The 72,089-nt window shown below is 46.4% G+C and overlaps 2 protein-coding genes across 2 annotated transcripts; one reads left to right on the top strand and one right to left on the bottom strand.

The window, feature by feature from the left end:
* The first annotated feature begins 12,836 nt into the window (after positions 1-12,836).
* LOC125946885 (uncharacterized) lies at positions 12,837-25,088 on the top strand. The gene is made up of 4 exons (XM_049671018.1): positions 12,837-12,943; positions 14,113-14,336; positions 20,349-20,456; positions 24,874-25,088. Exons 1-4 carry the CDS (start codon positions 12,886-12,888, stop codon positions 24,976-24,978), a joined length of 495 nt encoding a protein of 164 aa, XP_049526975.1. The 5' UTR covers positions 12,837-12,885; the 3' UTR covers positions 24,979-25,088.
* A 13,211-nt stretch (positions 25,089-38,299) lies between these two features.
* Positions 38,300-61,854, bottom strand: LOC125946884 (uncharacterized). Its single transcript, XM_049671017.1, has 3 exons — positions 61,764-61,854; positions 59,047-59,412; positions 38,300-38,670 (listed from the first exon to the last, which is right to left on the bottom strand). The coding sequence occupies exons 1-3, from the start codon at positions 61,819-61,821 to the stop codon at positions 38,405-38,407; spliced, it is 690 nt and encodes a 229-aa protein (XP_049526974.1). The 5' UTR covers positions 61,822-61,854; the 3' UTR covers positions 38,300-38,404.
* Positions 61,855-72,089: the final 10,235 nt, after the last annotated feature.

Genomic DNA, 72,089 nt, shown 5'->3' with positions numbered 1-72,089 from the left:
TGGGCACGGCTTCGGGCCAACGGGTGAAGCGGTCGATCATTGTCAGAATGTAGCGACAGCCGTGAGAGTGAGGAAGTGGTCCCACCAAATCAAGATGGACGTGGTCAAAACGGCAGCCAGGGGGACAAGAACGACTGTGTGGGAGTCTTCGTGTGGCGGGTCACTTTGGCGGTCTGGCATGCGAGGCATGAGCACTGGCGAACATTGGTGTTGATGCTTGGCCAGACATACCGCTGTGTAACGAGGCGCTGCGTGGCTCGGACGCTGGGATGGCAGATGTCATGAAGTGATTGGAACACCGCACGACGGAAGGCAGTCGGAATGAAGGGGCGAGGTGTAGCCGCTGACATGTCGCACCAGAGGGAGCCAGGCACAAACGGGTGAGGAACGAGTTGTAGACGGAGGGAACGGGGATGGTCACGCAGCGCTTGCAGCTCGGGGTCTTCCATCTGCGCACGAGCTAGACCCTCCCAATCCACAGTCGATGTAGAAGTGCCGAGGGAGGTGATGCGTGAAAGTGCGTCAGCTGCCTCGTTGTCGGTGCCTTTGATGTGCCGGATATCCGTGGTGAACTCCGATATATAGGCCAGTTGACGAACTTCACGTGCGACGTACTTGGAAGAGTTTGTACGGAAGACATACACCAGAGGCTTATGATCAGTTAGAATATAGAATGGCTGGCCCTCCAAGAAGTGCCGAAAGTGCTGGATGGTGGAGTAGATGGCGAGCAGCTCGCGGCCAAAAAGCGCTGTAGCGAGTCTCGGCAGGTTGGAGCTTCCGAGAGAAGAAACCCAGTGGGCGCCACTCGGAGTTGATTTTCTGCTGGAGAACAGCGCCAATGGCCACACTGGAAGCATCCACCATGATGCGGGTTGGCACGTTAGTTCTCGGGTGTACGAGAAGTACCGCATCGGCAACGGCTTGTTTAGCAGCCCTGAAAGCAGCGTCAGCTTCGGGAGACCAGGAAATCGCAGATGAGGAGCCCTTGGTCGTGCGAAGAAGGTTAGTCAGTGGGTGTAGAAGCTCAGCGCAGTGCGGAATGAAACGTCGGGAGAAATTCACTAGGCCGAGGAACTCACGCAGCTGGCGTAGGGTAGTGGGTGCTGGGAAGTCTTTCACGGCCTGGACGTGAGAGGGCAACGGACGAATTCCCAGCTCCGAGATGTGGTGGCCCAGAAACTCGAGCTCGGAAGATCCAAATACGCATTTCTGGGGGTTGACAACCAGGCCAAATTGTTGAAGGCGTTGAAAGAGTTCCCGGAGGTGACGCTCATGATCTTGTGGATTGGGACTCGCGACGAGGATGTCGTCGATGTAGGCAAATACAGCCGGGAGGCCGCGCGTTACCTCAGCAATGAATCGTTGGAACGTTTGAGCTGCGTTGCGTAACCCAAAGGGCATGCGCACAAACTCAAACAGGCCGAAGGGTGTAGTAATGGCTGTCTTCGGGATATCGGCCGGCTCAACGGGGATTTGGTGATAGGCCTTGACAAGGTCCACCTTACTAAAGATTTTGCATCCCTCCAAATGGCCTGTAAAATCTTGGATGTGTGGAAGGGGGTAGCTATCGTGGACCGTGTGAGCGTTGAGTGCCCGGTAGTCACCGCACGGACGCCAGTCACCCGGTTCTTTCTTGGGCACCAGATGAAGCGGGGAGGCCCAACTGCTGGACGACGGGCGAATAATACCTAGCTGGAGCATGTGCTCGAATTCCCGTTTAGCAATGTCCAGACGCTCACCGAAGAGGCGGCGCGGACGGGCTGCGACAGGTGGACCACGTGTGACAATGTGGTGGGTGACGCTGTGCTTGGGAGGCTGATTTAAATTGCAGGGCCTTGTCACCTCAGGGAAGTCTTCGAGGATACGAGCATACGGGCATGTTGGGATCAGCGTGCGGATGCCGGTGGGAGCGACAGCCGACAGAACGCCAGGGATCGAGAGGCGCGTCTTGCTGTCAATCAGGCGATGGCGGCGCATGCTGACGTCAAGGTCGAAATGAGTCAGGAAGTCGGAACCGAGGATAGGCTGATGGACGTCGGCTACGATGAAGACCCACCGGAATGTGCGCCGCAGGCCTAGGTCGAGAGTGAGGGACCGCAGACCATACGTGGCGATGGAGGTAGAGTTTGCCGCGCGGAGTGTAGGTCCAGGTGACTTAGAAGCGCGGTCACGCTTGGAGGACGGCAGTACACTGACCTCGGCACCCATGTCTACAAGGAACCGCAGGCCGGAAATGCGATCCATGACTATGAAAAGGCGGCCGGGTTGTAAGGCGAGGTCACATGCCGCCGTCAGTGATCTCGCGGTGCGTTTCCCGACCATTCGCATGGGGACTTGCACTGACGGGCGCGGTGCTGGAAAGTGCGATGGTACCAGCAGATAGGCGAGCGTCGAGGACTGCGCGAGCGGCGACTGGTCGAGGAAGAAGGACGGCGGCTGGGACATGAGGTGGAGCCGCGCTCGTCATGGGAGGACGTCCGAAGGGCGTCGATGGAAACGGCGAGCTGGTCGATCCGGGACTCTAAGCGGGCCATGGTTGAGGACTGTGGCGTTGAAGAGAGGGCGGCGACTGAAGGAGAAGTCGCGTCGTGGATTCGATCAGCGAGCCGGGCGAGGCGGTCGAGGTTCAAGTCCTCTGTAGCGGCCAAGACAAGGCGGGTGGACTGTGGTAAGCGCTGCAGGAAGAGCTCCCTCAACAGCGCACTGTTCGAGTCGACGTTGCTTGTGCCCAGGAGCTGTCGCATGCTGTTGAGCAGCTGGGAAGGGCGGCGATCTCCAAGGTCCTCGGAGGTAAGCAGCTGCTGGATGCGCGCGCTCTCAGACGCCGTGGTACGTTCTAAAATGATCTGCTTCAGTTGCTGGTATGGGGCATCACTCAAAGGTGCAGCGATAACGTCCGCCACTTCCTGAGCCACCTCAGGAGACAGGTTGCAAAGCAAGTGGCGAAACCGCGAAGTCTCCGAGGTGATGTGGTGCAGATCGAAGGTGGCTTCGACCTGGGCGAACCAAACCTGCGGGTTGTGGCGCCAGAACGTGGGCAGGCGGAGCTGTAGAGCTGCGACGTCCCGTGGGCGCGAGGTAGCGTCAGGCGGGAGCTTGCCTGAGGGCGGGAGGTTGCTGGGGTCGGTCATCTCTTAGGCCGGAGTCACCACTGTCGAGAACCGAGGGGTCTCAGCGGAGCGCCAGAACAAGAGGACCAGCTTAGCAGGCTTTCAGAACGGACTAGCGCGTGCCGTGCTTGCGCCGCTGGCACGCGCCGCCCAACTTTATTTTTCTCGTCTGTCGCAGCCGGCCCCAAGGCGCCGGCCGAGAACGCTGACCTTAGCGTTCGCGCTTAGCAGCGTCGGTGGGCGCTACAGCGGTAATATTGCTGGAGTCGGTGGCGCTAGCTTTCTCTGGTTCTCAGAAAATCTGGAGGGTTTGCGTTAATACTTGTTAATTATAGGCCGTGCACTGCATAGGTAGCAGCGCTACGAGGAAAAATGAATGTAATGTCAGTGTTGGAAGTGGCTATATATTTGACGTTCTGATGCACCTTTCGTGAAAGCGGTGCAGATCAGAACGACCAATACACAAAACGTGGCGACAAGAAATATATCATGTTGACACACTAGGTTCAACACTGAGTTGCAGATAAAGCATCCCACAGCAAACACCAACGTCAGGATGATATTGACATGTGTACGATGAGTCTTCAGCAAGTTGTAAAGGACCAACTCACGCGTGCCAGAGACATGCAGCTAGGCAGTTAGGCAGCTAGGCAAGTAAGCTTCCTTTTAAAAGAAAAATCAGAGCCCTTTCACTACTGTGAAGATGGAAGACAGAGAAGTTGTGACTGTGGTGGGTCTGCAGTAGTGAATATTGCCCCCACGATAAGAATGGGCCTATCGTCGTTGGGCATCACCCAACCGAACATGTCTATCATGAACGTTCCGGTAGAGAAACACGAGTTGAAACCTGGCTGTCGCACAACGGAAGTTGGCGCTAGTGTTGCCGAGGTGTGCACCACCATTGTCCGCTTTTTGGAGGGCAAGACGACGCTGACGTTTGGCCTCAACATTGCGCTCCCGCAACTCGGGGTCGGCGGCTTTTCACTGAAGTTTGGCCTCAACATCGCGCTCCCTCAACTCAGGGTCCGCGGCTCTTAGCTGACCTTTCGTCTGGGCTTCGGAAGCCCTCACGGTAGAATCGGCACGTCGACTACGAGCCCGTTTCCGAGCGCGTTCGCGGCGGCGTTGCTCAAACGCGTTAAGACACGTCGTTAGTTGCTCATGAATGGCTCATACCGCCTTAAGCAATGGCTCATACTCCGTAAACGAGGCCTCCCCATTACATCGACAAAAGAGATGTGAAATTCTACGCTGGAATGATTAGCGGCAACGCAGCCATCTGTAGAAGCAGACGACGACAACGAACGCGGGAGCACTGGTACGAGTGCAAACCGAGGGGCGCCAACGTGGCCGCTGTGGAAAAAGACAACAACGCTCGAACCAATGCTGATGATGATAGTTTTTTCTACACGCGGACACGATCCTGGGAGAACTATTCCTTAACAGCTTCGCTGTAAAAATTGTTGGGACGGACCAGGTTATGGGCATTTTGTAATTTTGTCAGCACGCATTAACGTACGCCAATGAAACCTTATTTTTCCACGACGTCAAACAGTTACGAACCGACAGAAATGCACGCGTCCAGAGGACGATGTATTTGTTCCTGTAAGCAAAATTTGGAGGACGCTTAAGCTTCGCTTTTAAGACTAGAACGCGATAGCATTCAAAGCTCCCTGACTGTTTGTCAGGCTTCCCGGCAACTGCAGCTTTCTTTTTTCTGCACCGTCGCCTCAGCGCTCTGCTGCCGAGGAGACGTGCGCCATCAGGATCCTATTTTTGTAAGGAACACCGACATTGGCGTGCTGCTGTATGAATTGTAGAAATGCTAGAAAGGGCGTTGGTGCTTGAGTTTCCACGTAATAGAATTATGTTTTCTCGTATATTCAAAGTGCAATCCGACGCTGTCATACCTGTAGGTTGTGGTTAAGTCGTACTTTACGATTCCTCTGACACATTTTACTTTGAGAAATTCACTCACTTCGCCAGCGCCTCTGCGCCACGCGGAAGGTCAGCGTGATCGGGGTGGTTCGGGATGCATTAACGCATTAACGTACGCCATTGAAGACTTATTTTTCCACGACGTCAAATAGTTACGAACCGACAGAAATGCACGCGTCCAGAGGACGATGTATTTGTTCCTGTAAGCAAAATTTGGAGGACGCTTAAGCTTCGCTTTTAAGACTAGAACGCGATAGCATTCAAAGCTCCCTGACTGTTTGTCAGGCTTCCCGGCAACTGCAGCTTTCTTTTTTCTGCACCTTCGCCTCAGCGCTCCGCTGCCGAGGAGACGTGCGCCATCAGGATCGTATTTTTGTAAGGAACACCGACATTGGCGTGCTGCTGTATGAATTGTAGAAATGCTAAAAAGGGCGTTGGTGCTTGAGTTTCCACGTAATAGAATTATGTTTTCTCGTATATTCAAAATGCAATCCGACGCTGTCATACCTGTAGGTTGTGGTTAAGTCGTACTTTACGATTCCTCTGACACATTTTACTTTGAGAAATTCACTCACTTCGCCAGCGCCTCTGCGCCACGCGGAAGGTCAGCGTGGTCGGGGTGGTTCGGGATGATTTTCCTGGCCACGAACGCCGACGCTGAGACAGACGCCGGACTTTCGGCGACAGAGGGCCCTTAACGCTAACGCGTTACATTTTTACGCCGTACGTTATGGCCTCTTCTTGTGCTTATGTTACAGCCATATTTTTTCGAATAGCCCTATGTGGGTGGCACCAATAGACGTTCTTCATGGTTCTGAAACATAATTTGCGAAACTTAACTTTATTGCGACGATATGGCGATGCGCGTAATCAGGTAGTGCCGGTGGTCTGCTTTTGCCATATAGAGAAAGGTTTAGGAAATCTAAGAGAACAAAAAGGCGGAGAATGATTATCCGGCGACATACCTCAAGAAGGGCTATCTAATAACGCGTAACAAAATTCATTATTCAAATGTTTTAAACCAGTATTAGTATGCCTTTAGAAAGCTGTAGAAATTCTCTTCTAGAAAGCGCTTCGTGATCACAAATGTTTGCGAACAAAAACTTTCTTAAAAGCTAAATGAATTTTGTGCGACATCTTCTTAGACTTCATTTCGTCCTTCTTAAACCGCTTGTGTGTACAGACGCTGAACAAATTAGGCATACCACGCTCGTGCCATCGTCACGCTGGACTTTGCTATTCGCCTGTCCTTCGAAATCAGAGCTTCTTTGTAGGTTATCTCAGAGGCTATGATTTTGGCACAGCAGTATTATCATCAGACACAACATTGCGTGGTGGTGGCGCCTGCTTAACTGCTTAATCTAAAGTATGCAGAAAGTTAATCTTAGCAATTTGATACTTGGTGATAATAGAACACCGCGAAAGAAATGGTCTGGGAAGATGACAAGAGAAAAGCGCTTATTCATTTAGTCGTGAACGGAAACGGCGAAACATTGGAACGTCAGATACATGCTTGTTGAGCGCGCTGGCATCCAATGTGTATATGGATCTGTCCTTTTTTCCTGGACTTCCACAAAGCGCCAGTGGTGTTTTCAAGGGAGATGAGCTTTTAATGTCAACCTTTTCGGAAAGTTCGCAAAGTATGAGACATATTGAGCAGCATACGTGATAAGGATGGCTTGTAGCATGAAAATATTGGAAACAGTTCTACCAGGATACCGCGGAACGACAAAGCCCCAAGAAATATTTATGACAGGCGACAACGTCGCTGTCACGAAGGTGGGGAGGAATATAAAAAGTGTTTATGAATTAACTCACTGATGCTCCGTTAGAGAAATTCAGCAAGTTCTGGCGATTTTTCTAGCACTGAAGTCATTAGCTGTCACTGGAACCGGATTTGAGAGTTGAAAACCACTCGTTCTGAAAAATAACTTTGTCTTTGCGGCGCTACAAAATCCCATTCATCCACTACGGAGCAGGGATAATGTAATGTTTGTGTTACGATGCTTGTTCTCTTCTGGGTTTGTCAGTGGTGGTCAGAACGGCGCTCCACCTAATTTGTCACCAGGATCGACCGGCCGGGACCGGTGATGATAAGAAAGGACTAGAATTTCGCCAAACCAATTCTTACATTATGCAGGCCCAGTGGTACTTGTAGCGGCTTCGAAACACATGCACAGACGCCAGCCCTCTCAGAGTATGTGTGGGGCGAAAAAACGTTGCGCATAATTATCGTCATCATGATCAGCAGAAATATTCATGAATACGGCCACAGATCTTGAAATTCACGAGCTTTTCTGTTTCGACGCATTGATATAGGTGCTTTTATATGTTGGGTTGGCAGATATCGAGAAAAAAGAGTGATTAGCTATTGAACGCAAGAGAACGAAAGTGCTCTGACGCTTCTAAATTACGGTATAATTTATCTTAAAATCTTCCAGCAGTTCGATAGGCTTTGCCCAGTGCAGGCATACAAGTAATGAACGTAAGCGTTCATAGAAGTGGGCAGCGGCCTCTGCTTTTTAGACGTTGAAACTACTTCGCTTTTGACAAGCTGACATGAAAGCTGTCGATGCAGCGACGTTTCCCGAACACGTAGTGCCTTTGCGTATAGATCGGTTGGCAGGTGCGCATGTACGGAATCACCAACCCTTTAACGGGTGTCAATCACGAGTTTGTGAGGCACCAGGTACACCGCAAGGTAAATGTTCTCTCTCTCTCTCTCTCTCTCTGTGTGTGTGTGTGTGTGTGTGTGTGTGTGTGTGTGTGTGCAAGAAAGTTTGCGCATGTCGTAAGCTTTGTCATTAAGGTTCTGTCAATATTTCTGGAGTGCTCAGATGCTAACTTGGACTCCTACATGTTAGAATGCGGAAGCCTGTTCCGTTATTTCATACTTGCGACATACGATGTGTAATTTGTCACCTTGAATCAGCAGGAACTAAAAATCAAAACTCTTTGTGTATACGGTGTGAAACGAGGGAGCAGCCGGGGCACTGCGCCATGTGTGATTAGTTTAGAGCACAGCTTCATTAATGGACAAAGTGAATAAAAATTCACATAGGGTCTGAAACGCAAATTACAAACTGAGCTAATTGCGTAAGCGTTTCGCGGTTTACTTTAGAAATCAAACTTAATCACTCAAAAACCTATATTTTGCCTATCACGTGTATAGTCTTAGAGAATAGCGCTAAACATCGCTCTGGCTATGAGGGTCCGTACTCAGGAAAAGCCTATCGCACTATAATTGTCCGTAGGGGCAATGGCCAGTCAGTCCTAATGCTGGATATTCTTTCAGTGAAGTTGGCGAGCCAATGAAAATAAAGCCATTACAAAACGAAAAGCTTAGCGAATTCGGCACTAATTTGTTACAATGTGAAGTAAAGAAAGAGAACATTTTTGCATCGCAGTGTAGCACAGCCAATCCGGACGGTCATCTTTTAAACTGCCGACTAGCGCCTAAAAGTTGTACGTACCTAATATTTACGAGTCTTAATTTTTGGTTGCGTTACAAGGAGGTTCTAGACCTCTCAACTTTGGAAAACATATTGCTAAGCCTTTGAACGCCATACATAATTTATTATAATAGCTTCTTTACAGCCAGTCTTACTTGCCTTTCCCAGGAGCTTACTGTGTAGTGACATCACGACGCAGAATGTTGTCACGAGAGAGCAGGACATTGTGTAGTTTTGACACTCACTCCAGCTCACTCAGTCGCCTCCTATGCTGCTACTAGTTGCGAGGCCCCATGTAGCAGCGTAAGAGAGGACCTAGCGATCCGGAGCGAGCGTCAACACTTTGCAGCTCCTGAGAAGCTGCCATGTGGCCAGCTTCTGAGGGAGGACGACACGGCACAGTAACAACGAAACCAAAACTTGCCCTAGAAAAGCTATATTCAATTATTCAGGGTGCTCCGAGTCTTGCCAGTACATGTACTGGGATTTAGCGGTCGCCGAACACCGAAATGTATGCCTTTAAGTTGGACGAGAAGGAGGGCTGATTTAAGCCTTCAAACGGCTGTCACGAGCCTGGGACTCTACAACGTAAAACTATTCCAATATGCTGTTATTGCACTCTGCTGACGTCAAATTAACGCATCCGACGACGCAAGCATCGGGCCGCGACCGGCAGCGGTGTTTGCACAGTCCAATCAAACGCTCTCCTCGATTATGGGGGGTTGACTTTGTTTGCCTTCAAAGCAAATAGCGTTCACTACCTTGACAGGCGTTTCTGATCTAATTGAATGAAAAGTGAAAACTGAGTCGGCGGCACTTAGATGCGTCATGTCCAACCCCTGGCTGAATAGGGAGTGTGAATCCGGCTTTATTGGCGGAGCCATCTGCTCTCAAAGATCGTTGGCGCCTGCGAGCAGTGCTGACAACCCTACGGACATTTTGTTTGGTCTGAGAATTTCAGGACTTGTTTAGGAAAGAAATTTCTAAATCTAGAGAATGTTAAAGCTAAGACGTGGAAAAAATGAAAACGCAGACACAAGAATTCCAGTCCTCGACACCACTGTGACCGCTTCGCAGTGTGCACGAATGGTGGCGCTGCGGATTGGCTCGTGAAAGAAATGCTTCACGTATTAGCGGCACGGTATAGCTCCGTGGAAACGGGTGCGTTTTCGCGTATTTCAACAATGCTCCAGTCCTGCGATATTTTGTCCGCACGGCGTAGAAAATTGAAGCGTTTGAAGCGCTCATTTCTTAGCCGAAGACTTCTTCAGTAGCGGAATCAGCGAGCAAAATGCTACTTGTGGACAGCCTTCAGCGAAACATGCATATTGCATTCCCATGTTGCGGCCTCCCTGTGGACGATACCTGCAGCGCGGCACGAAAATACACGCCAACGATTTCGTGCCTGTGTTCTAAGACGTAATGAGGTTGGCAGGCTTTTGCGCTTTACTTTATTATGGTGACTGGCTTTTTAAGAAGCCACGTCAAATTGCAGCATTGAACGTTTTGTTTTAACCTATTTTCGCCTGTACCTTGATCAATCCCACCAGATAATGATGGACTTAGCTCTTACTGTGCTAGTTTTTCTGACGACGGTTTTCGCACATTCTGTGGCGGTACAACACGATACCTATTATGCTAGAAAAACTATACAATACGAGGCCTTTTTGGAGCAAAATAAGGAATTATTCGTACGCTGAATGTACTCCCAAATTTCTGGGACTCCAAACACGGGCTCAAAAACGGCGCAATATGACTCATGTGCCCGTGTGTCACGTCTTCCTTCGTCCTTGTCTTTTCACGCGCTGTAAGCCTCACGTTATTCATAACATTTACTCGCTTTTGATTAAGCAGCTAAGCAGCGGAGTCTTCTTTCACACGTTTCGTGCTGACCCACGAAGCCTTCTAAACACACAGCTTCGTAAAGGTAGCGGAATCGCTACCTGCATCCGGCGCTGGGAAAACTAAAGCCAGAATAAACTTGCCATGCTGCGTCAAGAATGCGCAGTCGGCGATTCCATAATCTTTGGGGCCGCCATGATAGACGGTCATGTGCGCCACCTATGAGTCTTGTGCACAGCGAAGTGTTCTGATTTGAGTCAACGCAAATTACCTTCGCATGCGAAGTAGGACTTGTGGTCATGCCGGGGATCAGTGAATGCTTCTCGCAAAGTAAACGACAAGGTGCGGATGTCCTGGGCTCGTTAGTTGAGTACAGCTGTGTGGTCAATATATGCGCCCTTTGAATAAAGTATTCATCTGAAACCGCAAAAGAAACATATGGTGCAACGTCGAACAAAGCAACACATGCAGTTCTCGGCATAAGCGGACACATATACCCTAGCACTGAGCGTGACAAGGCGGTCGGAGCTCTGCGTGGCCGACTAAGTATGCAAATTTACCCCGGAACCGTCCATAGGCCAAGCAACGTTGTACAGAGTACCACTGCAGAGTTCCCACTCATGATCACGTGTTTGGGTGGATTTTGGCATGGAGGAGAGAAAAGAACTTGGACGCATATTTGCGTGCCTCGCAGCAAATGTATTGTAGGTGGTGGTACGTTAGTACGTCAATGCATGCAAGAAAAATGTATTGCGCACACTTCATAATGGCGTCATGAAGTGACACACTGTTTTACTGCTGCTACTTTCGGTAAGGATCCTCCGGTTCGAGCTTCCTTACAATTCGAATAAGGTTCTTTGTCAATCTTGCATTTCGCAGTTGTCAAAGTTTGTTTTGCCTGTCAAGTGGAGTATAAACAGTGCTGACGTCTTCTTCTGAGAATATGGTTTCTAGCAGGTGGTTGCGTTGTTTGCACGAAGTCAATATGGTTACCAAAACTTTCACTACAGCATCCTTTCACGTTGAGTGCAGAGACTTGGTTATCTGAAATAAAAATGAGCTTCAATGTAAATTTCAACCGTAAATTTGCAGTGCATTTGCATCACAAAATCTGTACATTTACAAATACCCATTATGGCTTACTGAACTACTGTATTTTACACAAATATAGGGAAATCTATTGAATCTTTTTGTAAGATTTAGGGGAAAAGTTGACTGGCAAGGGGGCGGCCCGGCCGGTTAGGCACATGGCAGACTGTGCAAAACACTGAAATTTGGCAACAACAACTACAACAAAACTATGGATAATGAATACGTTAGTGTTAGAAGAGCTAATAATGATAATACCGATGACCAGTGGCAAAAACGGACTGTAGCTGTGTGAGGAGTGTTGCTGAAATGTAGTCCGAAATTGTAAAGTATTTGTAACAGGACAAGTCATCTCCACAAACCACCTAATTACCTGAAACTATAAGGAATGTGCTTCGTGCGCACCCTCATGCGACGAGTGGTAGAATTGTGGGCGTTAAGTTCTTTCGCAGTCAAAAAACAGCATTTCTTCATTGTATCAGCGCCTGTATTGGAAAGCACTGTTCAACCATGTAGCATTTCTTCTCGCTGACAAGCAATCTAAAAGGGTGTGTTTCGAGAATTCTTTGTTGCATTGGCTAGATAGCCTTCCCCGTCACGGGAAGACACTTCTAATCTTATGCGTATATGAGTGGAGGTTGGCATCGTGATAGAGACTTCAGCATTGGCGGAATAAATAAACAATGAAAATTTAGATGGTGATGTTTACAGAACAGAGGCTTTATTGGGAAATAATTTTACATAAACGAGTTATAGTTTGAATAGAAAGAACAATACTGGGCAACCCTATCTCTGCGGAGTCGATGGTGTCTCACACATGGGCCCTTAATCATAAAAAGAAAAAAAATTGTTACTCCTAAATTGCTCAGAAAAGCAGATTTTGGCTAACTGTGGAGGCGGGCATATTATTAGGGAGGGTGGTCGCCCAATGGCGAAATGCATAACGAACGAGAACATTTTTAAAAATACCACTAAATTCTGGTCTGGAGCAATTGGCCGGGATATTGTAGCCGCCTTTTTGAACCACAGACGCATCGACATAAGCGTTTCCCGTTCAACCAGGGCTAATTCCTCGCGTGAATCGACCGTCGGTTGGCCAGTGGTGAAGTTTGTTTCATTTTCGTTGTTTCTGTGATCCCTTGAATAACCAACAATTAGCTAGGTTTTGCCAGATGTCGCTTTCTCTTTTCAAACAAACCTTTTAATGTAGAACACTTACCCCCTCCTTCATTAAAGCTTATAAAACTACAAGTGTAACAATTAGCTACAAAAAATCATCGTCAACGTCAGTTCCCGGCCAACGCATTCAAGCACAGCTGGCGTAATAAAATGCACACAAGGAGAATACACTTTTAAAATGGAGACGCGGGAGAATACTAATTACGGCGTGTATAGTTGAAAAAGTTCCTAAAAGATCCATGTCTCAAAAAGGGAAACGTTAGGCACAGCAACAAATGCTGGCCACATGTATGGAACCTGTCAGTGTGGCACCACGGGATAAACGTTCTCTGGGTAAACGTCAATCTTCCTTCTCAAATAAGCGACAAGCAAGTACTCCCTGCGTCGCATATTCCCCATGCCAAAACCGTCAGTTTCGTGGGCACTGCCAATGATTAGCTTCCCGGCCCGGGAAGCTATAGCGCTTGTTTGAAAAAAAAAAAAACGAACATGGCATATACGCCAACTGTGCTCAGGAGGCATAGTGCCCACGTCGGAATCAGAGGTTGGCTCCGAATCTAATCCGCAGTACTACATGTAGCCGGCCCGGTACCATGTGTCACGTGATATGGAGCCAGCTCATCCAACCCATTAGCGTAACACGGCGCGGTGAAGCTTTCCGCAGCTGCACGCCTGTGGACTTGGCCAACGTATCGAGTTACGGGTAGCTGTGCTGCACTGCAAGGCCTCAATGTTGCCACTCTTGAAATATTGGCATCTTTGCATATAATTTGTCCAGAAACTTGCGCGGCGTTTTCTTCACGCTCCTGCACTGTCCAAGACCGGTGAAACATTTTATAATACCCGCTCGTTAGTGGCCATAAATGCAACATGTGTTGTGTTCCAATACCCTCCGCACGTGGTTAAAGGGACTGCTAAAAGGTCTTGTTTCAGTGCTGACGAAGCTGGCAAAAGATGCAACCTTGTGAAGACAGCATCAAAGTCAAAAACGATGGAGGAAACCCTGGTGTCCAAACAAGATTGCGGCTGAGCTGAAGGCTTGAGAACATAACGGGAAGGTCATCTGGTCGCAGGAAAACGTAGTCAGGCTTTCTTACGAGCTTCATTTAAATGATGTATTTTTCTTAGGTTGTCACACGCAAAGGGGTAGACCACATCGATAATATATGTTTTCTTAGATTTTTCTTGTCGACGCGAAATGGCTCCATGTCGCAGAGATGTCTTCTAGACGATTCCAGATGCTATTACGTGGGCAATCAGCGACAGTAAAGTGGTCGCTATTCTACAGTTTGGTATCGTTGATTGGCCTTGTTTAAAACGCATGACCAATCAATGGCTGCGGAATATGTACGGGGCCTACGCGAAACCCGTGTGTCTAATGCTTGTGCTCATGCGCTCTTGATTTCCGCGCGTGAAGCAGTTCTCGCACTATTAACAAAGCAAGCGACACTGCATAGGAAGTCGAGTATAACGCAACCTATATTTCTGTGTTTTTCTTCCAGTTCTCAGAAGAATGAATTTCGCTGCTGACCTTGGAGCAATTGCAAACCCATTGCTCATGCTCTTACTTCTGGCATGGATCCACTTGAGCCCAGCGACGGGTCTCAATACACTAGACCCCAACAGCGCTGAAGCCTACGATATGGCAGAGTACGCTGAAATAACGATGGGACGGGATGGCGACGTTGTCAACCGAGTAGTCAAAGTTCGACTAGTATTCTGGAATGTGCGTAAATTATAAGTACACTCGTGTTATTTTCGCCCTTAGCGCTGTACTGCACAATATTGAAATTTTCAACACGCACGCACTCAAGCAAGCAAGCACGCACGCACGCACGCACGCACGCACGCAAGCAGGCACGCAAGCACGCACGCAAGCACGCAAGCAGGCACGCACGAAAGCAAGGACGCAAGCACGCACTGACTCACTCACGCACGACGGCACGCACGCACGCAAGCACGCACGCAAGCAAGCACGGCCGCAAGCAAGCACGCACGCACGCAAGCACGAATGTAGGCATGCACGATAGCACGGTCGCAAGCACGCGCACACGCACGCACGCCCGCAAGCACGCACGCGCACACGCACGCACGACAGCGCGTACGTACGCAAATGCGCACGCAAGCACGCACGACCGCAAGCACACAAGCACGCCCGTAAGCACGCACGCAAGCAAGCACGCAAGCACACAAGCACAAAGGCCCGCGCGCAAGCACACACGCACACGCACGCACGCACGCACGCACGCACGCACGCATGCACAAACTGCAATGAAAACAAGTACCAATGAGATTTGGAGCTTCCTCTACACGTTTTTGATGTTCTTCCACACAGTTTAGAATATGGATGCTATAGCAGCCCCCTTGAAACGGGGTGGTGGCTGGGCCACCAAGCTTCTTTCTTGCTTTGCGAAATGTCTTTCTATACCTTATTTTTTAATAGAGAAATAATCCCGATGCAGCACGGAACTTTCTGAGCCATTATTGGGAACTTAGTTTTTGCACGCCTCCGTTGCTTGTGGTTTCTATACTTGTCACCAAACTTCAAACGGCCTTTCACTATTCTCTGTGGCTCGACTGCTTACATTCGCCCTGCTACCCTTCAACTCGCGCGCTTCAAGAACACCAGCGGCGCGTACACTGACAGCGCGGTAGATATCTTCACATTATAATAAAACATGTTCTGTAGTTTCCCTAGCTTTACAACAGAAATAACATGCATCCTTGGTGTATCTCGCTTTATAACTGCACATTCCAAGACATGCTGATCTCGCTTGGAAAAGCAAAGAGTTTCCCTTTGAATTATCTTGAAATATTACCCTCCTAATAACCTCTTTACTTCTTGGGTAGTTACTAATAGCGGGTTCCTTTTCCATTGCGGCCACCCAGGACATTGTATCCGCTTCTATGACTTAGTGTGTAACGTTCTTTGTTGGCATGCTGCTTACTATACCGGTCGCATACGTGTTGGTAAGTTTCCTAGTTATTTTCACCCTTCTGAGCCGATATTTTTCTTGTAGAAATGCTCTCGCCACCCATTTACTTTCATATTGCTCAGGCGTTCTTCGAAATACGTTTTACTCTGAACTTCCCTGACTTCAAAACTCTGGTTTAAAGGCGGGGCAGCGTGGCACAGCGAGGATCGGCAGCGTAAGCCTCAGATGGCGTGGCACCAGCGCCTGTGTTCTTCTGTACCCTACTATCGTCTTACCGGGTGTGTCGCGCACTTGCTCTTCCTTTGCCTTTGACCTTGTTTATAAAGATGCCTCCTAAACAGAAGCGTAGTCTAGCTGAGGTAGAAAAGAATAAACTTCGTGCAAAAGCAGCTCGTCTACGAGTGCTGTAGACTAGGGTGTGCGGGGTGAAGCTGACAAAAAACGTGCCCACGAGTGAAGAAAATCCACACTATGCAGTATACGTAAACGCCACGGTGACCTTCAACCAGATATCATAGAAGAAAAGTGCGGAAATAGCTCAGCAATTCCCTTCAGAAATGGGTCAGTTGTGTGCACCTTAGGAATATTATAGACCTAATGTTCCCGTATTATTTTTCGGGGGATCGCTTGAGCATTTATTGAGTGCCTAATTATGCAGGACACTTTCATATTCTCGTCAAATATCTCATCTGGTTTCATTGGCTCTGTTTTAAAATATTTTTGTTGTGGTAATTGGTTTTATTATCGGCAGTCAGCCGATAATAAAACCTGAGCAGTACGTTTATCTCGATCAATTACTCGTAGGGGACCCTGATCATGAGAAGGAAGTTTACATACGCATAAAAATGGGTTGGAGTGCATCGGTCAAACATTAACAAATCATAATCGGGAGTTTACCGTTGTTGTTCAAAAGAGAAGTGTACAGAAGACAAAGATAATGTTCAATAGCCTGGCCAGGGAACAAGAATTCAAGATCGCCAGTCAGCCTATAGAGTCTGCAAAGGAGTACGTTTATCTAGGTTAATTACTCACAGGGGGACCCTGGTCATGAGAAGGAAATTCATAGAAGAGTAAAATTGGGTTGGAGTGCATACGGCAGGCATTAGCAAATCCTTACTGGGAGCTTACCACTGTCGTTGAAAAGAAAAAATGTACAATCATTGCATTCTAGCATACTATCATATGGGGCAGACTGTTGGATGTTAAGATCTTAAGAAGTTTGAGGACAAGTTAACCCATTAAGTACCAAGAAAAATGTACCACTTACATTTTGCTGATTTTTTGTGTGAGATTATATTTCCACACTGTAAGTACATTGTGAAAGTTTCACGAGTGCCGCTTTATTCTTTGAAACGCTACGATAGTGTACTTTATAAAGTACGCTGGGCCTTCGTGGCAGCAAAACCTGATGTAGGTCACCATATGTACATGCTATATTTTGGAGCTTCAAAAAACAAAAAGGCTTGCAGCGAAGATTGAAACAAACTTTGCGTAAGGCCTCATAACCTTCTGGTAGCAAAATGAGCATTTTAGTGGAAAATATTCTTTGCTGGGAGGTGTTTTTACTATTCAAATGTGCAGCATGATTTCACGGGGAAGGACTTTCGTGTTGCTTTCAGAGGCGCGCGTGAAGAAAATTTATTTTTGATGTAGATGTACACGTGATATCTTACGCTGAATGCAGGTTTTCAAAACTAAAGCCTTCAGCGTTTGGTTCAGTGGTAGTTGAAACATTTAAGACTGGTGGCATCTCCTGCAAAACAGTCTGCTCTTGTATGTCAGTCCTTGTTGTATGATTTGGCTGGCAAAATTTTCGATAGAATTTACTGACCTTTCAACAGAATGAGATATACGTCTAGTTCTTTATACGGGTTGCTCTACTTTCATTGCATAACTCAATCCAATTGGCAGATGAACATAGATCGTCTTTGTTGGTTTCTATTTCCGCCCACCTATTTTCCGATTTGTAATAAAATCCTGCATAAATAATCTGTCGTATTAAATAACCTTCATATGATATCTAAATGCCTGTTTATATATTTAAATTTAATGCAGCACTGCTCGATATTTTATTGACTCTGAAGATAAGAGCGTCATCTTTCTCGGCAGCAAGAAAGGAACCAGGAGGAATAATAGCAATCTTGATCTAATACATAATATATTTTTACCTGCAATGGCCTCTGAAGTGTTTGTAGTCAGCAAAAAATATTCACAAAATAGTGAGCAAAAAAGAATGGTAGAAAAGCCACCATGTGTGCTTTGAGAACAAGCACACCCCTCTAGCATACACATGGGCCCAGCGTACTTCACAAAGTACACCATACATTCATTTTCTCGCGACGCTATAGATATGTATTGTGTACGAAACGTCATGCATCCATCATTTACGCCATTCTTTTCTAAAACATCCACACAAAGCTCAGCTTCGCGAAGCGTATGATATGCTTGATAAAAAATAAAGAAGGTGCATGTGCAGCAGCACCTGCTATGCTCAGTACTTCTCCAAGTTTGGCGATGAGTAAATCAAATACATCATGGAGCTGACAAAACGACTACAATGTGGTGGTCTTGGCAGGAGTCTTTTTAGGAAAATGGCGTACTAAGGAACAGAGTATATTTCTTCTTTAAATATTTACAAATTAAAATGGAACTGTACTTTCAAAAGTACGCCAGTCCCTAATGAGTTAAGGAGCGTGCAAAGAGAGATAGATCGATACATTTTAGGCATAACGTTAAGAGACAGTAATAGAGAGGTGGGGATCATAGAGCCAACGGGGATAGGCGGTATAGTTGACATTAAGAGAGATAACTGACACTGGACAGGTAATGTAATCCATAGGGGAGATAACCGGTGGACAATCAGAGTTAAAGAGTGGGTGCCAAGGAAACGGAAGCGCAGTCGAGTATGTCAGAAAATTAGGTGGAGCGAGGAAATTAGAAATGTTGCAGGCACAATTTGGAATCAGCAATGGCAAAACAGGGGTAATTCGAAACTGCTGGGAGAGACCTTCGTCCTGCAGCCTACATAAAAATAGGCTGATGATGATGATGAATTGATCTACGGTGAAGGCGGAGCTCGAAAAAAATGCAGGAGGCAAATAATAATAAAAAATAGAAAATAATGATAATTTAGATGGAAGAATTAGATCACGAAAGATAAGCACACGCGAAAAAATTATCTGTTTTTTTCTTTTGCGTTTTTTTTGTCAGAAGTTTGTCATTAAAGAAATAAAACATTCAAGACCCTAGATGAACTTAGAATTTCCATGAATTTCTTGCTGGACAAGTCGGTTGAATAGAAGCGAATAGTAGAATAGATTTTAGCAGAATGGAAATATAAGAGAAAGTTTACTCGGCTAAGCGATTTGTTAGTGGAAAAAAGTTCGGCGACGGAATATTATGTCACGCGGAATTCGGAAGTGGTGAAAGGGCTGCGGCGACGTGGAACGGATGGTTTGTGCCGCACGACTAGGTCATATGAAATATCCCATTCTTTTATTGCGATAGCAATTATATGGACACTTTAACCGGATTTCTGCCGTCGCCATCGACGTGAGGTTCCGTATAGATAAAATCTTCACCGCGCGCCGTATGCCCGAGCGGAAGCGTGCGGGGACGCGCGTTATCACGGAGAGCGAATGCACGCAATCTCCCACGCGCAAGCAAGGAAACGGGAAACCAGCGCCGGAGGGAGCGGGGGGGGGGGGGGGGGGGCAATTCTACTCTGCCAACAACAGCGCTCGTCGCTCGACTGCACTGTCTCTTATCTCTCCCACGCGCAAGCAAGGAAGCGGGAAGCCAGCGCCGGAAGGAGCGGGGGGGGGGGGGGGGGGGGGCGCACTTCTACTCTGCCAACAACCGCGCTCGTCGCTCGCCGCACCGTCTTTTATCTCCACACGGCTCTGACCTTTATGCACTGTGTATTCGCCGCTCAGTTTCTGTTGAAGCGATAGACCGCACGTACCTTCGCCCGCTGCAGCGTATGGGCTTGCTGCCAGCGTTTTGACAGTCGTTGTCTGCAGTCATTCAGTGTGATCTATTCATGCTTGTTTTTGCGCGCTCACACCACGCTTGTTCATTCAGTTAGTAATAGTCGGGCCACATTTTCCAACGCACGCTACACATGTAATGCTGCCCGGATCGGCAGTGCAGCGCTACAAGTGCGTCCCTTCGCACGCGCGCTGCCCACGGGAAGCGCTTCTCATCAACACCACCGTTTCACACGCGCCTTCTCGTGGTCATCGAGTCTCTCTTCATGTCGGTCTACTTACGCCGCAGCACACCTGCTTACTTAATCAGCTCATGTTAACTACAATTCATATTGCTACCAAAGCCGCTCACCTTAATTCGTATGACATTGCTGTGTTGCTATCGCATTCATTGCTTCGCCCTTCGGGCGAAACTGTGACATTTTTTGTTCACCCGTGTAATGTCCAGGCGCGGTACCACATCATAAAAAAAATTAACGACGTGTTCACATCTATTTCTGTACATAGAGCATACCTGTGAAAAAAACAACAGCAAGAATGAAATGTAATCTTGAGCATGAACATAATCAGCATAGTAACGATTTGTTAAGTAATTGGTTTGCTGAACTATCTACAACCGGAAAGCTGAATCCAACCATCGAAAACGCCACTGTATGGTATGAAATCAGTTTTTTTTTCTTGAATAATAATTTTCGGGTAGGAAACTAAACATACCAACAGTGATACAGTAGACATTGCAGGTCTATATCTTGATCTCACTCTTTATTGGAGACGACTTGCACGTGCTCTAATGAAATTTATTTCTCTCCGCAGGAAGTGCACAATGGGAAGGCTTACACATTGGGGTACCTGACGAAGCCGACGGCCTGCACTTATCCCGTGCATGTGCGGATCGAGAGGTGTCTAATGGATGACACGCCGGTAGGCTGAGTATTTGTCTGCGTTGGTTTACTGGTGGCGTTCAGTGTGCTGAGGTAATGCAGGGCCTATGAGACCCCACGTAGTGAACAGCTCTGGAATAATAGGAAGCATGAACTCGGGGTCAACTGTGATGCCGCTTATCACACACTCGTAAAACACTAAAACGCTTTTTTGAGACAACCACTGCATCAATTTGAATGAAATTTTTTGCATTTGACGGTGAAAGATAAGTTCTGAAGACTTCAGCAAACGAGAATTTTGATTGAGTGCTTGAAACTCATTGAGAAAAATTTCCGAAACTCTTGTGTCTCAAAAAGAAGAAAAAAAAAACAACCTTGAATCACTAACGTTTTCAAATGCGTAAAGCTACATCAGAAATGAGATATTGCAGTTCGGTGAACTGCGTATTTGTTAGAGGAACTATATGGGACAAATGTGATGCGTAAATATACAGCTTACACAAAATTGTTGTTTTGCCCACGAGAGATTTGCAAACGTCTTGACAAGTTAGCGATATATTTCAGAGCGTTGTGCAGCACATCAATTTTGTCCGGTCGAGATGTTATTAGGTGATTTTTTACAGAATTGTGATATCGTTTTTGTTGCCGAGCCACAGAGTTGTAATTCTCACACGCGAGTTTTCTTGAAAAGGGGCATTAAAAAAGAAAAAAAGACTGACGACCCGAACATAGAACCGACTTCATTCCATCAAGCGATCATAACGTTTCCTTTATATGCAACAAACCGTATCAAGTTCGGTGCTGTGGCTGCCGAGAAATACGATTTCGGTGTTTACATGTGTTTACATAAGAACTCCCGAGCTAAAGCTTCCTCTGGAGGAAGCTTTAGTTTTGGGCCCACTATGGTTTCCCTATTCCCTTCTCGCACCAATTATTTCAGCGTCGTGAACATAGCGTTTAACCCGGTTTCTTTTAATCACGAAATGCATACCGCTGGAGAAGGAATTCGTAATTTCAAATTCTTGAATAAATTTTATTATGTTCCCAGAATTATGTCTGTAAGCGAGAGCTCTCTACAGGAAGGTTAGATACGACAGGAATTATTTCTTGTCTATCACATCCGAAAGTACACATCCAAACAAATGGTGCTATAAAGTTATAAACGTGAACTCTATCAGTGGAAAGCGACAATCAAGGAATCAGACTCACCTGCTCTCCAGCATGATTCAGACTCTAAGACGACATGGCACTATATATGGTTCGCGTCATTATAGGAACGCGAAAGAAAAACCCTAAAACAGTTTAGAGTTGTTAAATAGTGTGCAAAAAATTTATTTTCAACAATTTCGCGATAATATGTTGGTTGTTAGAAGAGCAAAATGACGGTCAACGTTCCATCTTTTTTTTTAATTTTCGCCTGATGTTGCAGTGCGCGTACGTCAGTGTGATGTCGCAGATTTCAAGGTATCTTTCTTTTTCTTTTGGTGTGGCCGCGCTGGCAGTGTAAAAATTCCCACAACTTGCCATGTTCAATCCCTGGCTACATTAGAACACCACATATTTAATTTTTATCGATAAAAAAATTCACCACGCTCAAGCGGACGCCGCGAAAAATTCGTGACGTAACAGTAAACTGGTGCCGTAATTTCACAGAGGCGTCATCACCCGTCTTTCTATATTACGGTTTTTTCTTGCTTATACCTAGGCTGTCCTCGAGCTAAGAATGGCGTTTTGGTATTGCGGAAGGGTAACCTACTAGTATGCAGGTGTAATAATTGTTGTCGTTGGTACTACAAGGGCCACAACCACAACCGGCATTGCTGCCGTGGAAGCCACCATCAACATTGTTTTACCCAGCTCGAGGCTGGTCTTGTGACGTAGCGATAACGTTGTACAAAGCCATGCACACGCTCAAGTGCAGCAATATACGGCCCCTTGCTCGGGGCTAATAATCTACGGCTTTCTTGAATAAAGGGTTCTTTCGCACACCGGCACCCGTCTCGAGCGTGCTACAGTCCTCCCGCTTCGCGATATAACGGCACAAAGTGAGTGATATCACCATTAGGATAGAAAACTGAGCGAATTGGTAAACGTTCATAATGTATTTCTGTGCAGCGCTCACAATTAGGATGAATGACTAAGAAGAAAATACACGCAGGACAGGCACTGACTCACAACTGACATTTATCTTGCAAAAAAAAAAAAAAAAACATGAGGAAGGAAAGATCCTCATATCTGAAATCCACTTATCTAAATTTGAGATTGAGCCCGGAAGACAGCAACGTTCCTGGGCTTCGTCACGTGTTTTCTTTTTTTGCCCCAGTTGTCCGATATGTGCAATTTTTCGCACGACCGCACGCGTGCGGTGCGACTTGCGGCGATGGGCGGCTCGAACGTAATCAGTCCCTCACCAGTCCACTCACAGCTCCACTCCCCGCCCCGCTTGCCACTTCGGCTTCGTCTTCCCGAATAAATTTAGGGACGACAACACGTCTTCTTGGCCACCGTCACGTGGTTCTACAATGGTGGACTTTTATGATGTGCTGAGAGCGTCCTTGGTCCGTTAACCTGTTCACAAATACATTGCAACTTCCGCCGTTGGCTGTAACGTCACCGCTCTTATAAGGTCGTTGCTATTTAACTCACTTGTCTCTGGACGCACTCTACCGACAACGCAATCTCGACCCCTGTTTAGCTGCATAGGTGCTTTAGCGCTCACTCTGCCTGACTAAACATAGTTATCAGACCAATTTAGGACTCGCGTTATCACATCGACTTCCCTTCTACTACACTGACAGCGACCTCTGGGTAATATCTAGAGATGCTGCCGTGTCTGTTTTCTTGTTTTCTGATATGACAGGGTGGGCATATTAGAAGTACATGAAAGAGCACAAAAAATACGGGACAAGCTTTATCTAGAAAGTTCAACACAATGCTTGGATTTTGCAAAACAGAGACAAAGACCTAACCAAAAACCTAACCTAACCTAACCTAGCCAAACCAAACCTAACCTAACCTAAAAACCTAACCTAACCAAAACAGAGCCACGCTATAAAACCCGTAAGGCTTCATTCACATAGCCACTATCCTCTCACCGTCAGGATACCGACGTCCGTAAGGACAGTTCATTTCGTCACCGTTCTTTGCTCAAAAAAAGATACGTCGGTGACATGTGCCATCGTACCGTGTTGATCAGAAACTGGGCAAACGCTGCTAATGAACGCCGTCGTCCTGACGGTGACGGGAAGGTGTGTATTACGATTGCGTCAATCAGGCCGAAGTCTACGTCTCAAGAAACGCTACCGAGTGGCCTTGGAGAGAGACAAAAGATCTATATATAAAATTGAATAGAAAAATTACAGATTTATTTTTAGACCGACGTCCACGGCCTGCGTTAACCTAATGAGATGAGCAATTTTTAACCTCATAGCTAAACTAGCGGCGCGCCTCGCGTTGCCGATCCCGCTTACAGCGCCGGCACCTCCGTGTGGAGGGGGCGGAAGATGAAGACACTATAACCTCGGTCCTCGTGCTGGGTTCACGTTACTTGTGCCACTCGCTAGCGCGCATCTACCTATAGGCGACAAAATCCTAAGCGTCCCTATACCTTGGTGACCCAGACGTAATATTTGTCTGAGCTGTTCAAAGCGTTCAGTATCCTTGGTGTACGTCATGTTCACACAACCGCATACCAGCCTGCCGCGAAGGGAATAGTCGAACGTCTGCACCGGCATTTGAAAGCTGCACTCATCGCTCAAGGCGCCCGAACTTCATGGTTTGACAAACTTCCCCTCGTGCTTCTCGGAATTCGCTCAGCTATCGAACAAGACCTCTTGTGCACTGTAGCTGAAATGGTGTGTGGCACCACCCTCCGCCTGCCTGGTGAATTCCTCGCCCCTCCTACTGCACCCGACCGGTCGCCGCCTGAGTACGTCGTGCAGTAGCGGCTTCTGTGTCAACGTCAAAAAAAAAAAAAAAAACTCTCGCCCGACAGCCTTCCATATATGACGTCTTAGTAAGCAAGCACCTTGCTACATGAAGCCGACGTCCTTGTGCGAGCGAAGATATCCGGCCATCACTAACAGCCCCCTGCGAATGCCCATTTGAGTTGCTAGACCGTGGCCTAAAGACTTTCACCGTGGTCGTGATTGGCCACAAGGACCTTGTGGCGATGGACCGCGTGAAGCCAGCATGCATGACGAACTCATGTGCTGTGGTTTCACCCCCAGCAAGTTCAAAGGGCGCATCGGCGCGTGAACACGTAGCGTGCGGACCGTGCCTTTGAAGGAAAAACGCCCCTCTCGTCTACAAGGGGGAAGGGGGGGGGGAGCTGTAGTGTGCCTTGGTAAGTGTGTATCATACAAGCGTTTTACAAATGTCACATTTCGAAAGCGCGTCTTTTATGTATCGGTTGTTGAACTAATTACTATAGTAACGCCTTCTTCCTTTTCTCGCAGCCCGACAGAGATTGCTTAGCTGTCGTAACGAAGCCTTACGAAGACGATGTATGGACTGTAGACCACTACGAGTGTGGTCCTCCCTATCGTAGAGACAAATATTAAATGCGGAATGCCAACTTTTCGCAGCACGTTCAAAAGGGAACAGCAAATCGGGCCACCTACAACGTAACCCTCGAATATCAAGTAATAAAAATGAAATAAACGTCTATGGTACAGCCTTGAACATTGCCTAGCCTTTGTTTCTGGCCTTAAATAGCGCTGTGGCAATAAAATACTATGAATAGAAACGGTTGGGAACAAACAAACCGCCCCGTTTCATGTTAATTCTATACTGCAGGAATAAATGTTCTGACACGTGGCCTAATTACAAGATCTCTCGCTTCTCTTCGCATAACTTTTTGGTGCTATGTCCTATCTCTTAGAAGCTGGTTGGGTTCTCTGCCAGGTTACGTTTAATGCCCATTTACCGCGAATTTATCGTTGTAATCTTATTACTCAAGGCTTCTGTGTTGAGCAACACATTTTTACGAGAATATCCAGAGTTGCGCCCCTTTCCTACGAATACAGAAATGATACTTTGGCAACATGCGGATTTTAAACATCACTTTAACTGTACCCAATCTATGAAATTTTGTAGCCATGTAATTGTTGCCTTTTCTCTCCTTTGCGTTCACCCTTATTATTTTTGTAAACCCACAACTATAAGTAGGCATTACAGAGTTTTTTAGGTGTGCTCAAACGAACACCTGCCAAAAACGATGCGCGGCTTCAACATGATCAACATAAAAGCAACGTGGAAATATTTTGATCCAGCATTGAAGAGATCTTTATATACATCTCAAGACAAGCTATGATTGACATTTTTTAAATACAATCTATATGTTGTAATCTGTTGTGTTTACTTTTAAGAAACTTCATTTTAGTCAGTTTTAGAATGGGGTCCCAAGACTCTGGGCCCCCAAGCCGCGTTGCGTTAGTTGCTCTTGGGTTTAGAGGAGCAGCAGAGTTTGAGAATTGTGTCAAACACAGACAGCGTTCGGTCGAGCGCTCGAGGCGCCGCTGTGGGGAAAATAAAAAAGGTGCTTGAAAGCAACAAAGAAGAAAAGCTTTTCTTGCAACTGAAAACGAACAGAATGCATTTTTGAGCAAAAAGAGCGAACTATAAAATTTCATAAACGTAATCACTTTCTTAGTATTTTAAGTCAAGCAAACCCAATCGCCGCGAAGTGCTTTAAATGGTATTTTTTGTGTGATGCACTTCAAAACGGCGAGTTCACCTGTGTGAAATGGCAAAACTCACTCGAAGGACAGCAAGTTTGCTCTCCGATCATCTGCTGTACGCTGTTTTCAGTTCGGCTGACATCGAAGGTCTATTTCTATGCCGTTGCCAGAAGCGATTTACCGACGACATGGCCGGGGGCGGTATACGTCTCGCAAAGGTTGCGTATTGACCGGAGCGAAAATGTTTTCTTCGTAGCCTCTGCAAGATTTTTCGCAGCTTGTGGCCACAGCTTAACATCCTGAAAAGGGTTCGTTGCGAGCGCTTCACGCAATATACAGATGTCATCTTCTGCTGTGTAGTGCGAGCGCGCGTACGTAGCTCTCGGAGCAGTCATGCTTACCGCCTTAGAGATAACGGCTTTGGATGGCTGCGGCTCGTACGGCTCTCCTGGCTATCTCGCGATTTCTCGTTACTCGCGAGGGTGACCCAAGACGGCTTGGGGGCCCACGCTAGTTTTCGATTTTTGGGTCTTGGGTTAACGCGAACGCAAGAACCCAAGACTTGCTTGGTTTCTGCGCATGCGCACTTGCGGCCCGCAATTCTCTTGGGTCCCCAAGCCATTTGGGCCGGCAATTCTAAAAGTCCCTATTGATCTTTTCGTTCTGTTATATAAGGCATCTTCCTCATAAAGGAATTCATATTTTTAATGCTTCCGAGCTTATGCGCACCACCATGGGTATGAACAGACAATGAAGCTAGAGAAAGCACTAGGCAAGCTAATTGTTATGCTTAATTTAAGTATAGAAATATACAGTAAAGTGAAATGAAAGTGGATCAAAACGATAACTTGCAGCAGGTGGGAGCCGAATCTAATATATAATCAGCATTACACTTGCGGTGCTTTTGTCAATTAAGCTGCCACGGTGGCTATGTTGCCACCCACTTTCTTGGAAATTTGTACATGCGTGCAAGATTAGTACCGGAGTTGTTAGCCAGCGCCGTTCACACCCAAGGCGGCGGACGTGAAACGCGCTATTAACATCATGCCAGAAGCAGTTCGTGAGCCTAGGAGTACGTAACAGGCAAAGACAATTGGTCATTCGCATGCTCATAAGCTCACGTTAACGTAACTACAAGTAAATGTAGTCCAAGCATAAGATACTGTGTTTTACTTGATATTATATCTCATAAAACGACGTGCTTTGAACTTAACAGCCTGTAACTGTAGTATGTAGACTTCAACCTTAAATGAATCTCGACCTCTGTCTACTGTGTGTTTACCGTGCTGAATGTCATCAAAGGAAGCATATCCCATGGAGGAGCGAATATGTTTACAACTACATTGTACAATATGGGCTTCGCGCCGTCCAAGTTTGTCAAAGATATTCTACGTTTTGCTTAAATAACTAAATGAAATGAGCAATAATGGGCAACTCTAGGTATAAAAAGGGTGAAGATTGTTGAGCTAATAGGAAATCATAGAAAGAATAATTCTTTCTCCGCTTCTTATGAAAAAAAAAAAACAGCACAACATAAGGAGAATTAGGCCTGCTAGTTGATTGCTGGCTTGATGAAACATGGTTAAATCGGCGCTTAAAAGGTCGGGACAAAGAAAGAAAGCACAGAGGAAATTCTTTGGACTCCGTGCATTCTTTATGTGTCCCGTTCTTTTACGCGCCGATTTCACCACGTTTCATCAAGCACAAAATATACTATCCAAGGTCCTCGCGTCACTTCTGGATTGCGTAGCTGAAATCTTGCTACCAAGGAATTCTATTTCTAATGTTTCGGTTACCACGCAACGATTCTCTTTTTTTGTTTCGATATAGCGATGGGGAAATGCTGTCTTCACAGAGAACATCTTTTAAAGGAAAGAATGCCACTCAGAAGTAAACATGGCGGTGTCCACCCTGCCGACGTGGTGGATCAGCTTCGGTCCAGATATGGACCGATATGTTCCAGATATGAAAGCGATTCTTTGTTCCTATTATTCAAAATCTTGAGCATCTCCTGATTTTGACAGAAAAAGTAAAAAAAATGGGGCACCTTGTGCAGTTCACGTCAAACCAGTTTGACAACCTTGAAAAAAAATCTATTGTCAGGGAAATGAAAAAGAAAAGACCCGAGAAAGAAGGCAGCAGAACTACATGCAAAGGAGGCCACTCGCGCAAACGCACAAAGTGATCTTCCGGGACAGATGAGCTGGAAGTTAGAGGCAGAAAGCTTAATTTTGAAAATGCGGGGGTCCCAGTAGCGGCCGCATGAGAGCCTGATGGCCTCACTGCACTTCCTCATGTAGTGTAATCTGACGTGGTGTTTTTAGATATGTAATCAGCTAAAGCGGAGACACCACAAGGAATACCAAAATAAATTGAAACCGTCTGACCCACTTGTCTTCATTCGAGAGAATCGCACGCGACGCAACAGGCAACGTCTCAGGGAAACAAAGAAATAAACTGACGATAAGGGGTACAAATATATCTGTTATAGCCGCTGTATAGCACGGTAAAGTTCTCACCCGAAAGAAAAAAAGGTCACGAGCTTTCCAAATTAGAAGCTTTGATGAGCTCATTTCACTCTAGACAACTTAAGAAGAAGTCGTTTAATGATTGGAAAATGTAGAGAGGTCGGCCGGAAAATGGAGCATCTGGCCTAAAAAGACCATTATGCTGTGCGAGAAAATAACTACAATAACCAATCAACAATGCTACCTGCTGAACGATCTGAACGATATTGCATCACAGTTAGCTCCCAATTCCTGTAAATGCGCTTACTTAAACCCCGGGTCTATTAGAAATAAGATATTGGAACTTGAATAATTTTTAACTTAATTCTCATCACAATATATTCTGCCATAATGCTGACTGAAGCTGGAAGCACTAATTAATACGATATCTTTAGGTAGTCTGATTTCCGGACATTGCATTGAAGTATACTGATTGCACAAGGTATGGGCGTTGCTTTGTTAATTTGCGAAAATATGGAATGTCAGCTGTGTGATTACTATACCCAAAGTACACCTATCCTCTAAAAAATGTTTACACCCTTTCGGTCGTATCCTGTCCCAAATAATCGTCATCTGTCTTGTCCTCATTTCCTTTTTTTTAACACTGCGAGCCCGGTACTTCCTAGTCAGCAAAGGCTTGCGTGTTATCAGCGTGACACAGCATCCATGGCAGGAAAATACCGAGCGCCGAGTTTTCACGAAAGGAAACACAAGCAAGGTAGATGCCGATCGTTATTTAGGGTCAAGATGCGACCCAAAGAGTGCAAACGTTTTTTTAGAGTGTAATTATGAAATGCTTTGTGTGCGTGCAAGCAATACCGTATTTTCAGTTTGTTGTCGAGCAGCTTATGGCAATATAGCAACGTTTCTTAGCTTTCCTAGCATTTATTATAGATATATTCTGCAATTCTGCTGGTTTTCTTTGCTAGGTGCTGTAATGCCTTCCAAATTATTACGGGGCTCTGAACTAGTCAAGCTGTTTAAGACAGCCTCTCTTTTTTTCCGTGCCTTACATTTCAATATTGTACCACTATTCTGATTATTATTTTTCATACAAGAATTAAACATCCGCTTGGAGAGTGGGGCCGCACACTAACGAAGCACTGAAACACTTCTCGCATTGTCACCGCCGTTGCGGAGCAATATAGCGGATGTAGCATGTCTAGCTGTTTATCACACTGTGCGCATGTTTATCTCTTCCGGTTATATACTTTAAGCACAAAACGCCGACGGCTTGTTAGCGCCGTGAAGCTACATCGCACGTATAGGGCCTCTGGATTGTTGTTATCAACGCGCTGGAGAATAAGATGCTTACCCGCATTCTATATTGCGTGTTTATTATGGCCCAACTTATCAAGTGCGAGGCCAATGCCATTAGGGCCAGGATAAAAGCCGCGTTTCTCAAGGGGCCCACGGTAAATTAACTGGTCGTTCGTGGAAGAAAACTGGGAACTTCTACTGCCCAAGCCGGTAAGTGTTATGCCTTTGCATGCAATCACGTCACTGTTATACACCTCGAATGTTTCACTATGCATTTCACATTGTACTACTCGTACTTGAGTAGTTCTAAGTACTGGTGATGTGCGTATGACAGAGCACGTATTTTAACGTTCGAATGCCCAATCGGCAACCGCACGCACGTAAAATTAAACAAACCCGCTTACCTTAATACACGTGCTAGTATTAGAGCGAAGTTTTCTCTTCTAAGAGGTGATGGCGATTCTAGAAGTTTGCTGATGACAAAGATAAAGTTTAACAAATCGAGTTGAATGTTCAAAGAGAAGATGTCGGACACCGCCTCTAAATTTTTGCTTACACAGGTCTAGTCTCACTGTGACCCCTCTATGTTCTTTTTGCAATCTATCCGAATAAATTGAGAATTTTTTACTTTCGTGCCGCCGATTTTCAAGAGATAGAAAAATCTTAGAAATTGCGTTTCGAAAACTTGACCTATTATTAACCTCACCAACCATTCTCTCCTTTGGGGCGACTTCACTGGGACACAGTCACAGGGATGCTTTTCTTGCAGTTTACAATTTTATTAGAGATACAAAAAGAGTACCTTGCTTAATTTGTAGAATTATGAATTATTCCTATTATTTCAATTCTTTATGACAAAATTACTTTATCTCAAAATTCTTAATAGTATTTTTCTAACGACTGCTATGCAGATTAAGTTTTTTTTAATTTTCATAAACATAGTTGAAACCGCCTGCTTCTTGGCCCATCCTCCGTAGTGGGTATGAGCCAAAGTTTAGGAAACAAGACAAGACAAGACAAGAAGTGCAAAGGTATGCTCTATAAAATACTAGTGCAATGGTATGCTCTATAAATACTAGTGGCGGAAAAATTTAATTGAACGCTCCCTCTGGTGCATTATAATAAGAATGTAGATAGAACGTGAAAGTACTTACAGCCTTATTTTGATGATTCATTACTGAAGGTTTGTGTTGTAACCTCCCATATGTGACCAGTTTCAAACGCCCACTTTAAATGTTTGAATTACGTAGTAATCGGAAAAAAATAACAGAAAATTTTTGATTGCATGAATCAGCTTTGAACCTGCAGTTGATTTCCGTTTGAACAAGTAACGAAAATCCATCAAAACATTTACGCTGACTGCCAGTCACGATGTTAGGAAGTCTGCGCTCCCTAAAAAGCTATAAAATGTCGAAGAAGAGGAGTGCGAATAGTAGTTCTATTGTGCTTTGATCAATTCCACTTGTCCTTAAAGTTCAATTTGCTTTTTAAGTAATAAATATGATGTGATGACCCGTTTTCTACCCCCCCCCCCCTTTTTTTTAGTCCTTATAACACCAAGTTAACCCTTGTATGTGCATAGACTCCAAACAGGTTGGTCCTCATAGTACATCAGACAACATTATAAGTGAGTGTTTTAGAAGCAAATAACAAGTGGAACAATTTTATAAAGAGTATCACATATTTTGCAATGCCAAGCCATTAAGTGTGCTGCGAAATGTTTGGGATAGAATGTGGTGCTACATGAGAGAGCAAAAAAAAAAATAGAATGAAAGATAGGGAGTCGAACTAAAAAAAAAGTCCAGTGTAGTAACCTGCCAGAACGCAAAGGAAACAAAGGATTTAAAGAGATAGGAAGGAAGGCTGATTTGTAAAGAAATGGATATTGGCGCAGTACATTGTGAGGCGACACACGTCACTATCAGAGCCAATCTAGCAGGCCCCCAGGCTCCAGGTAGCGAACTGAGAATCTGGCTGCCTATAGCGCATACGTCCGTTTTGACCACTGCCATGGTCTGTTTTCTCACGAATGTGGCGTGCTGCCCAATGTCTCTGACGCGGCCCACAGCACCTTCCTCTCGACAATATAATGTATACATATATGCACAGAAGATGCGACATTAGAAACGACTGTACGTGAATTAAATGCTGTTTCCGGCCCTTCTCTTAAAAGTTCGATACAGTTTAGCACTTGTGTTTTTCCACGCCAGAATATGAACTGCGACAGCTATAAATGAACGTCGCATATTAGTAGTTCAGCAATTGTATGTGCGGAAATTTACATAATTTCTTATATTAGTTTTCTCTTAAAAGCTTTCAAATTGCGAGATTGGGTCAGTGTTCTGAAGTATCCATGGAGGTAATAGGAATTCTTAGACAGCAGCTGTTCTGCAACAGTCATCGCCAAATACTGTCAAAAAACACATCGTCATTGTAGGTGAATATTTTGTCTGGCAGTGCGGGGGTGTACAATGAGAAAAAAATATTTGTAGAAAGCGGTGATGTTTACGTAGGCTTCGAGGCGGATTTTCGAAGCCTATGCGGACCTGATGCTCTGTAGCTCGCCGGCAGCCAGGCATTTTTTTCGGGAGGGCGGGACACTTGCTAAAGGCTTTGACTATTTGAGGAAAGCACCTATTTTTCAGTAATCATTTTCGGTAAAGCACTGAAAGATAAAACTTTCGGGGCGGGGGCCCCTAGTCCCCCCATGGCTGCGGGCCTGCTCTGTAGCATGTGAAAAAAAATCACAGCATATCCACGGGGTGAATGATGATGAGTGGGCGAAGCTCCGGAGGGAATCATCGGATCTTCCGCTTAAGGGGACGCTAGCACAAACGCGTTAGAAACATGCAGTACTCTCTAGTAAGGGGGAGCGTCCACAGCGTCTTGCGCCGCCATTTACACATGCCGGAACGTGCACCGCGTTTGCCGACGTCATCACATGACTGCTGAGAGAGTATACCCCCCGTATTCATAAACGCTCCTCGACTTGAACTTGACTTGCCACCGCCTTGGGCAGCGCGTTCGAAACGCGTTGAAGGTAAGGCGGAGAGGCCACAGCGTCTTACACCAGCTTGTTACACGGGCCGTAACGCGCTAGCACAAACGCGTTAGAAACGCGCTAGAAACGCGGCCTTTCGTTAATGTTGGGTATTTATTGCCATCGTGGTGCGTGTGTCTATGTGCGCCTCGTGGCGTAGTGGTTAGCGCCGCGCGTTCGGAAGTGAGAGGTCCCTGGTTCGATTCCGCGCTACGGACACAACTTTCGGAATTTTTTTTTTCATAAAACGCCGGAAGCGTTCTGCGGAAGCCAGAAGCTGGCTTCCGGAACCGGAACCGGAAGTGGAACCGGAAGCGGAAGTCGGCTTCCGGTTATACTATACGTATACATATATATGTATATATGGGTATACATACATATACGGACACACAACGCCATCTATTGAGCAATTCATAAAACTAGACGGGGCTACCTACTACGACGGGGACGAACGGGTGCCGCTATAAGGAGCTTCGCCCCTAAAAAGCCTTGTGCAATGATCGGCTCCAACTGCGTCGTTGCAACACGCCTACCGAAGTAAAACATTACAAATGAATCTTGTATAAGTGTTTGGCAATCAAGGAATATCACACACTGACTGATGTCCACAGTGCCTCTTAAAGGTGATGTGTATCTTTGAGGCGTTATGTTTCATAGGCAGCTGATCAATCATCTTCAACTAAGTATGTTACAAAATTTGCTCTAGCGTGTTGAAGCCAATGGTAAATTTTTATGAACATATAAATGTTCCGCTTTTAAAATAGCTGTTTTAATACGTTTGCCACCCAGCCCTACTGACTACTGAATTGATGGCTTCCTTTTGCAGATAAACAGTAAAGTATGGGCCCTAAGGAGTTGCTGGCTACCGCTGTCGTCATGGCGCTGTCTGCAGCGATGGCCAGGGGAAAGTCTAGTAAGTGACGATACTTGTAATGGGAAAACGGGAACGGGCGTTTTCAAACGTCATAAAGACATGTAATAATTTTGCGATAAAAAAAGGCGAGTTAGAAACTCAATGTATTGCCGTGCAAATCATAATTCCTGAAGAAGGCAGCTGAAGTGGCCTATCTATGGTATTGGTGATCACCTCGTGAAATAGCAAGTTTTATTGATTTCTATTCGCCACTACTATAATTATGAGGCTGTGCGTAGCGTCTTAGGAGCTGACAGGAGGAAATATGTGTTTTCAATGTATTCATAATCTTCAGGGGACGCCATGAGACAAGCAGGAGAATACACACGTCGTTGTATATTTGTTCACTTGCGCAGGTCAATTAACCAAATCACCAGCTGGACAATGAAGCTGCTATTGTATTTATTCAACTGGCAGAAAATAACTGGTTACGGAGACATTTAGGTGCGAAATTTGTCTATATTCTCCCGTTTTATTACAATGTAAATACAATTTTTGTAGTTTTTGATATATTACGAGATACGGGCTTTTCGTTTACGACGCTTTATTTTTATTCGTGGTGTGACCTGTTAGTACCTCACCTGACGTCTTAAGACCATTCGACGTGCGTGAGGACATGTATCTTGAGAATCATAAAGCAAAATAAAAAAATAGTATTTACATTCAGTCTGCATTTACAAAGTTACTCTAATTTTAAACTTAGACCTGTGCAATAACAGCAGCAAGAATAACAGATAGCCTTGGTCACGATGGAATTTTTGGCGCAAATCTTCGGATTCGCATTTAAAACAAATTAAAAGCAAAACGTTGACAAACTAACAAGTGATTGACAATCTATGTAACTTCTGAGACATTCGAGGTCTCGTCGTTTCACGTTATTTTCTTCCCACTAGAATGCGATGTCATGGGCGGTGACCTCTACCGAGCCGTAGACAGGTTCTTCACATGTTGCCCGAGAACTACATGCCGGGTGCGCCGTCGTTCACGCCGCTTGTTGCCGGTATCGAGATTGCCAAGGTCAATGTTAGCAGCTTGAACAGGCTGCGTCGGTATGGTGCTGTGAGGCCACACTGCCGCAACGGAGGCCTATTGGTGCAAACCGACGTCATAAACAACGGGGAGGTCGTCATGTCTGTGCCCTGGAGGACCGGCTCTGGCAAGGCCTCAGGTACCTTAAGGTTACGAGCCCAATTCTCGTGATTCGCCATTGAACTGCACTTTGATGACTTCGGATTGGAACAGGCTTTCCTGTTTCCCGAAGACGGCATGCTCGCTTCGCATGCTGTGGAAAGCGTAGAGCCTTCTATAATTGTGCAAGGCGCCGGTGACACTGTTAGAGCTATAAGCGCAGGGTTTAGTCGCTTGTTGTCGGCACCGCTCGTCGAGTTGTGGAACGTGTACTTTTTGCGCCTATTCAAGGAAGCCGTCAACGATGTTGGAAATGGTGTGCTGCCTTCGTAGAAAATTATCCGCCTGTTTTTCTTTGCAATGGGTGGCTGTATGGTAGCACTTGTTGTGGCACGTCAAGAAAATCTTTCAGTTGTTAGCCAACACTGAAGAATGTTTAGCGCATTTGTGAGGGACATTAGAACGTGGGCTGTCGCTGTATGCTTTTACAGGGACCTCACCTATGAATGACTCAATAAAGTACGGGGAATACCTAATCGCTTATTGGGAATGAAGTCGCCCATCATAAACTCGAGTGGCTGAGTGTACGCTTTCTGTAGTACACACGGCACCCGACATTTGTTTCTGTCAACAAGCAGTATCAACTCCAGCGGTTCATCTATCGTGCCCGGATCCGTGTATTTAGATGTCAAGAGCTGTCGGCTTCAGAAACTGCAGTATGTGCTGTTGTAGCATCGTTCTTACATAACAGTACATATCCTACCCCAGTACAAGCTAATAACAATTGTGGTAAGAAATGTGAATCTGCCATCACACATTTCACCAGTACACATTTGTGTAGTGAAGATGCCATCCGCATAGGTACCGAAACGTCTATTTGTTACAACGTTTTAAGACGAAAGCCTTAAATATCTATCTTTCAAGGTCGCTGTGAAGTACAGAAGAAATGAGCGAGCTCGCCTAGAGCCTCGCGCTTACATCGCACTCGTGACACTGCTTGTGCGTTCGTCGTCTTCTACCACAGCTGGCTCCGACGCACATCGTCATGCAAGCATTCCCATACTGCCCCTCGCGCGGCACTGTAGGAAACGGCAACGGCGGCGCGGGTAGGAGAAGGGAAACACTGGCACTAACCAAGTGTATTATACTTTGCTGCTAGTGTAACTTATTGGCAGGAGCGTAATCGTGAACACATTGTCTTTCTAAATGACTAACATGTTTTACACTAGGTCACAGCAATAATAGCTCTTTGTTTGACTGGTTATATTCTGCGCCACCAGGTGTCTGCACCGTGGTGACCGCTGAGGCCGCTCACGTTTACGTTAAAGCTCCGTCATCACAGTGGTAGTCGCGTGGAGCGGCTTTGTTTACGCCTCCACCCATTCGTCAAAACGTCCAGCTCGCCTGCGGTTACCGGAATAGAGAGTAATAGTTGAGCGGCTCAGCGGGCCAGCGGGCCCAGCGAACGAGCGGAGACGCCAACTGCGCATGCGCGGCCCGCTGGGACATCCAGCGTGTTCACGGAGCGCGCCGCTCGCCCGCTCATTTCGTCTCTTCAGCGGAGCGTGCGCAGCGGACCAGCGTGCGAGCGTTTTCAAGAAGCGGCAGCGAACGCGAACGTTCTTTTCGCATAATATTTCTTTTCTTTTTTTAATATTTCAAATAATATTCTTTTCGCAGTAACTTCAATTTTATTCGGCAGGTAACGCAGCAAAGTCTCTGCTTGATCGAGAGTAACTTCAACCTTGTTCAACAGATGGCGCAGCAGTACTATCCGCTGAAACGAGCGGGGCGTCGCTCAGCTATTCATCTTGCGCTCCGCTGTCCCCTCCGCTCGTTCGCTGAGCCCGCTGGCCCGCTGAGCCGCTCAACTATTACTCTCTAATGCCGGACACGCTCGGCGCTGGGACAGAAAGCTCGCAACGCACGCTGTTTGGATAGCTCTCGCTGGGCACCGACGGCCAGGCGGTTAGCGGAGAGGTTGGAGAGGCTTCGTGCGCGGGCTCCAAGACAGCCAGAATTAGACTACACGACGACACATCATGACGCAGAGCCAGTGAAGGCGGAGCTTAGCCCCGTTCACTCGGTTAATGAGTTGAGGCGAAAAAAATTGGCGTGGCTTTGCTATCGCAAACACCAATGATCAGCGGAGCTGATGGGAAGCCTCAGAAAAGTTGTGCAAAGTTAGGCAAAGAAGAGGGTGGTTTGGGGAAAGCTGTGTCAAAGCTAAGCAAGGTTTAATTGAGTTCAGCATTGCTTGGCTATCGTTTTGCTTGGTTATCGCTATTGCTAGGGCATCTCTTAGCTATTGCTTGGCGAGAAACTCGGGATCTTCATTTCTTCGCCGACGCTTTGTCTCCGCTTCTCTTGCTCGAACACCTGTATCTTCTCTTCGGCGACGATTGGCTTCAACTTCCCTTGCCCGTTGATTGGGATTGTCTCTCCTTTTCCTATCACGCTTACGAGCCGCTTCTCTATGGCGTTCCAATCGAGCGGCTTCTTTTTCGGGAGTTCTAGAGGTCGGCTTCGCCATTGCGCTATGCTGAGAAAGTCCAGGGCGAGAAAGGCCCGCCGATCTGAGAGCGCTCCTGTTACTAGGGTGCAATTGCGTCATTGCTAACGCCATACCGCGTGATCTCGGGGCGGCGGTGCATTGGCTCCACTCCCCGCTCAACTCCGCCCTAATACCTGTGCCGCCGTTCCTCCTCTCCACTCACCTCCCCCCTTGACGCACTCTCTTCCCTCTCGAGAGCTTTCGCTCTCGCTATACACTTGCCCCTCTCCCGACTTGGCTATGCTGCGAACATCGCTGCGCACGACCAAGCTTGACTTTAACAGCTCCGCTGTAAAAAGAATAGCTAGGGAGGAGGGTAACTTGCAATCGTCGACGCTTCACTTAAATTGTGGTGCGAATGTTTTACTGTGGCTGTACCCTACGCGTCTACAATATTTGTCCAAGCTGATTAAAGGACATTGTAACGCAATTTAGGCGGAGGTCAGGAAGGGTCAGGCTGCAAGGATTCTAGTTTCCTTAAAGGAACAGTTGTCGAGCTTGCGGAATGTGACACATTCGTTGTGTAGCGGAAGAAGCACATTCACAAAGAAAATGTATTGTGTAGAAAGCAAGTGGTATCAAAGTGTCACACGATCAGGTGAAACGACTTTGGTTCGTGCAAGAAGTACATAGGCGATATCATAAGAGGAATATCGAACACAATATCGAATTTGTGTAGTTGCTGATTGGGGCCATAGCTACTGAATGTTTTTATTGCCATTTCTCTGAGATTGGCTTGCCTTCAAATATTTCATGCTTCTCTGCTGTCTTCACTGCCTCGATATATTCTGATATATTCTCCAATACATATAAATCACATTATTTGACGTAGATATAATTTGTGTTTTAAATAAAATTTTTGCTAGTTATGTAGGTATACGCGTCCTGTCATAGTATTTGCTGGTTCAGTTCATTGCGACATAGAAGACCTTTTTAATGGCGGTCTCCAATTTGGTAAAGTAAGGATCGCCTGTCAAAAACACGGTCAGTGCTTTTGTATAGAAAGTTCGAAATCTTGCGTCACAAGGAGTGAAGCAACTAATCGCCGACAACGAACTCTCCGTTCCGTTCCCGTCACTTGAAAGTACAGCTTCTCTTATGGTGTACGACACTTGACTAATCACTAATAAAACTCTTGAGACTTCTGCTTCGTCGCTGGAAGTTCCCAAGCCTGAAAAAGAGGAAAAAGCATTGCGGGTAAGTTAGGGACTCCATTTACAAAAAAAAAAATAAAAAATGCTCAGGGGTAGCTGGCCAAGCCTTTAGGCAAACTTTAATCCGTTCAGTCGCGAATTGTTACACACTGGTATTACAATAATAATGCCAAAAACACAAAAAACGTTTATTTGCAGGACGAATACGAAATTTTGCTTCGGAAGGCAAAGACAAACGGCGAAAAAGCCTGACGAGGTCTTGCCCCCTGGCCAGGCGGTTAGCGGAGTCTGCAACAGTTGACACAATATAGTATGCATTTTATCAAGCACATAGCGTTTTCTTCTTATTTTTACGTATGATCACATGCGCATTGGTTTACATATGCGCATTCAAGATGCTCTACGTACATTATACATTGAACTGGAATCAAACCATTTTGTTGAATTATTGTGATTACCAGCAAAAATTCAACCAGCAAAATATAATCTAAGAATATACAAGCTTATCTTAACATTTATGGATCGACTATGAGGCTAGTAGTGAGAATAAATAATTGATAATGGCGTTTGAGTTGATTGGTTTGTAATGTAAAATAAATATTGACACGTATACATGTTTATCTCTCACCGGTGGCCGCTTTCCACCGGCTAACAAATGTAAAACATTATCGCTCGGCGCAGGACGCGCCTGTATCAGAAGTTTCTAGAACGTTATCGATGTTTCTTTCCGTGGCCTGTTTTCACCGACGCTTATGTTATCTGATTGTATGACCTACGCGAATTGTCTAGAACTTTCTGGAAGACCCGCGGGCATCAGGGATTAATCTGGAACCTTCGATGACTCAGGTATAAAAGCCGACGCGTTTCGCCGCTGATCAGATTATCGACGACCGCCGACTGTGTTCGCCGCTTTCGTTGTGCTTTGAGTGTAGCTTGCTTTTGTGGGCACAGGTTCGCCCAATAAAGAATCAGTTTCGTCATACACAGTTTTACGACTGTATATTCAGCGTCACTTCTACGTGACAATATTCAATTCATGGTGGTTTATTATTTGACTATTTTGTATTCAATGGCTGGCTTGCCTTATTTTGTGCGTATTTTTACTTTTTTGGCTAAAGCTTCTGACGCCATATTTTGTGTACATGTAGATGTAGGGCCTTGGTGGTAGTGGCACATACCCACTCTGAGGGATTGGCCATATTTTGCGGATATAATGCTTGATGTAATGACGGAGATAGCACAAGCGTCGCTGTGGTCGCATGGCTCCTGAAGTGAAAAAGACAAAGGGTCGGTGTTGCTGGTTCCCTCGCGCTGGCGCTTGGCTGGAACTACTCGGGTGCTCTTTGCGCTGGACCTAACGTGACTGGAATTTCCACTAAACGCCGATAAAGCCAGTATCATTTGGTGGAGATGCGGGGTATCCTAACGACTCGCCCTGGAACTCCGGAGCCACACTCTACCCGGTGCTACTCCCACGACCATGCCAGACGACGCCGGTGAGCGACCCACTTCGTCAACTGGGCCAGTCACCTGTGGTGCCATTTGTCAACGAGACCCAGCTGTGTTCAGTGGCACCGCTGATACTGACGTCGACGACTGGCTTTTGTCGTACGAACGGGCTGAGCAACCACAACAAATGGGACGATCGGACAAAGCTCACCAACGTTTTTTTATATCTTGCGGATGTCGCCAACCTCTGGTTCCACAACCATGAAGAAGCTATTGCGACATGCAATGACTTTAAGAGTGCATGCGTGGAGGTATTTGGCCGTCCTGTCGTGCCAAAGCTTCGCGTCGAACAGCGCCCTCGCCAACGAGCGCGACAGCCGGGCGAGAATTTCACTATTTACATCGAGGACGTCATCGATCTCTGCAACCGCGTGAGCAGAACGATGACTGAGGAAGATAAGATTAAAGAAATCATCAGTGGCATTGACGATGACGCTTTTCAAATGCTCCTGGCCAAGAATCCTACCAGCGTTGCAGCCGTAGTCACATACTGCCAAGGCTTCAACGAATTACGCCGGCAACGAGCGCTCGCCCGCCAAACTGTTCCTAACGTGGCCTCACTTTCCAGTTTGTTGACTGCTCACGGACGGACTGTTCACGGGTCTCTGCTGCCTAGATCAAAGCCTTCATTCGTGAAGAGGTCGGCCGCCAGTTCTCGCTGCTCCCTCTTGCCCAGGAGTCTGTCCAACCTTTGCCCTCAGCCGTTCACAGGCCATCCGCGAGCAGGTTGCAGCGGCCCTTCCGCCAGTCCACTAGCACATTCACATGGCTGCACCGTTGACGTACGCTGAAGTCGTGTCGCGTCCTAGACCAACGACACTCCCCTACTTGACTGCCGCCACCGCGCCCAGCGGTTCTCTGTCCCTCAAATATCCCCTCAGTACTTGCGGCTGCAATATCCATGGCGCACGCGGGACAATCGGCCGATATGCTTCTCCTGCGGTATCGCGCGACATGTGGCACACTTTTGTCGCCGTCGCTTGCCGCGTCCGGACGTCGTCATTGGGCCACATGTACCTACAACCCACCAGAGTGCGGATTCGAACCCGTCGCCGAACTTCTGGACCGGTCATCAGAACTAAACAGCCGTCGTTCACCATCACCGCGTCGCCTTTCGATATCGCCGATGCGTCGTCGCCCACTTTCCAACGAGGGAAACTAAATGCTGCAGCTTCAGAGGCAAGAACTGCATGCTTGTCGAAATGCCCAAAGCCTCCGCTATCGCTGCAAAACATTATAGAAATAGCAGGTTGAAGGAGGCCGCTACATTCGCACTCGTCGACATGGGCGCTGCCGTTTCCGTCATACGTGAGACTCTTTGCCGTAAGATTAGGAAGGTCACCACATCACTTTCTGGCCTTGTACTTCGTACTGCCACCACGGAGCCCATCGAACCATCAGCTGCATGCACCGCTAGAATCGTTATTCGGGACGTACTTTACACAGTTATGTTCCTTGTTCTGTCTTCCTGCTCCCATGATGTCATCCTGAAATGGGACTTTCTGTCGCGCCACCGTGCCGAAGTTGCTCTGTGTGTCGTTAACACCGCTCTGCCGCCCGCCACTCCCGCCCCTTTAAAGATTATTGTTGCTGCCTATACTGATCAGCCGCCAAGTACTTTAACACCATGCAGTCGCTTTGTCATGTCCATCTGCGCCCGACGCCCCGGTGCTGTTCACGCCTTCATCTGTTTTTGTTCACCGCAAACCTCTATTACCACTTCCATTCGCCGTTCTTGACGTAGCCGCTGGTACAACAATTATGCTGGTGGAAAACCCGTTCGCATACCCGCTGATTCTCCTTCGCGACGAGTGCCTCGGCTGTGTCGAGCCCATTGACATGTCTGAGTCTTTGGACGTGCCTGGCTCCTCTTCTGGTTTTTCGCTCGACGCCATGACACCGTTTCCAAAAAGCTCCCGATCGGCTACGGAAGTCTTTGATTCGTGTCTCTCCTAGATACTTTCCCTTCTTACTTCGATTGTACGGATCACGCCTTGGGTCGTACGAACAGTGTTTCCCACCACATCGACACTGGGTCCCAGCCTAACCTCAGACAACGCCCCTGTCGCGTTTCAGTGGCGGAGCGTCGTATAATCAACGACCAAGTGGATGACATGCTCGAGCGTGGCGTCAATCAACCATCCCAGAGTCCATGGTCTTCTCCAGTTGTGCTAGTATGCAAAAAAGATGGCTCGATTCGTTCCTGTGTTGATTACCGCCGCCTAAACAAAGTCACACGGAAGGTCGTCTACCCTTTACCCCCAATTGGCGGTGCACTCGATTGTTTACAAGGCGCTGAGTACTTCTCGTAATTGGACCTACGATGTGGCTACTGGCAGGTTCCCATGGCCGCATGCGATCGACCGAAAAAAGCGTTTGTCACCCCTGATGTGCTATATGAATTTAACGTCATGCCATTAGGGCTCTGCAATGCGCCCGCAACTTTCGAGCGCATGATGGATAACATACTTCGCGGTCTCAAATGGAACATTTTTCTATGCTACCTTAATGACATCGTCGTGTTTTCTTCAGACTTCTCGACGCACCTCTCACGTACCCACCAAGTTTTGACATGTCTTAAGAACGCTGGTCTTCAGCTGAATATCAAAATGTGCCGCTTGGCAGCTCACACCTTGAACACCTTGGGCCACATTGATTCCAAAGATGGCGTCCTCCCTGATCCTGCGAAACTTCGAGCCAGTCGCCGACTTCTCTAAGCCAACGTCACTGAAGACCCTCCGGAGCTTCATCGGCCTTTGTTCTTATTTTCGTCGCTTTGTGCGCAATTTCGCGAATCGTTATCGCTCCTTTGACGCGACTTCTCACCGTTGGCACCGACATGTCTAACTGGTCTCCAGAATGTGATGACGCATTCCAGACGCTGCGCCAGCTGCTCACATCTCCACCGATTCTCTGGCACTACGATCGCCGGGCGCCTACGGAGGTACACTCTAATGCAAGCGGCGTGGGCCTTGGTGCAGTTCTCGCGCAACGCAAGCCTGACTATAACGAGTATGTTGCCGCCTACACAAGCCGAACCCTCACAAAGGCCGAGACCAACTATTGAACCACTAAGAAAGAGTTACTGGCTATAGTCTGGGCTCTTGCCAAGTTCCGACCCTACTCGGCCGCCCGTTTTACGTCGTCTCGGACCCCCACGCTAATTGCTGGTTGTCGACTTTGAAAGATCCCTCGGGCCGCCTCGGTCGGTGGGCCCGCCGGCTACAAGAGTATGATATCCAAGTGGTGTACAGGTCTGCCCGCAAGCACACCAACGAGGACGCCCTTCCCGCTCTCCTCTATCCCACGATACAGCGTCTCTCTCGGCGCAGTACACCGCTATCTCAGCGCTCAACGTCGAGTCCATGCATTCGGAGCAACGGAAGGATCCATGGATTGTTGCCCTTCTCGACCTTCTGTCGCATTCCACCGCCAACCCGCCCTCCCGCACGCTCCGCCGTCAAGCCTCTAATTTTACTGTGTGAGACAACCTGCTATACAGCCGCCACTATATATCGGATGGTCGCAAGTGGCTTCTCGTAATACCTCGTCACATGCGCTCCGACATCTGCGCTGCTTTTCATGCCGAACCACAGAGTGCTCAGGTGTGCTGAAAACTTACGCAAGGTTGCGCCAACGCTTCTACTGGCGCTGTATGTACAGCTTTGTCCCCAAGTATATCCGTGCTTGCGAAACATGTCAACAATGCAAGATTCCTCCGCAACTCTTGTCCGGCGCTCTTCAGCCTCTACCTTGCCCTGCGCGGCCTTTCGATCGGGTCGGCATCGACCTTTATGGTCACTCCCGTGCACTACGTCTGGAAGCCGATGGATAATCGTTGGTGTTGACCATCTCACCCGATATGCTGAGACAGCCGCCCTTCCTGCCGCTACAGCACGCGAGGTTGCTTTCTTCATCCTGCGGAATTTTGTGCTTCGACATGGCGCTCCTCGCGAACTCCTCAGTGACAGAGGGCGTGTCTTTCTTCCCCAAGTGGTTGAAGCCCTGCTTGCCGAGTGCTACGTCGTCCATCATACATCAAGCGCGTACCATTCTCAAACCATGGATTAACTGAGCGCTTGAATCGAATTCTTGGCGACCTGCTCACTACAGACGCAGCGTCGGACCACTCCAACTGGGACACGGTTCTCCCCTTTGTAACCTACGCTTACAATACCACGACTCAAGCGACCACAGGTTTTTCGCCATTCTTTTTGTTGCATGGACGTGAACCCTCGTGCACGCTCGATAGAGTATTGCCATGCCAACCTGACGACTCTGAATATCGGCCCATATCAGAAGTAGCCAAGTACGCTGAAGAATGCCGCCAACTTGCCCGTACCTTCACGACGGAAGGTCAAGCTTACCAGCGGAATCGACATGACGCCGACCTGAGCACTGCCAGTTTCCGTGTCGGCTCCCTCGTTTGGTTGTGGATTCCGCCTGACGTTCCCGGTCTTTCGTCTAAGCTGCTGGCTCAATACCACGGACCCTACTGGATCGTCGCCTGTACATCTGCTGTAAACTATGTGGTCGAACCTCTGACGCTGTCTGACGATCTGCGGCATCGTAGTCGCGAGACCGTGCACGTTAGCCGGTTAAACCGTACTATGATTCCTCTATCGTGTCGTCACCGTGAGTCGCCAGGATGGCTAGTCTTCTCTCGTGGGGCCATTCCAACGACGAAGATAGCACAAGCGTCGCTGTGGTCGCATGGCTCCTGAAGTGAGGAAGACAAAGACAAAAGGATCGGCGTCACTGGTTTCCTCGCGCTGGCGCTTGGCTGGACCTAACGTGACTGGGATTCCCACTAAACGCCAATAAACCCCATATCATTGGGAAGGCATCCTGTAACTTGTGTCCATGTATGTGATACATCAGCTTTAGATTATATACTTTTTTAATTGATAGGATTTCATGTTTAATAAAAAGTGGTTCAGTGAATAGGTCTTCGACATGGCCATTAACTTGTTCTAGGAGACAAAGCACTGCCGATTTTCACCAAATAGTTGTTAAGGTGCTTGACATTTTCAAGCGAAACTTAACCCCCTTAATTTTGATGCATGAACTGCCTGAGAATAATTTCATTAGGTTTTTAGAGTTACGGCTAAAGTTTTTTAGGAATCACGTATGTTGTGGGTATGAACTGAGACCACAAAAAGCTTTATTACCCGCTGTATCTGCCCACTTCACGCTGTGAAGCGTAGCATTGTTAAGTACTGCTTTACGAAGGCTCTAACGAAGTCTTGCGAACACATGCTCCATGAAAGCCTAGCACTTCAATATAGACGGCTGTCTGACGCGGGATACAAGGGCTTGGTGGGTACGAGGGCTTGGCGCAAAAAAAAATGAGAACAGTCCGGCAATCTAAGAAGAAAGATGTGGCAGGTTCGGATGCGCGCAAGAAAATAGCCGCTATGCCGTACATCCACCATACTTCACAGAACCTAAAGGAGATTGGCAAAATGCGTAGGCATTGACGTTGTGTTTTCGGCTGCGCTAAAACTTTCAATTGTTTGCAAGAAAACAAACACGGGCAATATAAAAAATCATTCAATATCTTGTGACGAGGGTGTCGTATGTCGCGTGCCGTTGGCTTGCGGACGCGAATACACTGGAAAGACTGGCAGATGCATAAACACCCGACTAAAAGAGCACAACAAGAATATATGTGACGATGATTACGGCCAGCTTGGCTTAATCATCATTATCATTATCAGCCTATTTTTATGTCCACTGCAGGACGAAGGCCTCTCCCTGCGATCTTCGATTGTCCATGTCTTGCGCTAGCTGATTCCAACTTGCGCCTGCATAATTTCCTGACTTCGTCACCTGACCTAGTTTTTGCCGTCCTCGACTGCGTTTCCCTTCTCTTGGTACCCATTCTGTAACTCTAATGGTCCACCGGGTATCCATACTACGCATTACATGGCCTGCCTTACAGCTCCATTTTTTTCTCTTAATGTCAATTAGAAATATCTGATATTACCGTTTGTTCTGATTCACACCGCTCTCTTCCTGTCTCTTAATGTTAGGCCTAAGAACTTCCGTTCTATCGCTCTTTGTGCGGTCCTTAACTTAATTGTTCTCGAGTTTCTTTGTTAACCTACAAGTTACTGCCCCATATGTTAGCACCCGTAGAATGTAATGGTTGTACCGTTTCCATTACAACGACAGGGGTAAACTTGGCTTACACTGCCATTAATATGGTGATAAGACTACGGCTCGTCGTGCCAAGCCATGCGTGCCAAAGTAAAAAAAAAGTCGCAGTTTCGCCCGAAAGGCGAAGCATCAATAGCGATAACAAATTACTAGAGAGCTATATAGCTCTCTACGTAGATCTCACATACGTAGTAAGAATAGTAGCTTTATTGGCTGTATATAGACTGGGACACAGTCGCAATTTAAAAGCATGGAGTGAGCGCGCACAAGTAAGCATGAATAGATCACACTCGACGACCGCAGCCAACCGCTGTCCAAACGCTGGTGTGAGCAAGCGCGAAGCAGCAGCGAGTGCATGTTCGTGGGGTCTATCGCTTCAACGGAAACAGAGTGGTGAAAGCACAGCGCATACAAAGGTAGAAGCTGTGTGCAGATCGCTTTCAAGAAACGGTGCGCGCGACCGCTCGCAGCAGCGCAAAGTACAAGTGCGCAGTTGTTGGCAATGTAGAAGCCGCACCCCCTCCCTCCTGCGCTGCCTTCCCACTTTACTCTTTCGCGCGCGAGATTAAATCACCAGATGCCATTGCGCCGGGTCGCTAAATGCGCTGTTGGTTCCGGAGCACAACGGCGCCCCCTCCCTCGCTTCCACGCTCCCACGGCCTTTCGCGCGACGGAGGACGTCGCGTTTGCTCTGCGCAGTGCGTTCGCTTTCCGTGAAAGCGCGTCCCTCGCGCGCTGTATGTGCCTCCCTCGTACATAGAGCTTACGCGCGCGGTGACGGTTTTATCGCCCTTGGACTTTATACGGAACCTCACGGCGACGACAACGACGGCTTGAAATCCGCTTGAAAAAGAGACGGATTGTTTCTCGAGACAAAGATCAGTGGGTCGGAGAGATAATCGAGGAGGTTAAGATTACACGCGCGGGGGATAGGTGTGTAAGCATGCCATCTCTAACACTGACAAAGAAAGAACTAAGGTATTTTTAGATTGTTGGTGATTAGTACCATGGTGTCACCACCTTGTGCCATTCATACGAATTCTTGTTCTTTTCCTACCTTCCTTACTTTTTCCTTTCCTGCTGGCGCTTCGCATGTGTACATATGCCAAGCATCAGTCGAATAAAATAAAAAGTTGGAAGCCAGCGTTCTTTTCACACTGACTCTATTGTCGTTCCTTCCTTATTTTTTTGCGCTGTTACATAAGCTGCAATGAACCAACTAGCCCAGCAAGCAACCATTCTGCATGAGGAGAACGCAAAAATACATCAAACTTTCCTTCTTAATATCAAGACTCCTAATATTTTGATGTACTATGGTAAAGCCAGATCTAAAACAAGCATCACTACTCATCGGTGCTGCTTTTCTCGATTGACAAGAAAAATACTTTTTCCTCCCCTTTTCTCTCTCAAGTTAACATTGCTTGTTATCCGGATTACGGCAGAAGTTTCATTTTTGCGTGCAATAATTTTTCTTAAGACGTAATAAATAGGCGTAAAACACTATAATTTTATTTGAATGAGCGGTACTCAAGTGAAAAAAAAAAGATATGGCACAAGCTTTCGAGCATCTTTTAGTGAACCCCCATAATGACAAATTAAATAAAGTCTGATTTACTTATTTAATAAATGTTCGTCCTGTGATATTTGATATCACAATACAAGCTTCATCTCTCTATAATCATGAGGTAATGAAAATTGTATTTTCCGGAGTGTATGTAATGCTATGTTCTTCTTGAATTTCTGTTGTGTGGTGGAGTTCACGAGTACATTTATCCGTAGTATCTTGTTCTGTGCAGCCGAAAATATGGTTTTGTTTTTGAGCGAAAGCTCTACTACGCCATTTCTCGCAAGGTCATTCATCGCGTCGCAATGACCTTGAGCCGCCGGAGTGCAACTGTGGTAGGTGGGACGTCAGGCCACGTAATCCGCTGCGGAGAGGCGTCGCAGCTGCGGTCGCGCGGAGCCTCGCCGCTGCGGTACCAAGTGACTAGGCGAGGGTTTAACGGCGGCTACCCCGGTGCTTTCGTCGCTCAGTCTCGCCATGGATGGCACGCTGTGTGGGCTGTCTGTGCGTGCGCTTCAGCGCAAGGGACAGGTTGAATCTAAAGCCTCTCCTTCAGCTTACGCTTTTTTTTAAAGTAGCGCCAACCTTTAAGGAGCCGCCGCCGCTTATTTCCGGTTGTGCCCCTTCCGGAAGAAAGTTTCTGCGCTGATTTCTTCCGTTCTGGCCTTCCATGTTGTTTCCGCGCTCAGCCGAGAACACGCAGAATCGAGGCTGGCAGAAACATCATGGCGGAACTTCCGCTTCCGTCGGTTAGAGATGAGGGGAATAGAAGAGGGGGGGGGGAGCAGGTTGGCGCTACTTAACTGACAGCGGTAGTAGTATGGAGGCGCTTTAGCTGAATCAAATCATCGAGTAGATACAGCTAGACGGCAGGCTGCGAAATCTCACAGATAGTCTTCGTCACCATTCAAGAAACACCAAGAGACACACCATCAGATATACAATAAAGCCTAACTTTAATGAAACAGTGTGTGCACAGTCTTTGCAAAACCAAGCCATACAGATCTTTCGCTCGTGATTACTAGGTTTACAAAGGTTAAACCTCAGCCAATTGTTTAAATTGTATACAAAGTGCGGTGCTCCATTTGCTATGTGCCATGCTTTCGTTATACATTTTTATGTATTTGTGGCAGTGTTCCGTGTTAATGTCGAAGGTTAACTTGGCACGCAGCTTAATGCCGATCTGTTTTTTTTTTTTTTTGCTTTCAACTCCTGAACACAGCCGTCAGGTCAGAAACAAAATCGCGTACAATGATGACACTAATGACACCGTGAGTCAGAGTTCCTTGAGCGGAATCAAACAATGCTGTGCTTCATTAAAATTGAGAAAGAAATCGGGAACTACCTTGCGTCTACCATGATTAGGAGTTGTGCGCGCGCTTTTGTGTAGAATCTAGAAAATTCACCGTTCACTGGAATAATGACGCTAAGATGGGACTCTGAAAACGCAATAAGAAGGCGGGTGCGTGCGCACACGCACGCACACGCACACACACACAGGCGGACGCACACACACACTCACACACACAGACACACACGCGCGCACACACACACACGCGCGCATGCGCGCACACAAATCACAGAAAGGCATTCTTCAAGGCTGAAAGCATAGAATGGAATGATAATCCGGCGGAACCCACGCCCTGTGGGAATCGATGTTATGCGAAGCAGTGTGCAGAGACCCTACCAAGTTAACGAAACGACCATGAGAGCACCAAGACGTAGGCAGCTGTTCCATGACCTTCACGACACGCGTGCCATGAGTCCTCAGTAGTCCCTTTAGCTACGCCTAAGAGATCTTAGGCGAGTGACTAAGGCGAAAGCCTTAGTCGCTCTCATGGCTATGACTTCAAATATCAACCTTTAGCCCTTTACTTCACTTCGTACTTCATCCGAGTCAATTTCACTGGTTTTGGAGTGTTAATCTTTTTTTTCAATGAGACATTGTCATTTTTGCTCAGTCATGCTCATAACTATAACTTCTACCATCATCCTTTACAGTTTCCTTAACTTAGTACCCAGGTCAGAACCTATTCCAGTGGCTTTTGAGTGTTATTTTTTCGCTGAGCCATTGTCATTTTTGCTGAGTCATGCTCATGACTTTGACTTCTACCATCATCCTTTAGTGTTTAATTCACTTACTGCCCACGTCAGAATCCATTTGAGTGGTTCTTGAGCGTTTATTTGTTTTCGCTGAGTCATTGTCATTTGTGCTGAGTCACACTCATGACCATGACTTCTACCATCATCTTTAAGTGTTTCCTTCACTTAGTACCAACGCCAGAACCCATTCCAGTGGCTTTCCAGTGTTCATCTTTTTTCGCTGAGTCATTGTCATTTTTGCTGAGTCACACTCATGACTATGACATTTACCATCACCCTTTAGTGTTTCCTTCCCTTAGTACCCACGTCCGAACCAATTTCAGTGGTTTTTCAGCGTTAACCTATTTTCGCTGGATAATTGTCATTTTAGGCGGCTGTTTCATGACCAATATGACACGCATGTGTTATATTAGAGGTGTTTTCTAAAAGAAACCGAACTTTTGAAATAGCGCCCCAACCGGCAGAGGGAGCGCGCTGCGGCTGCTGAGCGCACCTAGCGGCAGATTTAGACAATAAACTGCCATTGGCCGCGTTTCGCTCTGATTGTTAGTTGGCGAGCTACAGCCGCAGAAGTGAGCACATGAACAAGCTGTTCTCCGGATTGGTGCCAAAGTGACAATGGAGGAATTGGAAGAACATCGTGTGTGTGTGAAATTCTGCTACAAACTTGGCAAACTTTCACAGAGACATTTCAGTTGCTCCGCCAAGCATACGGGGAGGACTGTATGAGTCACACGCTGTGCTATGATTGGTTCAAGCGTTTTGAAGACAGAAGAATGTCGGTCGGTGATGACCCCAAACCTGGACGACCTTCCACATCAACAAATGATGACCACGTCGAGAGAGTTTGAACTGTGATTTGTGGAAATTGTCATTTGACTGTTCGTGAAGTCGCTGACGAAGTGGTTATCAGCGGAGGATCATGTCATGAAATTTTGAGTGACAAACTTGGGATGCGTCGTGTCAGTGCAAAATTCGTGCCGCGTTTGTTGATTGCCGAACAGAAGGAGACCCGTGTTGAAATCAGCCAGGAACTGCTCTCCGCTGCCAATGACGATGAAAACTTTCTTAAGAACATCATAACAGGCGATGAGACACCGGTTTATGGCTATGATGTTGAAACGAAAGTGCAGTCATCGCAGTGGGTGGCCAAATGTTTTCCTCGTCCAAAAAAAAAGCACGTATGAGTCGGTGAAAAATGAAGGTGATGTTGGTTGTGTTCTTTGACTGTAAAGGCATTGTCCATCAGGAATTTGTGCCACATGGTCAGACGGTAAACAGCGAAGTTTACCAGGGAATCCTAGCACCTTTGAGAGATTCTGTGCGCAGTAAGAGGCCTGTTGTGGGAAAATCAGGCTTGGATGTTGCATCATGACAATGTCCTGGCTCACGCATCGCTCCTTGTCCGCAGCTACTTAGCGAAACATCACACTCCTGTTGTGCCCCTAGCCCGGACCTAGCCCCAGCAGACTTTTTTCTATTCCACAAGCTGGAAACCACCTGGAAAAGACGTCGTTTCCTAACCGTACAGGAGATCCAGGACAATGCGAGAAGAGACTTGCGCGCCATTCCAGAAAGTGCGTTCCAGGATGCTTTCCAAAAATGGAAGAAAAGATTGGAAGAGTGCATTGCCAGTATAGGGGACTACCTTGAAGGGGACAGCACTTAAAATGTACCATACTCTGTAAAGGTGTTAAAGCAAACGTTCGGTTTCTTTTTGAACACACTTCGTATATAACACGCATGTCATGGCATTCATGTGATGACCTATCATTTTTGTTCGTCACACACTCTTGTCATCATCATCAGCCTATATTTATGTACACTGCAGGACGAAGGCCTCTCCCTGCGATCTCTAATTACCCCTGTCGTGCGCTAGCTGATTCCAACTTGTGCCTGCAAATTTCCTGACTTCATCACCTCACCTAGTTTTTTGCCGTCCTCGACTGCGCTTCCTTTTTCTTGGTACCCATTCCGTAACTCTTATGGTCCACCGGCTATCCATCGAATGCAAAAGTGGGGAAGACAGGCTGGTGACCAAGTAATTGGCAACTACGGCAACGATTCTAGGAATGATAGAGGAGAGATGTTGGTAGAATTCGGGGAGAGGCTCAGGCTTCGAATAATAGAAAAGTAGGAGCACGCTTAAGCTTCGCCTTTAAGAGTGGAACGCGGTATCGTTATTGAACGTCGTTGACGCCGACACCGTATTTTCTGCGACATGGAGCCTGCTCAAAATTTAGAAAGGCTCGGTTTCCCTTATTCCCCTTAATGTTTCCTAGAACCAAAGTACAGCGAAACACCATCAGAATTGGAGAACGCTTAAGCTTCGCCTATAAGAGTGGAATGCGATAGCATCCAAGGATCTCTGGATGCTTATCAGGATTTTTCTCGTATATTCAAATTGCAATCCGATGCTGTCACGTCTGTAGGTTGTGAATAAGTCGTACTTTAGGATGTTTCTGACGGATTTTACTTTGAGCAATTCATTTTTTTTTCACTCACGCTTTGCGTCACGCTAAGAGCCTGCCCTGTCGGGGCGGTTCAGGATGATGTGGTTCGGCATGAGTATTTCCGGCCGACACCGACGCTGACATCAACGCCGACGCCGGATTTCCTGTGACACGGGACCCTTAACGATATCGCGGTAATACCTTCTTCAGAAAGCACAGCAACATGAAGTGGACCTGGAAAAGCCCTAATGGAAAAACAAGCAATGCAATAGATTTCATACTCTCTGCCGATCCCAGCATAGTGCAGGATGGAGAAGTATTAGGTAGGGTAAAGTGCAGTGACCATAGGTCACTGCACTTGTAATTTTAATTGTAATTTGAATAGAGAAAGAATAAAATTAGTCAAGAAGAAACAGGCCAACCTAGATGCAGTACGGGTAAAGACAGATCAATTCAGGCTGATGCTCACAAACAAATATGCAGCTTTAGAGCAGGAAGATCAAGACAACATAGAGGTAACAAATGAAAACATGACTAGGCGGATCTCAATAGCTGCAATTGAAGTTAGAGGTAAGGCACCAAGGCAACCAGAAGGTAAGCTCTCCCAAGTAAGAAAGGACGTAATGAAGAAACGGCAAAACATTTTAGTGTCAAATTAGAGTAATCAGATAGAATTCGCTAAACTGTCCTAACTGATCAACAAGAAGAAAGTAACGGATATACGAAATTATACCGTTGAAAAGGTTGAGGAAGCAGTAAAATATGGACGCAGCATGAAATCAGTGTGAAGAAAACTTGGCATAGGACAAGGCAAGATGTATACACTGAAAGATAAGCAGGGTAATATCATCAGCAATTTCTATGACATAGTAAAAGCAGCGGAAGAATTCTATACTGACCTGTATACTGCTACTTTTATTCGAAGAGTGATGAACAGGATACAGAGCCTCTTTCTATAACTAGCGTTGAAGTTAGAAGGACCTTGTAATACATGACCAGGGGAAAAGCTGCTGGAGAAGATGGAATAACAGTCGATTTATTCAAAGATGGAGGAGATATTATGCTTCAAACCTTGCGGCCTTTTATACGCAATGCCTCACGACTTCAAGTGTACCAGAGAGCTGGAAGAACGCGAACATTATACTAATCCATAAGAAGGGAGACGTTAAAAAATTGTATTACAAACCCATTAGGTTGCTTTCAATACTGTATAAATTATTCGCCACGACAATTTCCGATATAATCAGGGCAACACTTGACTTCAGTCAAACAAGAGAACAGGCTGGCTTCAGGAAGGGATAATCTACGATAGATCATATCCATGTCATTAACCAGGTAATCGAGAAATCTCCGGAGTACAATCAACCTCTCTATATGGCTTTCATAGATTATGAAAAGGCATTTGACTCAGTAGAGATACCAGCAGTGATAGAGGTATTGCGTAATCAAGGAGTACAAGAGGCATAGGTGAATATCTTAGCAAAAATCTACAAGGATTCCACAGCTACCTTGGTTCTCCACAAGAAAAGAGTAAGTTTCCTATCAAGAAAGGGGTCAGGCAAGGAGACACAATCTCTCCAATGCTATTCAATGCATGCTTAGAAAAAGTATTCAAGCTCTTAGACTGGGAAGGTTTCGTAGTGACGGATCAACGGCGAATATCTCAGCAACCTTAGGTTTGCATATGACATTGTCCTATTCAGCAACAGAGGCGACGAATTACAACAAATGATTGAGGACCGTAACCGTGAAAGTGTAAGAGTGGTGTTGGAAGATTAGTATGCAGAAGACAAAGGTAATGTTCAATAGCCTGGCAAGGGAGCAAGAATTCAGGATCGCCAGTCAGCGTCTAGTCCACCGTTCATTCAAACGACTTATTCGATTAGACATGCTCGAATAATAGTTTTCGAGAGTTCGACAGGAGTGGCGCGAAAATTTTGAAATCCTACTAGAATGGTGGAGCGCATGAAATGACTGTGCGGAGTTTAGGCGGTCGGCTCGGCATCACTCGGGAATGTTTTTCCGAGTCCCGTGTGATGCCGAAACGAGCGCTTCCTCTTTCTTGCCCCAAACTAGGGGCATTTCAAGCCGGAGGCTTGAACTGTCCTCGCAGTTCATGGAAAACTATAGAAACCGAGCCGTTGATCATCGTGTCACTCCCGGTCCACTATCGACGTGACACCGCACTCACGCTGGTTTAGAGCATGCATTTGACTTAGTGATGGAGTTCATGTCAATTCCAGCAAATTTATAGCTTCCCATCCTGTATTCTCGCATGCTGGTTGTGCAGCCATTTGAAGAAGGTGTTGGTTTCACCCAAAAATCTCAGCCAACTGACATTCGTTTGTTCTGTAGAAAAGAGCCTGTGGCTTAAAGGACTAAACCAGTGATTTTCATTTCCCCTGTGCTTATTGAAATTTCTTGCATGTTTTAGTTGGATCTCGCCTACCACTTTTGCCATTTTAAAGGGCCCCTCAGCCGGTCACAAAGCAAATTTTGGTTAAACGCTGGAAGGTGTTACGTGCCATCTAAGCAGTGTTCTACCACGAGGTATTTTCCAATTTAGTTCATCAATAGCCGAGAAAGAGGGAAATTACATTTATTTCCACCAGTCAAAAAGCGCAGCAGAAGATGGTCTTCCTCCGCAGCGCCTCTATCCGTCGGCCGGGATCCCGAAGGACTCAGCGACAGCTAGAGCTTGGCTGATAATTTCGCGTTGAGTCTTGCTGTCCGGATTGCGTAGTAAGGCCTCCCAGGATTCTATCTTATTTGAGCTATCATATATTGCTTCGTACGTCCATACCATGTGTACCATATTGGCTACTTAATTGCAGAATCTGCACTGTGGTTTGAAGACTTCTGGATGGAATTTACTGTATGGCGCGGTGTTTGCGAAGACCCCTGTCTGCAGCTTCCGCCATGCTACTTCTGCTTTCCTACTGAGCGTGTGGTCCGGTGCCGGAAAAGCCTACCGTCTACTCAGTCTGTAATGCGTAGTTATTTCCTGACAGGTTCTCAGTTCCTCATTTCTATCTACGTCCTCAGCGGGGTGAAGTGGCCCAGGGGCCGACCGGAATGTGAGACCTCGGGCGACCTTGTCGGCTTCTTTGTTTCCTCTGAGACCCTGGTGCGTGGGCCCCCACACGAGCAGTAGACGCTCCGTGGGCCCCCTCGCTCCATTTGATATTTGGGCGGCGGCTGCCGTAACCCGTCCTGATTCGTAATTTTGATCGCATTTTTGTAATCGCTGATGACCACCTTGACCCCCGCGTGACTAGCCGCGAGGGCTATGGCCATCTCTGCTATTGAGCGTCTCTAACACGCTCAATTGCATCGATAAAAATGTTTCAACTGCTGCAAACCCATGATTTCAGGTGGCGAGCGCCACCGCCAACATGACACTCCCTCCACTTGCCTCGTTTAGCCTCCGTAAGTGAAATGCCTTCCCTGCGTTCTTTCATATCGAAGCTGAAGGATCGCGTGACAAATACGTCACGGGCCCCGCCTTCTTTCTATCTCTCTCGCAATAATTCTGAGTATCGGACTTCCGGTACGTTCGCGCCCGCGAGCTGTTGCATTTGTCTCGTTTGGCACAGCGGACGATTTTGCGCGCTCTGCACGAGTACACTCGATTAGCGGTGTAAGTTAGTGCCACAATCACAAGCACTGAGGCAGGAGCGAGAGGACGAAAGAGCTCGATGGCGGCGCTGGAACATGCTAGGAAATGACATAGTTTCGTGATCTGCGTGCGCGACGGCACGACACGAGAACAAGCTGACGAAACGGAAGTACATATCTCTACGGTACGAAGTAAAAAGAAAATAGGCATTCGGTTTGTACGTTTTATTATTTCTCGAAACCTTTATTGGTATAATGAAGCAGCAAATCAAAGAAATAACAGATCTTTCCTTGAATAATTATCAAAGTCACGTGCCACTCTGAGCGACGTCAAAGCACTGAAATTATTACGTCGCGGCATTTGCGCGAATGACGTTGACTCTCCGGCTGGGAGCGCGGCGCCGACGAGAAGGGCAAACGGCGTTTGATATTAAATTGAAACTGTTGCCTGCCGCGGCACGCAGGAATGTAATACTCAGCAGGCACGATCGTTAGCGCGCATCGTATGCACGGCGCTTGTCAGCTCAAAATGACCAGACCTGGTGAGGGGTCCTTTACCTGTACCATACAGGGATTCTCTAGTGCCATTTAGCTTGCTCAATGCTGCTGTAAGTGCAATTTCATAACATATATTGCTTATATTTTCAAAGGCCACTTGTGACAATTTTATTTAGTCTTTAACAAATGAGACATTATTCTTGATCCAACTATCTACAGCTGTATTATGGTGCTAGCACCTATTGAAATTGTGTTTCTTAAGGCAGCCGGAAATTGTGAGAGTAATAAAACCCATCAAAAAGGAAATAACGGTTCAAGTTAAGAGTTGTATAAGATAGATATGATATAGGCGCACAAGTTTAGCTAAGCAAAGAGCCAATTAACCGTCAGGTATTTCTCATCATTATGATTATCAACTAGCATAATCAGCAGTGGATCGAGCATCGTCAGCTTTTTCTCATGCTGGCTCGTTGGCGCCACTCGGCGCAACTGCGAACGCGCTCGTGCCATTGCTCCCGCGTTCGTTGTCGTCGTCTTCTTCCACAGCTGGCTGCGTTTCCGCTCACCAGTTCAGCGTAGAATTCCGCTTGTATTCTGTCGTCCTAATTAGTTCACGGGGTATGAGTCATTGCTTAAGGGGATGGGAGCTATTCTTTATTCGTGTCCTAACGCGCGCTCCGCCGGTGCGTTAGGACACGGGGTCAGTTGCTCCTCCGGGTGTGGCCGGAGAAGGACGTGCGTTAACATAAGTTCAAGGGGCTAGCGCCATTAAATACACTTAAAGGGAACATTAAGGTCACCTAAAGTCTTTCCTAAATTGGTTCTACCTTCCAAATATTAGAGTCCTACCGAAGTAGATAACTGTGTTTCAACCATTTTAATGTGCCAGCAAAAATTTCGAATAATCAATTAATAAATGAGAAAACCTGAATCGAAAGCAATTAATTGGTTGAAGGCTATCATGATCGATGATTATTTCTTAATCGAATAAAAAAACATGATCTTCCCTACATTTATTTCGGAAGCCCACTGACGAAGGGGTGTTTTTCGCAAAATTTCCGGGCGATTGGTCGCTCGAAGGGGGGGGGGGGGGGCACATTGCAGGTATTTGCAGGTATTTGCAGGCTTCTTTCACGCTCGGAAAAACATTTTTGTGTAACACGTATTGAGAAACAGGAAGCTGTATCGGGAGTTTTTCATGTCGCTCTACAATTTTTCCAGTAACACTTTTCATGTAATAATATTTTCGAAGTTGGTAAACAATTCAGACTAATGATGTAATGAGGCAAAATGCAAAAAAATAATCTGAGTATCTCCAAGTGACAGCAATTAACATTACCTTGGTTCTGTCGAGCTGCGTGAAATTTGCATATTTTAAAGGTTTGGTGCAACTTACGTGAGACACCCTGCACATACCACGCGACCGGCTTCCCTATGTCTCTCTCTCTCTCACACGCACACACGCACACACACGCACACACACGCACACACGCACACACACGCACACACACACGTACACACACACACACACACACACACACACACACACACACACACACACACACACACACACACACACACACACACACACACACACACACACACACACACACACACACACACACACACACACACACACACACACACTTTTTCCTCATTTTGACAATCCTAATGCTAACGCAGTAACACTTTATTTTATAAGTTCTGCATGCACTTTTGCACAAATGAATGACTTGCACGGATGAACACGCAATGCCTCTCGAGCAAATTGGCGCGTCCCTCGTCGGCAACTCCGCTGTGCCTGTGCTCTCTGGCGCGTTCACTGGTCACGACAAAACAAATAATGCAGGGCGCATTAGACTGCCCTTGTCTTATTGTGGATCTGATTTTGAAGTAGTCATTGTTTCATCGGACAAATACAGAATTTATTTTCCTTTATTGTTCTTCAGTTGCTTGATATGACAGCTAAAATTATGACCATGCAGCAAGTGCATGAGTGAAATTATTTTTGCATTGAGGAACTTTTTCCTTTATCTATCATGAGTGCTGGAACCTCTCGACGCTAACATCTGCTCGGAACAGCACTCTACAAAAGTTTAGATCCAACCCGAATGCTGCCTAAGCTTACGCTATTGACATCATAAGCTTGGATGCTGTATTTTATTACTTTTCATTTTCGGATTACTTGCGCAAGCCGGCCTTGACGTACTAGTTATAAATCTCTCGAAAACGCATCATCGCTGGTTTGATCCAGTGTATGCCACTTCAGATGAACTTTCCAAAATACGTCGTGTTGGGCCCGAACTATAGCATGGAGGAACAACCCCGTGAATACACTAAAGCATGTGGCCGGTCCACTTCCGGGCTGATAACTGATGTTTAATGAGTAAAACTCCTGTCAGCAACGCTGTATTTACCAGTACTCTATTCATTCGAGCTCTTACGGAGTCTTAAAGGTTAGGTAATTTTGAATGTCTTGTACTCACCGTTTGGAATGCGGAAGTGAAGTGTTCCGTCAGCGGTCGCGCCCAGTAAGTAGTTATCTTTCCCTTCATCTCCTGAATACCTTATCTGCAGAGCTGCGAACTCTACAGAACACGAGACCTTAGTATGACCAGTCCTAGGACTGAGTGTGCACAGCGTAGTCCTTCTCAAAGAGCCGAGTCCTCTGACAGATCCAAGCTTGAAATTCATGTGTTTGAGTGGAATCTCGGCGCTGCTCAAATGAAGATCTAATTCATCCAATACATGTGGTTGGCCTGGCGGTATTTCGTCGTCGATTGTCTTATTCAACAAGAGCAGTGCATCGTCCACGCTTGTGCTGACAATGTCATCGGTTAGTTCAGAATCACCTAGAAGTAAAAATATAGTGCAGAAAGTAAATACACTTGATGAGGATCCTATTGGGCGACATGTTTCATGGCTTGGTCCTTTGCATGCACGAAGAACATGTTGAAAGCGTGCAGATCTCGTTCAATTACGTAATTTTACGAAATTAATTAAAATTAGCTGCTCCATGCGCTATTTCAAGCTCTTCAGTACTGTAAATGTGGTGAAGGTCTGGGTGTAAATGTACTTATGGAAGCAGAAGTTGCAGTGACATTTATCACCTCAGTTAACGTAGACGCGTAAATAGTTTGTTATGACAAGGGAAGCCCAAATGAAGTTTTAGAGGAGTTAGAATTCGAATCCAGTTCTAATACATAATTGGCCCCGACCTCAAGGAAAGTGACCCGATTACCTTCAGAAACGCCCACGCCGGATGAGTCAGGAGTGAACACAAGGGCGGGGTAGATTAGAAGCGTTAAATTTGACTTCCTCCATAAGCACGAGGTCGCGGTAACTGAATTTAGTTTTTTTTAAGCGTAAGCATTTTTAAGGCACTCCACGGACTTTCCATGGTCTGTCTGTCTGTCTAGCCGTTTTCCCGCCTCGATCACTGGGTAGTTTGCGGTCGAATGGGTAACGGGTCAGGCTGCTGTTCTGCGGCAACAGGGTTCGAACTGAACCACCGGACCAACTTGGGTCACTGTATATATGGCAATGCGTACAAACGTACCGCTCTTCAACGAAATGTCTTTCACGCCGACATGAGCGGTTGTAGATGCGGGACTGGGTAGGTACACCCGCTCTAAGAAACTCTTTGACGCCACCTTTGGAGCTCGCTGAAGTGTTGGCGTGAAAGACCTTCACTGAACAGCAGCTCATGCCCTGCGCACTTGTGGCACAGCCTTTGAAAACATCGGCTTACTGTCCTCAAAAACCTTTCTGATTTGGGTCCGATTGCGTGGAGCAGCGACGGAGTTTCAGGAATTTTGTCATTAAAGAGGGGCACATTACCAGTGAGGGTTACCTAGTTACCCAAGTTGGCGTCAATTACGTTCATTGCGAGACAGGGGTAATTGTAGGTCGCAGGTAAAGGCCTTCGTCCTGCACTGGACATAAATATAGGCGGATGATGATTAAGATGACGTTCATTAAAAGAAGGCGCAAACCTACTAGCCCACACTCAGTGACCTAAAAAGCCATCAAAAAGTCAATCGAAAACCAGCACTGACCGAACGGCACTTACCCAGTGCTCCAAGTGGGCGTCAAAGAGTTTCTTCGAACAGTAATACCTACCCAGTCCCGAATCTACAGCGACCCACGCCGGCGCGAAAGAGGTTCGTCGTGGAGTGGCTCATATGTACGCATTGCCACTTACTCAATGACCGAAGTTTGCCCAATGATTGGTTTCCAACCTTGATCCCCCAGCACAGCAGCCCGATGCGCCTGACAGGTAGGCCGGAGAACGGTTAGGTAGAAACATAGATAGAGACATAGACACAAACATAGATAGTCCCCAAATCGACGGAAACGCTCAAACTATGCTAACGCATTAAAAATATCGTGGACATTTCTCCGATGCTGGGCGCAATCAAACCCACGTCACCGGCTTTCCTCAAGGAGAGAAATTCGACGCTGTAGCAGGCTGCGCCACAAATGCACTGGATATGTGGCGGTTTTCAATGACATTTTTTCACGCCAATGCTTTAGCGAGCTGCGCCGTGAATGTTGTTTGGTTGTTTAGAAAGTCAGTACCCGGCGGATGCAAGTTTTCGAAAAAGAGTCAAGTCGTATTGTTCTACGCGGAGACATAAAAAATTGGCCGCTTTATGCAGTTGTCTCAGAAATGTTCATGATAAGAAACACTAAGAGTAGTGGAAGATTAAATGCAGATATATATATATATATATATATATATATATATATAATATATATATAAATAAATATTGTAGGTCTGTAAATATGGGCTTGTTGATAGATGATTTTTTAATTTGTTGTAGCTCAGGCAGAACAACACGAACACAGAAGGCACACGAGGCAACACAGAATACTAAGTGCTTTCTTATGCGCATTTTAATGTCCATGTCATTGTGTCTGCGCAAAAAGAAACGAAAAATTTGCAGATTGTGTTTTGGTTTGTCAAACCTTGGAATGAGTGCAACTAACCAAGGCAAGTTTGTCAAGAATGTAGCCTCTGGTCATCAGCTACGCAACTGAAGAGCACAAATATTTCCCTATGTGCCTGATGAACACATGCGAAAAGGCATGTAAATCATGCATCACGAAGTTCTGTTTGTCTGTGCACCGGAATTTATGATTGGAATGTTAGAAATATCTCTATAGAGTAGGAATAACGTCTAAGATGGAACTCGCTTACCTCGGACTAAATTCCCGTAAACATGCAAAGTCAAGAAAAGTGTCCTTAGCGTTTCCATTAGGCTCAAGAATTAGCAAGCACCAATGCCCACGCGCACTTTGCCAAACTGTAATCGTACAGCTCATTACCGAGAAAAAATATACCGAGATCTGCGCCTTGATATGGATGGCGTATGATGACATTTCGCCAAGCAACAAATCATGGGAAAGGTCAATATTTGCATAGGTTTCAGTAGCCAAGTCTTATTACGGGACTAGAGGAATAAGCAATGTCACACGATTTTCCCCTGCGATAACATAGCAGAACTGAGAGCTTAAATCATATCTGATCAAACTTTTAAAAGGGAGACGACTAAGGAGTAGCAGTGATGATGTTTAGATAAAACTGTTAACAGGCATTTGTCAAGATTTGCTTCCGTTGTTTGCATCACTGAAACTTTAACTAAAGTTAACGGGAGTGCTTGCAGTTAGTGCGAAGTGAGTGCCGGCAATTAGGTTGAAAACGCCCGTTTCAACAAAAGCCTCTTAACGGCCGAGAGCTTCTACTGCACATACATGGGCTCATGGTGATGTGATGCACGATCGATGGTATTTTTCGTGTCGGTGTTACTTGTGTAATATCCTGTGAAGCTTAAACTGTGGTTAGTTTACCCGCATAGGTGGCACCAAGTCTAGAAATGAGAAAAGTTGGAATGCGTTCATCTGCGGCCTAATTTTTTAATCAGACTGCAGAAGGGGCTACGAATAGTCTGGGAATTTACTTTTATTTGATTGATATAAGACATCCACTCTGTATATAAAGTAGTTCCCGAAATTGGGGTTTTCATACCCTGTTACAACATTTGCTTGACAGGCATGCAAGCGGCGCGAACTGTCCCGGTCACCGCGAATGTGGTTGCCGAGGCAATCATGCGTTGTGATAAGAATTACCGTAGTTTGCTTATTGAAAGCCCAAAAGAGTCTTTAGGTGTAGCGCAACTGGTAAAGGTCATCACACAGCGCTGTGCGTCTTTCTTGCTTTTCTTTCGTGTTCTAATTCCAAGTCATATTCCAATTGGCTCAGTCGCACATGTTCGAGAGATTTCTAGAGTACCTTCAAGTATTTACAGATGCATCTGTACACAGCGACGGTCAAGGCGCCTCTACAGCTTTTCCATGCCCTTCAACTGAAGTACGGCGTATATTTCATATACCCCATCCAGCCTCGTCAACAACTGCGGACCTAGCAGCAATTAAAGTTGCACTGAAATACGTGCAAGAGCAGTTAACCACAACGAAGATTGTCATATTTACAGACTCCCGCGCTGCCCTTAGCAGATTACAACGCAGTCAGGTTGATTTACCAATTGTGCGCAGCATTACTGACTCTGCCAACAAAATTTTATCACGTGGGGTATCTCTCGTTGCTCAATGGATACCTTTGCAAGTAGGGATCGCCGGAAATGAAGAAGCTGATCGACTGGCTTCACCTTGCACTCATAACGACTGTGCTTGCCCTGAAATTTTGTGCAAGCTTGATCACGTTCGTCTGCTGATTCGTCGCCACCTACTCAAGCAGCATCCAGACCAGCGCGTCGCAAATGGAACGTTCCCGCCGCGTGTTCGCGGTCAATGCTTCCCCGTCGCGCTAGAGCGCAACTACTCAAGCTAAGGGTCGGCTGTGTTAACGTGCACGAACGTTTATACAGACAAGGACGTGTGACCAGTCCATCGTGTACGTCTTGCGGTGGCTGCGAGACACTTCAGCACCTGATATTGGAATGTGCCGCTTTCAGTGCGCAACGCATATCGCTAGTGAGGGACTGTCATCTCCTTGGCCTGCGGTGTACGACAGTAGTCGAATGTTTACACCCCAGTGGTTGTGCGTCTCGACGAGCTCATCGCGCTCTGCTTACTTTTCTAGAAGCAACGAACTTAGGTGGCACTTTTGTAACCCAGCAACTATTTCTTTTATTTTACATTCTTTAGTAGCATGACCTGCAGGGACGGGCCCTACTGTATGTTGTACTTTATTCTTTGAGATTTGTCATCTAGCTCTTTCTTTCCTCCTTCCTCCCCTCCTTCCTATCTTTCCTCTCAGTTTGTCTCGTCCTTACTAAAGAGTAGGCAGGCGTCGTGCCCCTTCTGGTGGCAGTTTCCAGCCTTGCTTCTCGCTTTCTCTTTCCTGTGTATATGTTTACAAATCAAATAATAAATAATTCGTGTTCGTATTGTTACGGCGCAACCAAGAGTGGCGCCAGTCAGAAGATTTGACGTGTTGAGGTAGAATCGGTCTCGCAAGCCATCCTGTTCATGTATCGTTGCCTCTCTTGTATATATTGTAAATACACATGTACATGTGACTTCCACAATGTAGCAAAGTGGTGAAAGGTGCGGGGTAACAATATACTGGCTGTGCCACACCGAAAAGCCTTCATGATGACGTGCCAACCAGCCCAAATATGAACACTTAACCATACGAGTGCGCTAATTCGTTGTTAATTCTTTTTATGCTGCGTCGCTGATTAGGAACGCCTATTGGTAGAAATCAATTATCTTTGCCATTTCGTGTGACATAGCTAAAATGTAGAATTTTGTAGTCGGAACGTTGGACGTGCGAGATCCAGGATTTGACGGTGTTTCAGTTAAGCAGAAAAGTCTGAGCGGTGACTACCACCGCGACACTCGGTGTTTATGCGTATATATCATGAAACGAAACTTTTTGGAGTATGTCTTTTGTTGATCGGAATTCTTAAATGCCGTTATCAGCACCGAAATGCGCTCCAAAGTCCATGCTTGATTTCATTCTTGCCAGCTTGACAAATCCTACGCTGTAATATTCTAACGAACATTTGTACGTGATAGCAAATACACGTGAATTCTCCACCGAATTTCAAGCGTTATTTGTGTACTGGGACTAACCTTGGATTTAGTTGGTTCTGCTTAGAAAATGCAGGCAGCTTCTGTAAGTGACCCGATTTTGTTGCCTTTTTGAAAAAGTCCTAGTGAAACAAGGATTACACGGCTGACCTTTGTTGATAATATCGAGCATAGGTTGCCACAAATATGGGGTAATCGCCGTAGTGGGAGCGCGAAGATGCAGAAAGGCCTTTAAGGTTCCATCTGGAAACGAACAGGTATGTGAAGAAAATTCATAACTGATCGGGGCATGATATATTGTCCTCTTTGCTGCCAGTTCGGGGCTTTCCGTAGGCGCGTACGACGCCTCATGCCTGTTACTCTATACCTCATGAAAATTATTGTATCGCCGAAAGTGTAAACCCGATGACACCTGCTTTGTACGCCATGGAATTTCTTAAATGTCTTCTTCTCTTTGCGTACCACTTATAACTTTGCCGCGAGGCCCGTGGGTGTTCAAAAAAAAGCTGCTTGCTTTAACAGCACTGCCTACAGTCCTTCGCTATACAAAATATTCTGTCGCTTGCTATTGCAGTGCTCTGGGTGCGTTTGCACGTGCAGTTGAATAGCGCGAGGATAAACCTAAAATCAGCGGCGACCTTGAAGTAATGTGTTAAAGAAAATAGATCCAATAACAATTCCCGACGTTTTTTTTCTGCGTAACAAATGAGTTACATCACTATTTGTGCACGCTTTTGATAAAGGTTATATATCTCCGATTTGCCTTGGCCCAATGTCACTGATAGTATTGATACACCGAGTGAGCTCATTCGCAAACACACAAGAAAAAAACAACAGCATGTGCTGAAGGCGCTGGCAATACCGGAAGCGAAGCCACCAGCAGAAAGTTGGGACTACTCGGCGCTGTAACACAAGCACGGTATCTCCGTCCACGTAGCTTTGGCTGCGCAGCCAAAGAAAGTTTGGCCGGGTATAGGACACTATACAATCAACGATTCTTCTATTGCACAAACTGAGAATCTCTGAGGTCGTAGTATTAGTGTGCACGGTTAGCTCACCTGACCTACCTGCAGCAGCACCTGACATAAAATTTGACTTGAGCATTGACTTTAGCTAAAAGTTGAGGGTCACTTTAGCATAGGCTATCGAGGATGAAGGCGAAAACCTGCGCACTCACGAGACATTAATTAAATTATCGACATTCTTATTCCAATGCGTTGTTACTTCCTATTACTTGTTTTTCTTCCACCAATGGTCATGGGTTCGAGTGCCTTAACTCGATCTTAATTAGCTATACCTTAATTAGCTTCGAGTTATTTAACATCAAAGGTTCTGGGTTCGACTCCCACCGAAGTCCGAGCGTTCGACTCCCACCAAATATCGTGGGCTCTAGTGCCTTAATTAACTAAATCATTATTAGGGTGCCACATGGTGGCACCATGCCACCTGGCGCATGCTGACATCATAAATTTTGGTGCCATAATGCCGTACATCAGATTTTCGACCCATGAGCCATCTAAGACTTTCGCGTTAATAACTGATGCGAGACATCATGCAACCATTACACATATCGGCGGTGTCTCTCTCTATTGCTACAAGACATAAGCAGCGCTATTACTGTGTACACCAAAAACTTAGAGCCCTTAAAAATGCCTCTTTTGTTACACCTATATATTTGTCTCTAACATACTCCATTACGCCATTAGGTTACAGCGAGCGATCCGAGTGATAGCGCATCGAAGCAAGCCCTAACCGTATCCGCAATATTTTGCAGTGCCAGTATTCCGAGGAGCAACACGTGCATACATCGATGGCTGTCACGGCAAGAATCAAGCCTGCCGGGTTCAGCAAGGAATCAACGACCGTGCTGAGTCGACTCAAGCTCCTGTGTGGAGCATAGGCCGGTGGCTCGTTTTCACGGCTTTATTACAGCGAACAGTCCGAGTGAAAGCACATCGAAGTAAGCCCTAACCGCATCTGCAATATTTTGCAGGTGTTTAATAATTTTTTTTCTTTCTCCTAATATAATAACTCGGATCGCTCGCAGTACAAATGAGTGAAAAGGAGTCAGGCACTACCAAAGAGCTGTCCAAGCACTTCAATGACATGAATGTCAGCATAATAAAAGATCTTGATGATGTGAAACAGTGTCACATATATTGTCACGGGACCGTTACCCAAGCGCGCACACGAGGACGTAGTGAAAAGAAGACGACGAAGGCACGCCTCGGCTCGTGTGTGGATTTCGCCATATTGCCTGTTGTACGTATATATAGGCTCCTGTGAATACACATTTTACCTCTTGCTTTCCTTGACACATATTGGTGGAGGTGCTAGGTAACGCCACGACGACACGGAACTCCGCAGTGCACTCCTCGTGCGACCGAAGGCAATGGAGACGCATACTGGACTACTGGATAGTCAACGTGAGTCATCTGCAGTTGTTTCACAGTCTGTGACACCATTGGTCATCTTAGCGTAAATTCGTGACCTCGGTACGTTTACCGGAACTGGCAATGTCAACGTAGATTACTGGTTGAACTGGTACGAACGCGTCAGTGCCCCTAACCACTGGGACTAGACATTGATGCTGGCAAACCTTGTGTTCCACCTGTAAGCCACAGCTCGCGTGTGGTGCGACACGCACGAAGCGGAGCTCACAAGCTGGGACCTTTGCAAGCAGAAGCTTCACAATCTTTTCGGTCAGCCAGATGGTCGTCAGCGCGCCGCGAAACAAGAACTCACCTCTCGAGTGCAGACCACTATAGAATCCTATATCGCCTACATTCAGGATATTTTGGCCCTTTGTCGGAAGGTCGATGACAAGATGTCGGAGTTGGACAAGGTTGGCCGCATATTTACAGGAATCGCTGACGATGCTTTTAATTTACTCGTCTTCAGGAACTGCACCACAGTGGACGACGTTACTGCAGTGTCGGCGGTTTGAACAAGCGCAGAGTCGCCGCATTAAATCGAGGTTCGTCCTGTTGCCTAACACCGCCGCTACTTCTTGCGAGGACCTCCCGCTGCCTCACCAAGCTCCTCCAACAGAAGATGTAGTGCGCATCATTCGACGCGAGATAGAGGCCGCTCCACCTACTGCTTTTCATAGCCGCAACCATGAATCTTGACCAAGCATTGCGCTAATTCAAACGCTTGTGCGCCAGGGGTTGGAGGACGCTGGTGTTAGGCCTGTTTGTGCATTAAGTCGTGCCGCCATGGACTCGCCGCCCATTCGACTCCACAAGCCCACTTATCGTCGATATCGCGATCCAGCAGAGTGGCGTACACATGATGACAGGCTGATCTGCTTCAACTGCAGAGGGATTGGCCACATTGCTCGCCACTGCCGCAGTCGGACGTATCCACCGTATCGATCCTTCCTGACCAACAGCCGCTAGAATTGTAGATACCCAAATTTTGGGGAGGGCTCTCAAGTGCATCATAATAAAGCACGTTGCCCGCACGGATTTCCAACCGTTCCCCGTCGCCACGTAATCATAAGTCACGCTACTCACTACTTCGTCGGTTCCCATCACCCAATTCATCTGGACGCGTCTCGGAAAACTAGAAGATGCGGCACCCGGACGTGCCGCTGCATCGCCTGCCCGACCTGAAAATTCTCTTTGGCTTTGCCCACAACTGGAAACCTCTTGGACGTTCAAGTAGATGGTGTGAAAATGTCGGCGCTAATTGACGCAGGCGCACATATATCAGTAATGGGTTCGCACCTTCGTCGTTGTCTCCGCAAAGGGCTCACGCCTGCTACTTCGATTGCCGTACGAGTCGCCGGCGGCAGTACACCTCCCGAAGTTGGAATGTGCACCACCCGCGTGAGGATCGCTGGACACAATGTCACAGCTTTGTTTGCCGTCCTGGACCAGTGCCCTTACGAACTAATCCTCGGCAATGATTTCCTGTCATCCCACTCAACCCTCATCGATTGTGCCGCCGGTCTCCTACAGTTGTAACTCCCTCTGCACCAAGATGCCGCCGATAAGCCACTGGTGCACTTGTGCTCCATGGAATTTGTTCGGCTGATGCCGAAAGCCTCTACGTACGCTCCTTTATCACCGACCCCACGGGTACTTGACGGCGACTACGTGCAATCACCGACGCTAGACGTAGTCCTTACGCGCAACGTAGCCCTGCCGCATGCAGTTGTGACGGTTGCTGACAACCGCACGTAAGTCGCTCTTTTGAACTTCGGCAAATCTTACCGCAAGTCATGAGACTGGCGAGTGCATCTACCGTTAAAGAACACGCCCATTTCGCTATTGATTCTGATACCGCCTTGCCGTCTCCTTGCCCCAAGACACAGTCCAAGATAACCGACAACATCGATAAAATGATAGCAGAGTACCTTTCTACGTCCAACTGCCAGGATCTGCGGCGCTTGCTAACGTCCTACCGGAACATATTTGATTTTGACGGTGGGCCGTTGGGCCAAACCACTATAGTAGCACACCGGATCAACACTGGTGATGCTCGCCATATTCATCAGCGTCCTTATCGAGTATCCTCGACTGAACGTCACGTCATTCAGAAAGAACTCGACAAGATACTCAAAAAGGAGATCATTGAGCCTTCTTCAGCCCTTGGGCTGCCCCTGTTGTCCTCGTGAAAAAGAAGGATAACATTTCTGCGTCGACTAGCGTCACCTAAACAAGGCCACTAAAATGGATGTTTATCCATTTCCGCGAATTGACGACCTCCTTGACTGTCTCCACGGAGCAACGTATTTTTCCTCGATCGACCTCCTTTCGGGCTATTGGCAAATTGTAGTGGACGGTAATGATGGGGAAAGGACCGCGTTCATAACACCAGACGGTCTTTATCAATTGAAGGTCATGCCGTTTGGTGTGTGCAATGACCCAGCGACATTCGAACTCATGATGGACTCCTTTCTTCGGGGCTTGAAATGATCCTATGCTACCTCGACGATGTCGTCGTGTTTTCATCTACTTTTTCGAGTCACTTGCACTGTTTGTTAGTGGTTCCCTATGTGTTCCGGAGAGCTGGCCTGCAGTTGAATTCCTCCAAATGTAATTTCGGTTGCCGTGAAATTGCAATCCGTGGGCACCTTATTGACGCTGCAGGCATCAGAACAGACCCCGTCAAGGTTCGTGCAGTGGTCGATCTCCCCGTACCACGTTTTATCCATGAAGTTCGCAGCCTTGTTGGCCTCTGATCGTATTTTCGTTGTTTCGCGAGAGATTTTGCAACTATCACCCAGTCATTTACCGAACTTCTTAAAAAGGCGTGCCTTTCTCCTGGGGTCCATCACAAGCTTAAGCTTTTACCACGCTGTTAAGTCTGCTTCCGACAACGATTCTGGCTCACTTTGATGACTCCGACCCTACGGAGGTCCGCATCGACGCAAGCGGTCACGGCATAGACGCTGTTTTATCACAACAGCAGCACGGACACCACCGAGTGGTAGTTTACGCCAGCCGTCTTCTGAAACTTACGAAACTTTCGAAGAACTTCGGTTGGCTAAACAAGAACTGGATGATTTAAAATGAGAGCATGCTACTTCGAATATAAAACGAACGACTGGCGCAGTCGCTGGCCAGCACACAGAAAGAACTTACTGAACTAAAGCAATACACAAGAAAAATAACGTGGAGGTATAGGGAATCCCACAGAACCAAAACGAATGGCTGATGGAAGTGGCTAGAAAAATTGGAGACAAAGTAGGAGCCAGTATTGTGTCGTCAGACATTGACGTCGTTGATCGTGTGCAAACAAAAGAAAAAAAAGCAACGTCATCGTGATGTTCATATCGCGACCAAAGCATGACACCCTGTTACTCGCCGCAAAGAAAAAGCATTTCACGGCCAACGAAATAGGATTTTTTGAAAGTAATGCAGTGGTCTTCAAGGAGCACCTTTGTCCCGAAGACAAAGATCTGCTAGGTATGGCGATTGCAAAAAAGAAAGAGAAGAACTGACAATTTGTTTGGGTCGCTCAGTCTAAAATTCTTGCAAGGACTACAGAAAATTTGAGAGCCATTAACATTGCAACAAGAGACGACCTTGCGAAAATTGCGTGACTGAATTACACGCGTGGCATCGGACGTTACGATCACCATGTGTATTTCGCCCCACGAACAAGCCGGCTTGGGTTCACACCAGCTTCATATCCTGCATTGTAACATCAGAAGCTTGCAAAGAAGTCGAGATTCATTATTGTGCTTACTAGCGTGGCTTAAATGTCGCTACAACATTGCAACTCTATCAGAAACTTGGTTAGATGAATGCGAATTTATAAACATTCTTAATTGCAACTTTCTGTCCCTCCCAGGAGTCGCCGAATCTAGAGGTGGTGGTGTGGCACTGTACCTGTCATCGGAACTGAAATATAAGAAAACGGGTGTCACGGAAACGAAAACTGGTGACTATGAAATGCTTTTTGTAGAACTCAAACACAAGCTTATAATTGGCATGATATACAGGCTACCAGACTCAAAATTTCAGCCATTCTTAGATAAACTTAAAAGAACCATAGCAAATTTGGCAAACACAAGTAACAAGGTCTCTTATGTGGAGATTTTAATGGAAACGTTGCCGATAACAGCGATCTTGAATATCAAAATCTCATATCGTGCTATGACTTTCAGAACCGCATTAACAACCCTACAAGAGTCACAGCAGCCACGTCATCTATAATTCATTATACACTTTTTAACTATGATACGAATAGCGTGATATCGGGAGTCATTCCTGAAAGCTTAACAGACCATTTACCATTTTATATACGTGCAACCGTATATAACTCTAACATCAATATTCAAACAACTCGCTTGGCAGAAATGTGGGACTACCTGAAAATTAGGAAACGTTTAGGAGAACTGAACTTTGCTGAGATCAATCACGCTGATGTCAACCAAACATGAAAAATTATCTAATCTATTACTTTCCAGCTGTGCTAAATAAAATGAAAGCTCAAGTACAGCCAGGTACTTCTCAATTCCTATCTGTCCCTGGATGACGGACGCAATGCTCTTAGCAAATAAACAAAAAGGACATTGGCATAATAAACTGAAAGAAAACAGAGACAGTGATAATTACCGTGCTCGACATAGGACAACTCGCCCTCTCCCTCTTTCATTAATGCCTATGCGTAAAAAAGAACATTATAATACATTAATAATAAAAGCAAAAGAAAATTCCAAAGAAATTTGGCGACAAGTAAATTCTGTCATAAAACCAGCAAAACAGTGCAGTTCCCGATAGCGACGCGTTAGGCACTACTGACGAAGATCTCGCCGAAACATTTAATGAATTCTTTGTTAATATGGGCACAACTACACAATGAACCAGCGTGCGCATGATCCAGAGTTTGTTTCAATTTCATCTTCTCAAATAAACACATTTGCTTTCTCTGAAAGAACAACCGCGGAAATCCTAGACACTGCTAAGATTATGTCATCAAATAGGGCCCAGGGTCACGATAGTCTCTGTAA

Source organism: Dermacentor silvarum, chromosome 7, assembly GCF_013339745.2.
Source record: "Dermacentor silvarum isolate Dsil-2018 chromosome 7, BIME_Dsil_1.4, whole genome shotgun sequence".
NCBI lineage: Eukaryota > Metazoa > Arthropoda > Arachnida > Ixodida > Ixodidae > Dermacentor > Dermacentor silvarum.
Note: the sequence above shows the minus strand (reverse complement) of the source record. Positions and strands in the feature narration are given on the sequence as shown.

Bases quoted from the DNA above. Each gene is read 5' to 3' on its own strand.
- LOC125946885 (XM_049671018.1), top strand. From the start codon at position 12,886: ATGCTGGCCACATGTATGGAACCTGTCAGTGTGGCACCACGGGATAAA. The intron at 14,337-20,348 runs GTGCGTAAATTA...TTCTCTCCGCAG, and splicing joins TTCGACTAGTATTCTGGAAT to GAAGTGCACAATGGGAAGGC. The intron at 20,457-24,873 runs GTAGGCTGAGTA...CTTTTCTCGCAG, and splicing joins GTCTAATGGATGACACGCCG to CCCGACAGAGATTGCTTAGC.
- LOC125946884 (XM_049671017.1), bottom strand. From the start codon at position 61,821: ATGGAAACGCTAAGGACACTTTTCTTGACTTTGCATGTTTACGGGAAT. The intron at 59,413-61,763 runs GTAAGCGAGTTC...TTTTACTTCTAG, and splicing joins TTACGGGAATTTAGTCCGAG to GTGATTCTGAACTAACCGAT. The intron at 38,671-59,046 runs GTGAGTACAAGA...CCTCTTTTTCAG, and splicing joins TCACTTCCGCATTCCAAACG to GCTTGGGAACTTCCAGCGAC.